This window comes from Sminthopsis crassicaudata, chromosome 2 (assembly GCF_048593235.1).
Source record: "Sminthopsis crassicaudata isolate SCR6 chromosome 2, ASM4859323v1, whole genome shotgun sequence".
NCBI lineage: Eukaryota > Metazoa > Chordata > Mammalia > Dasyuromorphia > Dasyuridae > Sminthopsis > Sminthopsis crassicaudata.
In genome coordinates, this window is record NC_133618.1 from 575,787,123 (window position 1) to 575,859,211 (window position 72,089).

General features: G+C 38.6%; 2 protein-coding genes across 8 annotated transcripts in view; both read right to left on the minus strand.

Annotated features, from left to right (window-relative positions):
* HYI (hydroxypyruvate isomerase (putative)) overlaps positions 1-2,107 on the minus strand; it is a 2,283-nt gene extending 176 nt beyond the window's left edge. Inside the window, exon 1 of the mRNA XM_074295325.1 lies at positions 1-2,107. This exon is cut by the window's left edge and continues 176 nt beyond it. Coding sequence (XP_074151426.1) covers positions 2-862 — 861 coding nt within the window. The 5' untranslated portion in view covers positions 863-2,107 and the 3' untranslated portion in view covers position 1.
* A 6,410-nt stretch (positions 2,108-8,517) lies between these two features.
* On the minus strand, positions 8,518-49,820 carry ZSCAN2 (zinc finger and SCAN domain containing 2). Of its 7 annotated transcripts, none has more exons than XM_074295319.1 (9): positions 18,463-18,480; positions 16,796-17,324; positions 14,684-14,891; positions 13,940-14,016; positions 13,112-13,238; positions 12,142-12,906; positions 11,281-11,757; positions 9,993-10,085; positions 8,518-9,595 (listed from the first exon to the last, which is right to left on the minus strand). In XM_074295319.1, the coding sequence occupies exons 2-9, from the start codon at positions 17,195-17,197 to the stop codon at positions 8,574-8,576; spliced, it is 3,171 nt and encodes a 1,056-aa protein (XP_074151420.1). In that variant the 5' UTR covers positions 17,198-17,324; positions 18,463-18,480; the 3' UTR covers positions 8,518-8,573. The 7 variants fall into 7 exon arrangements, with proteins under 7 accessions (XP_074151420.1, XP_074151422.1, XP_074151418.1 ...); XM_074295321.1 differs by lacking the exon at positions 18,463-18,480 and adding an exon at positions 18,202-18,359 and having other exon boundaries at positions 11,281-11,739; XM_074295317.1 differs by lacking the exon at positions 18,463-18,480 and adding an exon at positions 18,202-18,326.
* Between the last annotated feature and the right edge of the window lie 22,269 nt (positions 49,821-72,089).

The window sequence follows — 72,089 nt, forward strand, 5'->3', positions numbered from 1 at the left end:
CTTAAATTGGGACATCTGCTTGGCTCTCAGCGCTTCCCGGGGCCAGCCCCCGGCTCTCCCAATAGGCCCGCAGCCAGCCCAGCCCTTCATTAGTGTCTCCGCGCGGCCGGTACTCGCAGCCCACGTAGCCTGTGTAGCCTAGCTCCTCCAATAGCTGAAACAAATAGGGGAAGTTGAGCTCCCCAGGGCTGTCGGGCTCGCCCCGGTCGGGGACCTGGGCCACCTGCACGTGCCCGATCAGAGGCAAGAAGGCACGGATGTTGGCAGTCAGGTTCCCTCCCATGATCTGCCAGTGGAAGATGTCCAGCTGCAGCCGCAGATTGGGCCGATCCACCCGGCGCAGGATAGAGGCAGCCTGCTCAGGCGTGTCCAGGAAGTAGCGCGGGTCCGTGAGCCGGCTGTTGATGGGTTCCACGAGCCCCACGAGGTTCTCGCGGGCCAGCACGTCGGCGGCGTGCCGCAGGTTCTCTATGAACACGGCCTCCATGTCCCGGGCCACGGCGGAGCGCTCAGCACCCTGCGGGACGCGACCTGCCATCAGATGCACCTGGGGGCAGCCGAGTTCCCGTGCGTACTCGACCGCCAGCTCCAGCCCCTCTCGGAAGGCGTCCTGGCGCCCGGGCACTGCACCCAGCCCCAGCTCCCCGAGGTCCGTAGCCCCCGGCGGCGTGTTGAGCAACACTAGCCGCATCCCCGTAGTCTTCAAAGCAACCGCCAACTGCGCCGCGGGCTCCGCGTATGGCCATGCCACCTCGGCCACCCTGAAGCCAGCCCGGGCTGCGGCCTCGAGGCGCGCGCTCAGCGACGAGCCCTGCTCGGAGAACAGCCACGACAGGTTGGCTGCGAAGCGCAGAGGAGCCATGACTGCGGCTCGCTCCCAGCTCCCCGCCAAAGTCCTGGCTCATCCAGAGTCCGCTCCGCCTTTTCCGTCTCACCTCGTGCCCTCTGGACCCCTCTCTAGCGCCCTTTGCCCGAGAACTAGGGGGAAGGGTGGGGAGGAGCTGGTACCTGGAAAAACCGCGGTTTCATGGATTTAGGGATGGAAGGAACTTCAGGAACATCTAGTTCGCGCCCTCTATTTTTTTTTTTTTTTTTTTTTTTTTTAACAATTGAGGAAACTGAAGAGTTGAAAGTCAAAATTACTTTTCTAGGGTCACATACAAGGAATCAGGAATTTTAAACTTAAGAGCCACAGAAGGTTTGGGGGAGTCATAAGAACAGATCTAGGGTCAAATAAGTGATTTGGAATTTGAAAGTGACTTTTCTGAGCAGCCATTTAACCAGATCTGAAAATAATAAGAGCTGAAATGGAGAGAATATTTTAAAGTTTGCAAAACTCTTCAATTATCCCACAAGAATGTACTGAGCATTTACCATTTGTGCCACGAACCCACTCTGGTACAAAAGCAAAAAAAAAAAGGCCAGTTTTTGCCCTCTCTTCTAAGAGAAAATTTAATTGTATACTTAACTTTATTTTATTTTAATGTTTTTATTTTAATAATTAATAATCTATAATTAATATAAGGTAATGGGGGGAGTGGGGAAAATCTGCAAGAGTCTCAACTAAAAGGTGGCATTTGAACTGAGAAGCATGTGGAAAGCATGTGAAGAAATGCAAGAAGGCCACCGATTTTGACTGTATTAAAAAGTATGTGAAAGGGAGTAATGTGTAATATAAGGTTAGAGAAGTATCTAGGAGCCAGTTTGTGAGAAATAGAAGTTCAGATATCAAATAGAGGTTTGATTATAGAGGTAAAAATAAGTTAAGTTTGAATATAGAGGTAAAAAGGAGCTACTTGATTTCAGACCATTTCCAACTGGATGCTCCCATCTTAAGACATCTTGAACTCAGTGTGTTCATGTTATAAGTCATTGTTGTTCAGCTCAAACCTATCCTTTAATCTTCCTTATTTATGTGAAGGGCATAATGACCTACTTATGTGACATAACACATATTAGATGTAATTAAAATTTTCTATTTTGTGATCAATAATAGTTTCTAGTTCTCCTTTGGACACAAATTCCTTCCTCCTCCACAAGTCTGAGAGGTAAACTATCCCATGTTCCTCTAATTTACTTATGATCTCGTTCTTTATGCCTAAATCATGGACCCATTTCGACCTTATCTTAGTATGTGGTGTTAAATGTGGGTCCATGCCTAGTTTCTGCCATACTAATTTCCACTTTTCCCAGCAGTTTTTGTCAAATGATGAATTCTTATCCCAGAAGTTGGGATCTTTGGGTTTGTCAAACACTAGATTGCTATTTTTATTCACTATCTTGCCCTGTGAACCTAACCTATGCCACTGATCAACTAGTCTATTTCTTAGCCAATACCAGATAGTTTTGGTGACTTCTGCTTTATAATATAGTTCTAGATCGGGTACAGCTAGACCACCGTCATTTAATTTTTTTTTTCATTACTTCCCTTGAAATTCTCGACCTTTTGTTCTTCCATATGAATTTTGTTATTTTTTTCTAGGTCATTAAATATGTAGAACATATTTATGTGAGAGATATAATGCCCATGTCTGCAAGCTTAGGGTCACCCTTAATTTCATAGTCACTTTACATATCCATTCAGTTGCTAAATGTTGCAATTTTTACTTTCATAACATCTCTTCTCTCAATGACCCTTCTTTCCTCAGCACACAAACATCATCCTAGCTCAGGCCTGTAGCCCTGAACTATTGAAAGTCTCCCAAGTGGTCTCACTGCCTCTCCCTCTCCCCCGTCCCCCACTCCAGGCTGTCCTTTACACAGCTTCCAATCATAATAACTCTTCTATTCAATAAACTCCAGTTAATTGGATCCAGTTTATAATCATAAACATTAATAAGGACGTGCCAGGGATCCATCTGTATCAGTCAGTGATTTGGACATGATAAATACCAATGTTTTTCATTCATTTATTCCTCCGTATGAGGGTATTCTAGGGTCTCCCGCCCTAGGGCTGCTTCCAGCTGCTCCGTGGATACCCGTGTAAGCACCTGTCGCGGCTGCCCCAGTAGAAGGTAAGCTCTTGGGGGCAGGGGCACTTAGGCCTATCTCCATCCCTAGCGCAGCGCCCGACACCCGGAGACGGGTTGCTGTAGGACAGCTGACTGACCGGAGTTCGGAGGAGGAGCAGGTTTGGAGGGAAAGGGAGTTGCGTTTTAGATGCACAGGTTGAGATGCTCACAGAACGTCCTGGGGACCGTTGAAGCACGTCATCTCGTTAGGTTTCCTTTCTTACGAGAGGAAGCCGGGATAGCGGCTCAGAAAAGTCTAGTGGTCAGGGACACACAGCTACTAACTAGGGGAGAAGGACTTTAACCAGATTTCGGGCGCTCAGCCTCGGCTACCACACCGGCCAGCCCACGTTCGCGGAGAACGGCGGCCGCAGAGGCTCAGCTGACAGAGACTCGCTTCCGAGTCTTTTTTCTCTGGCGCGCCCTGAAGCTCGGGATTGGATGGATCTGAGGGGAGGGGGAAGTACTGGGCAGCGGGAAGCCAGAACTGCGGAAGTAACTTTGGATTGGTGGGCCCGGCCACCGCCCCGGAAGCTTTTAGAGGCGGCGGAAGTCCCGCCCCTCCTCCGAAGTTTCCGAGAAAGCGGAAGTTGCGGTGTTTTGCTGCGAAGTTTGGGGCTTAACCCGGGGGAGTGGGGGAAGGGGCCCGCTTTGCTCTCCAGTTTTCTCGACTGCCCCTTCCTCCGCTCCGGGCCCTGTTCGCCACTCGGCCTTCTCTTGTTCCTCGCTCCCCGTTGGCTCTCCCTTCTATCGCGGTGGTCACAGAGAAATATGAAATGGTCTTGGGAAACCAGCTGAAATTCATGAAATTTCGGTCACCCCTCCAGATCTGCAATAAAACGCCTATTAAAAGAAAACTTTTTCTTTTGGCAACATGGCAAATACAGAAATAGGTTTAGCATAAATTCACATGTATATAAACGGGCTTATTTCTTAGCATCTCAATGATGTTTGGAATATTAAAAAAATGAATGTTAAAAGTCTGATTTTAAAAATTTTAATGTTAAGAACCGAAAATAAAACCTTGACAAACCACTTTCGGTCGGTCTGCCAGATTTCTTTGACATTGCACCCCTTCCTCTACACCCCAGTCAAACGGGGCAAGACCCCTCCCCCCCCTGTGCCGCGGGCACAAGCCGTGCTCCAATCTACAATTCACGTGGTACGGACTCAGTCTGGGAGCACCCTGCTGATTCCAAGCCTGGGGCTGCCTCCCCGAGAAAGCCGAGCCGTTCCCGTTCGCTTCTCGGTGTCCCTGGCGGTTTCCTGCAGTAGAAGGCCAGGCCCCTAGTGATTCTCGTGTTCCTAATCCCCAGGGGCTGTCACAGGTGGGCAGCCCATCTAAACTTCCTTGAAATTCTCTTGTTTTCCCTGTTAGGTTTAACGGTGCCATCACTCATGGGACAACGACTTTAAAAAGCCCTGGCCACCGGCTGATACTGAGCCGGCCCTGCTCATGGCTTCCGTGCATATTTAACACATAGACGTCCTTAACTAAGAACTTGTTATACTTATCAGAAACACTAAGATTGGTGCATGTTTTTTACCCCTCCACAATGACACATCTCAAGTAATCCATATCTTTTATTTGAAAACTGGCTTCTTCCTGATCAGTTATTGTTTCCACCTTATGGGAGGTGGAGACGCCTTTTTCTAAATTCAAAGACTTGTACCTGCTCACTCTTCCCCTCCTAATTTGTTAAGTCCCTAATCCTTCCTCCAATTAGAAATCAGCTTACCTAACTTTATCTCCTCATTGTTCTCTTTTAGTCTTATTTGATAAATTAGTTTTTAATGCACAGACATGTCGCCTTCCGGGTCCAGTGCCAAAGCTGAGGAGGCTCCGTCCTTGTTTGTTGAGCAATTGTTATTGACTATCAGTTATTTTATCCTTTCCCCACCATAGTATATAATTTATAATGCCCCTAACACAAATGGCACACTACTACTATTGCCTTGGCACAATGCCTCAAGTATTTTTTAACTCCAACAGCTACTTACTACGTTTTACTACCGATAAGGAACACTTCAAGCCAGGCTTTGTGAGCTGAACAGCTTTAGGGATCTCATGTGTAAATAACTTCAGATAAAGCAGCTGTAAAAGGCTTCTTGTTCCAGGCACTTCGTAAACACTAGAAATTTTAAAAATTAACCATATGTAGTAGTTTCTGACCTATTATTCAATGTAGCTTTCAACCAGTAGACACACTTCATTAAACCCTTATTCCAGTTTCCCCACAGAGTTTGAGAATAAGTCATCTCTTTAACTTTGTGTAACTGGAAGCGCTCTGAAAGCCAAGGAAGTCATATATCCAGTGCCAGATAGTTGTATTTGCCTTAATGTCCAAGAAGCAGGACCTTGTTCAGTTGTGTCAGAGAAAGCAAAGGGGGAGGTACATTTAGGCTAAAAAATAAATAAATAACAATGAACTGGGCTACCTTGGTTTAATGAGCTAAGTACTTGTGTATCAATTGAATGACTAAGTGAAATTTTCTAGTATTGGGCTGGAGTACTAAATGACCTTTCAGGTCTCTTCATATTTCAAGATTCTATAAAAAATAAATCAGGTGGTAGGCTCAGAAACACTTATTAGTTTTGCCTTAAAAATATGTCATATTCGTCTACCCAACCTACTATTTCTGACCAAGAGATGCTCTGTACTAAAACATGGTGCTCTTTTTTTTTTATTATGTTAATTTTTTAAAAGAACATCTCAGTCTCCAGTGGGTTTTGAGGAAGATTTCAAATACAAAATTATCCATAGCAGAGGCTGTTTTGGTTATGGACAGTACTATGCATATAAACTCAACATGAAATACCTACCCTAAGGATATAATTTACACATTTCTAGTAGTAAAAAGCATTGTCACTTTCTTTTAATACATAATACGTAAGTATACCTTTCCCCAACAGAGAGCTACCTTATTTTAAAGGGAACCAAAATTCTGATATTAAGCACCAAGGTAATTCTGAAAATGTGAAATATTTATCTCACCAAGATAGAACAATCTTGGAAAGTTAAGGTTGAAGCATCATTAATGCTATATAATGACTGATCAGTTGTTACACTTAGAAAAATTTCACTTAGTTTCTGGCCCTTCCTTGAATCCTGGGTATGTAGGGACACCAATTTAACAGAACTGTTTCCCACCTAAACTTTTTATCTTGGCTTACTGCATATCCTCCCAGGAAAGAATCAAGAAAATTAAGAATAAAATCTGAAGCTGTCTCTATCACAAAATTGTATAGATTGAGAACTGCATAACACAACTAAATTATTCTGCCCAGACCAATTATTTAATTTCCCAGGCATTCTAGGTTTCCCATAAATAGGGATACTTGGTACCTACCTTGCTAAAATGAAACCTATCACATTATTTCTGCATATTTCAAACCTTTCAGATTAGTCACTGCTTCATCTTCAATTAGGTTAGCATGATTTTTTTTTCTTTACAGCATAAGTAAATCTTATTTTTTTTTATAATAGCTTTTTATTTTCCAAAATACATAGCATATGACTTCTTTGAAGGAAGTAATTTTTCACAGATGATTTTTCCTCGAGTCTTTCCTAGAGTTAACTTTGGTCAGCAGCCCCAGATGGTTTCTTTGAGAATGTGGTTTGTTTTCTCATGTCACCATCACAAAGACCATTTAATATAATTACAAGAAAGATAAGAATATTAATAAGCTTTATGGAATTTCTCAGATCACATAGGACTATTGTTTCTACAATAGTAGAAAAGTTGGAAAACATACACATTTTTTGAGATCCCCAGTGCCCCCTTCCTCCTCACCCTGATTTTCCACATTCCAGGTAGAGGGAGACATTAAGATTACTCAAAGCCAGGATAAAAAAAAAAAAAAAAAAGCACTTGTCCAAATATGCCTAAAGTCCTAAAAGAAACTGATAACAGAAGAGTACAAGTATTCACAATATTGCATTTTCTTAAGTTAGTGAAATGAAGCATAATATACTAAGAGAAGAATAGTAGGGAATATACCAATTTATTTTTTGTTGTTCAATTATATCAAACTCATTTCATGATTCCATTTGGGATTTTTTGGGGGGTTAAATGATTTTCCTAGGGGCACACAGCTAGTATCTGAGTCTGGATTTGAATTCAAGACTTCTGGACTCCAGGTCAGATGTCCTATCCAATGTGCCACCTATACTCTACTATACTGAGAGATGTGGACAAACATTCTATGGAGATGATTACCTTATATGGTTGACTAAAGCAGCACTGGAATAGAGAAATGAACCACGAAGAAAATAGAATTTTGTCTTATTAAAAGAAAAGGAAATTGTTGATAATTCTGAAGCCTCCTATTCTTTAGGATTCCAAAAGGCAGGTATGGAAACACTTTCAACTTCATAATTTTTCATCTTTCTAGAAATGACATCTGACCTCAAACACATTGAGCCCATTTGGATTCGTTTCATCTTGATGTTTGGTGGGACTAGAAATGAGGCATAGGTATTAATTTGTGGGATTTGATGAGGGAGGAAAAAGAGTATGTACAGTCTATCTTCAATCCAGGGGTCTCAGAGGCCAGTCCTAAAACTAAATCAATTTTTTTTTTCCTGAGGCAAATGAGGTTAAGTGACTTGACCAGGGTCACACAGCTAAGAAGTGTTAAAGTGTCTGAGGCCACATTTGAACTCAGATCCTCTTGACTTCAGGGCTAGTGCTCTATTCACTGTGCCACCTAGCTGCTCCAAACTAAGTCACTGTATTTTTTAGTTATTGTTCAGGACACATTCTCAGGACTCTTTACCACATCTAAGAAACCATCTGCTTTGTTTCTCTTAAATAACCCAGTTTTCTTATACACAATACCTAGTTTTAGATCAAAGATTATAATTCTTTAACACTATGGAAGCATAGATGTAATTTGGAACAATTATTTTTGTACTTCTCCCACCCCCTACCAAGAGTAGATAGTGTAGTCCTATGTATGTAGTAGGCCCTTAATATGAGGCCTATGAACTTGAATTAAATGTAGTACCATTACTCATAATCATACCTCATTAAATAAAGAAAAACCAATCAGGCAAATGATGTTGTGCTAGTTTAGAGATTAACCTCTGAGACTATCATTCCCTAGAAGAAAGTCTAAGAAATGTAGTCTTTCTTCTTTCATGTCCTCAAATGATGCTGTGCAGTGATGACTGCCCACTTGCTATGGGTCGACAGCCCTGCTCTGCAGCCAGGTTATAAGACACTACTCTGATGGTGATAATGCCATTCCTCTCTCCAGGTAGGAAGTGTGTTCAAGGACAGGACTGCCCTCTTCCTATTTCTGAAGTGTAGGAACTAAGGCACAATCGCACAGGAGCCATGCGGCAATATCATCTAAAAAAGAATCTGAAGGATGTTTTCTGAGACAAGTGTGCATTTTAATAAAACAAACATCATTTCAGTTGGGTAATGAACTTCAACTATTATAGTCTTTTTCAATTGTGGTACAAAATTAAATATAATAGAAACTTTTCTTTTGGGGTTAATTACCTCATATGTGAAACTTGCACTTTTATTGACCATAACATTTGGTGCTAGTTAGCGTTTCTCACCCATATGAGTTCTCCGATGTGCACTAAAATGTGAACTGTTATTAAACCTTCTGCCACATTCACTGCATTCATAGGGCTTTTCACCTGTGTGTATTCTCTGATGTATAATAAGGCTTGAACTCTGATTGAAACTTTTCCCACACTCACCACACTTATAGGGTTTCTCTCCTGTATGAATTCGTCGATGTGTAATGAGATTTGAACGATCACTGAAACTTTTCCCACATTCAAGGCATTCATAGGGTTTTTCTCCTGTATGTATTCTCTGATGGCTGGTGAGGGTAGAACTCTTACTGAATCTTTTCCCACATTCAGGACACTGGTAGGGTTTTTCACCTGTATGAGTCCGCCAGTGAGCATTAAAATGTGAGCTATTAGTGAAACTTTTCCCACATTCACTGCACTTATGGGGTTTTTCTCCTGTGTGTATTCTCTGATGCATAATAAGGCTTGAGCTCTGATTGAAGCTTTTCCAGCATTCACCACATTTATAAGGTTTTTCTCCTGTGTGGATTCTTTGATGTGCTGTGAGGTTAGAGTGATCACTGAAGCCTTTTCCACACTCAGGACATTTGTAAGGTTTTTCTCCTGTGTGGATTCTCTGGTGGCAAATAAGATGTGAACTTCGACCAAAGGTTTTGCCACATTCATCACAATTATATGATTTCTTCTCCCCAATGTGAGCTAATCGATGTACGGCAAGGTGTGAGTTCTGATTGAAGTTTTTTCCACATTCAGAACATGTGTTTGGGTTTTCTCCTATATAAGTTCCCTGAAGTCCTATAAAATTGCCTAAATTTCTTTCCTGAGGAGATGGTAGCCCTTGTGATTCCCCTGGGAGTATTGTCCATTGCCTCTCAGTTCTGTATTCTCTTTCCCAAGTTTTCCTCCAGTTAAGATAATGAGAAACATTTCCTTTGGAGCTTCCTAGTAATGTTGCCTGTAGTTCTATTTCCTCAGAAATTTCCTGGCTTGGATTTTCCTCATTTTCATTGCCCATTTCAAAATCTGAAGAAAAAAAAAAGCATAGAAAATAGATATTACTGATCTCCTAAATGGAGAAGAATAAAAACAGTCTATGGATGAAGCATGAAGCATTTAAAACACTGAAATGAGTCCAAGATTGCTCAGTTAGTGCTCAATTATAAGTACATGATTACAAATTCAACCAGGTTCTACATATGGCCTCTGTTCTAGGTATAAGCCTCAAGAATAGTGAAGTAGGTCTTCTTAGGGACTCCATTCTTCTGTAGTATTTTTTCCTATGTTACTTTGGCATTGGTGGGTTAAAGCAAGCATAGCTGCTGCCCAACTATAAAAGAAATCTTTGTGATTTCTCTGTTTCCAACATATCCTCATTCTCTTGTGTTCACAATCACAAGTTTGATTGTTTCTTTGTTCTTACTTGTATGGGAAGTCCTCAGAATATCCTTGGAATCAGGGAGAATGACATTCCACAGCTTTTCTCCACTCTCTGGCTTAGGAATGAGAAGTTCTGCTAAAAGAAAAAGGAAATGAATCCCATAAAATTTCTCTAGAACTTATTCTGAGGTTTCCTTTACATAGAAAGAATGAAAAAGCCTAAGAAAAAAAATCCAGGAAAACTTAGGAAAGTTTAGTGTATAGATAGAGAAAATCTTAGATTCTATGATTAGAAATGTAGTAAAAATTTGCATTCTGAAGATAAATGGGCATATAAGCAAGAGTTTAGGATTTAGGTGATGGAGGAAGATTATATATTTATGTAATGTAGTATTTATAGTGGTGTTTATTAGGTAGTTTGGAAACAAGGAACTGCAAATTTCTATCACTGCTCAGTAAAGTGACCCTCTTAACCCATTCCCCATTGCTTCTGTAGTTTTCATTTCTAGCCAATAGTAGTCATGATGACATGCTCTTGAACTGAGAAAAACAAACCTTATTTGTCTCCAGTAATAGACTACTCATAGCTCTAGCATCTAGGTATCTGAGTGATTCACCCAGCTAGTTCCTGAATCAATAGAAAGATTTGCGTATGGAACATTTTAAAGATGGGAAGTCAATAGTTATTATCAGGAAAACTATACTAAACTAGTTTTCCAACCAATAAACAGATAGTGGTAGAGAAAGGACTACAACCAAAGTTTCCTAGATGAGGAAGGGGAAAACATTTTCTGCCAAGGGCCATTTGCATATTTATAACATCATTTGTAGCCCATATAAAAGTACCAACTTAAAAACTCAAGCAATAGAGGTTGTTGTACTTAGTTTTCATCTCATCATCGAACGCAATTTCCTTGGTAAGCTCAGACCAATGATTTTATAGGCCTTATATAGCCAAGGGCTTGTGATGGAAAGTGACATCTGCATCCAGAGAGATAACTATGGAGAATGAATGTGGATCAAAGCATAGTGTTTTCACCTTTTTTGTTGTTTGCTTGTTTTTCTTTTGTATTTTTTTCCTTTTTGATCTGATTTTTCTTGCACAGCATGACAAATACGGAAATATCTTTAGAAGTATTGCGTGTGTTTAACCTATATCAGGTTGCTTGCTGTCTTGAATGGGGGGAAAGAGAGGGAGAAAAATATGGAACACAAGGTTTTGCAAAAGTGAATATTGAAAACTATCTTTGTGTGTATTTGGAAAAATAAAATATTAAGAAACAAACAAAAAAAGGAAATGGATATAAAGTTCCATAGAAAGAATTGCTTACCATTGGAATTCTGAAATAGACCCTGTGACTTGAAGCTCTTGAGTTCTGTTGATGATGCCTCCTTTTCAAAATTGTTGCTATCCTCTATTACTGTTTCCTGGTTCTCCCAGTCAATACTCTTCTTGGATTCAGGTTTCCTCTTTAGAAGACTTCCTGCCATCTCTAAGACATCAAAGGGAGTAATGGTAGTCCATGGGCTCATCAGGGCATCCATCTCCTCATAAAAGGGGCAGGTCCCTGGGGTATGGTCACTTCTTGCTTTTCGATAGTGTGTCTGAAGGTTTTTAAATCTGTAACGACATTGCTCCAGAGTCCGGAGGAAGCCACATTCACGAAGTCGCTCAGCCACAATCCTGTACACTTGACGGTTCCGATGACAGGTCCGAAGTTTTTCATAAATACGAGGCTCACCAAGAATCCCCAGAAAAATCTTAGTTTCTTCATATCCCCAGTGCACTCCTGAAGAAAAGTTTAGACCTGTCAAACAAGGGCTACATAGTGTTTGGTCAATATATGTTTTCAGAATTATCCCCCATTCTGATTCCTCTTTAATTTTTTTAAGTAGTGACTTCCTAAAAAACAATCAGATTGAGAGTATTCCCTAAGATAAGATTTTTAGTAGTCAGTCTAAAACATGAATTTGTTTTTACTTACATAAATCATTCTGATATAATAGATATTCTGACTAGTCCTAAATGAGGGCTTTTGTACATATACATAACCCTGGCCCACATGCTGTCTACTATTATAATGCCCTGATTCTGTGGTATTTCAGAATGAGATGTTATAACAATAATTTATTACCAAATTCCACAAAAACCTAAGAATTCCTATCTTTGTTCTTTGACATAGTCTTCTTACCTGTGGCACTCCGAAAATGGGGTGGGGTACCAGGTCTTTCAGATAGTTCATCATTGCCCAATTCATCACCATCAGAATCCTCTGTTACAGCCCCTGAATGCAGTTCTTCCAAAGATGCTGCTGGATGGCCCAAATCCAGTTCTCTGGATCCATTCTCTATCACAACCCCTGACATTGCTATCTCCTCATGTTCCCAACTATCCCTTTCAAGTTCTTCATTTTCAATATCATGGTCCTCTTGCCCAAGGAGATCCCCTTCCACCTCTGGGGCAATGACAGCAACCCGGGGGCTCATCAGAGCATCCATCTCTTCATAGAATGGGCAAGTTCCTGGAGTGTGGGTGCTTCTTGCTTTGCGATAGTTTGTCTGAAGGTTTTTAAATCTATATCGACATTGTTCCAGAGTCCGGAGGAAACCTCGCTCTCGTAATCGCTTGGCTACAATCCGATATACCTGACGATTCCGATGACAAGTTCGAAGTTTTTCATAAATCCAAGACTCACTGAGAATCCCTAAGAAAATTTTGGTTTCTTCATAGCTCCAGTGTACACCTGCTACCTTCTCATCTTCCAAACCCTGACGCTCCGGATCTTCCCAATGTTTGACTTTTTTCATTACTGGTGCTTGACCAAGTTTTGCTCGTTCTCCACTCATTAGAGAATCTCCTGAATCTTCCTTCTCCTTAGAGCCTTGAAAATCTGGATTTTGCAGTTTTTCTTCTTGCTCTAAAGAGGAAATCATATTGGACCTGGGAATTGTAAATCCTGTTCACAAGGAAACAGAGAGCATAGTGGTTTATGATAAAGAAATTACTGGATTTTTTTATTTCCCCTGTGTCAAAGGAAGAGGAAGAAAAGGAAGTCTATTTGTTATTTGTGATTAAAAGCAAAACACTTGTCAAAGTTCTAAGGAAAGCAATCTTACTGAAGCATAATAGATTAGGAGCTTAACAGGGAAGAGTGTTCTTACTCTGTGAGACACCATTCTGGTTATTCTCCCGAGTTTGATCTTGGCAGAGATCTTGTGGAACTGGGTTTAACTGCCCTTGTGCTTCCTGAGAGAAGTATATGGCCACATCTCCAAAAGTCATCAGCTCCTGAAATAATGAAAAAATTGTCTCATTCTGAAATGATTAACAATAGAAAAATACAGTTGCTCTAAATTTATTTTCAGTTCTGAGGATGGCAAGCCTGCTAGGTGAAAGAAACACACAAAGAATGAAGAAGCATCTAGTAATTTAAAGCAATCATGTAAATTTGAACAAGCCTACGACCTAAGCAGTTGTGGGATTAAAAAAAAAAAAAAAAGTAAAAACATGTTCCTTAGCCCTGGATTATGTTTTTTTTTTTTTTTTTTTTTTTTAAATTCTTAAACTTTTTCCACTGGTGACTCCTTTTCACCCGAGAAATGTTTAAGTGACTCCAGGTACATAGATACAAAAATAGGTTTATAAATCAAATACTGATAATAAATCAATTTCGTGACCACTCACATTCAGTTAGGAGACTACATATGGGGTTATGGACCCCATATTGAATATGGGGTTATGGACCACAGTTTAAGAAACTGGGATCTATGTCAGAAGGTTCAGGGCACATTCTGTAGGCTAATGGAGTTTTGAAGCCTATTTTCCAAGATATTTAGTCTTGTCTGCTACATATAATCATTGGCTGGGTAAGGTGGAAAGAGGGAAACTGGAGCAATATTCTTCATGGGTTAAATAGTTCTAAATGGAGGGAATGGCACAGGAATATATTCAAATAGGAGTGGTAAGACATAAAGGAAATAGCAGCTTACCTGGGACCTGTCCATTATCTCCTGATTACCACTATTTGCTTCCATAGGAAGATCAAGCACCTGAGAAGTAGGTAGAGCTAAAGGAAAAAAGAATCATCAAATCATAACTGTTTCCAATCTTTTTATAGGGCAATACTTCTAGATGAGTAAAGGAGATACGTTATTTCTGTTGTCTCTGCCTTTCTTGTCTTTCTGTCTTTTCTTGTCTGTCTGTCTTTCTGCCAAAGAGATTTGAAAAAAAGTGAAATGAGAAATACCTAAGGAATGCACTACAGATTTTGTCTTTTCATTTTCAACCAATTTTTTCCCCTGAGCTTTGTGACACACTTGTCACTTAAATAGTTCTGTAACATATGACTGAGAATTATTGCATTCAGGGATCCAAACTTATTCTGTGGCGTTGCCACTAACCAGGCCTGGGTCCCTACCCCCTCATTTATTAGGACTATATAGCCTTTTCTACTCTTTTCTTTCCCCTTGCAACTCCCATTCCCCTCTCCCAATCTACACAGTGATTCTATGAGACTAAAGAATAGCTTTTCCTCTAACCATCTATAGAAATTACTAAGAAGTCTACAAATAGAATTTCTAAAGATTCAAATAAAGGTACTAGTTTTGTACACAATCCTTTCCAAAAGACAGAAAAATGTCCCCATAACACCGTTTCTGCTCTCAAAGCTGTCCAGGTTTCCACAACTCCATAAACTTCCAACAAGTGTTCCCTCTTTCCTTCTAGTTACTTACCACTTTCCTGAAGGGAATGGGGCTCTATCTTAGGATCACAGATCAGCTCTTTCTCTGGATCTAGGTGTAATCTCTCTGCGTTCTCCTGGAATGTACATTTGGATTTTGTCTGTGTTTGCTTCAGTTGGATACTTAGTGAATTGGGTACTGATCCTGTAGCTGTTACCATCTCTGTGAGTACTTCCTGCCCTTTCATAACGCCTGGGACCTAGGAAAAGCCCACAATTCCTGTCACTGCACAGCCTTCTAAAAGTGGGCAGAATCTTGTAAGTTAAAATATAATCATCCAAACTGTTCTAGGATTCCCTAAGATACAAAGAAAAAACCAGGCTTATTGAAATTCTTCAAGTTATCAGTGAATAGTAGAGACATCCAAGCACTTCTGCTAGAATCAGGTTTAGCTATCAGGTGCCATGCAACTTGTCTACCCAGTTTTCCTGGCATCTGCTCCTAACGCTTTGAGACACTGACCATCTCTACTTAAACATTCCTTAAACAACCATACCAAAAACAATAAAATGATTTGCAGGAATGTTGGTGGGACTCAGTGTTTTCACTGTACTTAGGGGCTATTATCTCTGTCTTATAGATGGTTAAAGTAATGCAAACCAAGAGTTGCCCAGGTCTTAGCTAATAAACTAGTAAGACTACTGTGATGTCTCATTGTTCCAAGGGAATGAGCCTGAGTTCCTAAAAATTATGGCAGTAAAAAACAAATTCTGGCAGTTCTACTGGGCTAGAAAGGCTTGATAAATGATCCCCACAATAGATCTTCTACTTTCCCTGGATCAAACTGGCCCATTGACAATAGACCAACCATTATATAATAAATTCTTTTTTTCCATGGCTATCTATGAAATAAAGAAACATGGCCCTACTCCTATGATGTTCTTCTTCAGCAGTAATGGTAGAACAGTAGTGTAAAAGGAATTAAAGAGTACTAAGAATTATATAGCTTTAAAATTATAAAAATCAATTCAGCTATTGATACTCTTAATGTGAAATTTGTCTAGCAAATGAATAGTCATATTTGTGAAGGAATTCAATCATGCCAATCCTGACACACTCAATATCAAGGAAACAAGCAGACGAAAGGAAGTTTTAATCAAATGGAAAGATTGTGCATAGCTTTTCCTTAGAAAGACTACTAGTTCCTGAAGTCAGGAGGACCTGAGTTCAAATTCGGCCTCAGACACTTAATACTTCCTAGCTGAGTGGCCCTGGGCAAGTCACTTAACTTTTGACTCAATTAAAAAAAAAAAACCAACCAAACAAACAAACAAACAAAAATCTCACTGAACGAGGACAAGGAACTGATCCCAAAATTGAATAAGAGGAGGAAAAATGGGCTGGACTGCATCTGGAAAATTGGGCAATGCTTTTAATAAACTCATGATCTTCCCTGGGGGGGGGGAAAGGACTTTATTTTTAAGACACATATTCTTCTGGTATTGTTGTATACAGGAGTCTCCAAATACCAGTCTTCAACGAATTAAAAGTTGCAAGACATGGAGAGACATGGTAGACACATAAGTATTCCATTATATGTTACCAGTGAAGAATTGTTCAAACAAAGCAGTTAAAAGATATCATCAGAAAAGTGTGTTACTAAAAGAGAAGTGAACTGATTATATAGTAAGAACAAGAGATAAACAGTGATCACTCATCTGCTCCTGTGCATGTCTGCAATAGCAGAAGATCTTCAGCACTACCCACTGTCCTTGTGGGAAGACATGAACAAGGGTAGCATAGAATAGGTTATGATCTACACCAGTGAAGGGAGTCCTCATATCAACAAGATCACAAGTGCAGCGAATTATTTGTAAGGTATTTCTAAGCACTGATGATACAAAATGAAACACTCCCTGCTTCAGGGAACTTATATTTTCATTGGTAGCAATGGGATGTGGGATCTTTCAAGATATTTTTCCTTTCCATAAGAGTTAGCAAGGAAGAGCTATTTATTTTTTGAACATATTCTCTTAATACTGCAAGGGAAATTTCCTGTCACCTTAGCAACAATAAGGTGCCATGCTTTACCCACACTGCTGCCAGGTAAAAGCCATATTCATGTAGCTCTATTTTTATGAAACAAAGGTATCTCATTCTCACCTTCTGTTCTGAGCTGCCAGGTTCTCTTTGCAAATTTTCCACCAGGGCTACTGCCTCTTCTCCACTCTCTGGATGCTGTTCTCTAACCCACGACTGGATTTCTCTAGGAAGAACAGTCAGGAACTGCTCCAGCACCAGCAGCTCTAGAATCTGTTCTTTGGTGCACTTCTCTGGTCTCAACCACTGACGACAGAGTTCTCGGAGTTGGTTCAAAGCTTCACGTGGTCCTGCTGCCTCCTGGTATCTGAACTGCCAGAACTGCTGACAGGAAGCCTCAGGACCGTGGTCACTTCCAGGAAGGAAAGATCCCTGATGCCAATGGGACTCATCTTCCAGTTTCACTACAAGGAATCCATCTTGTGTTTGAGGAGCCCAGGTCTGAGGGTCTAAAACAACTGCCATTGTCCAGTTAAAGAAGAGGTTTTGTTCTTATGGTTGGATCTCTCTCTCTCTCTCTCTTTTTTTTTTCCTGGCAAGCTAACTCTTGTCTCTGGCTAGGGACCACTGAGTGGAACTCTTCCAGAAGGCTCTAGGTATAGAGAGAAACAACAATACCATCAATAGACGTTACCTGAGAGATATTAATCCATCCATCCTAGTAACATAAAATATCTCCTTGTTTATTCCTTTCCCAGGCCTCTTTAACAGAGAAAGGTCTATGCCTATCTACCCTTCCATCAGGATAGCACTACAACTTCGGGCCCACAACAATGTTGGGAGGACATACGAGGCAGTACCACGGCCAGTAGCAGCTCCTGAGCTGGGAAAGGGTTTTAGGAAAGGGAGGATGGTTGTTTTCCCCATTATTCTCCATCCCCTGTTCTCCCCGGGCCCCGAGGTTTTTGGCCGAGCCAATGAACCCTAGATCTTTAGTGATGGAAGGCGCTTTTGGGAAGAGCGCAATCCCCGCCTTTTACAGGTAAGAAAAATTTGTGGAGAGAAGTCAAGTGATTTGTTAAGGTCCTACAAATAAACTAATGGCATAAAAAGAGCTCTGGTTTAAACTTGATTAGGGGATTCAAACCCGGGCCTTCTAACAGAACCGTCCCCCGAGTTAACGTGTGCCGCCTTTCACTGGGTGTACTCTTGGGACCGTTTCTTTGTGAGCATCAGTCAACTTAGGGGAAGCGGGAACACACGCAAAACACTCCGGGGCCCACGGACACGCCTCGGCCACAGCACGAACTATGGGGAAAAGAGAGAAGGGGGAGGATTTCCCGGGGCCCGGGAAGTAAGGCTGAGAAGGGACGCTGCCCCTGAGAACCTCCCTCCCCGGCCGGAGAAGTCCACCTCCCATCCCCTCCCTTCGCAGGCCTGAGGGCCTCGGGCAGCGTCCAGCCCTCATAGTCCCGCCCCTTTCCCGTGCTGCTGCCGGAGCCCCGCCCCGCGCGGGAAGGTCTGCTCACTCCCGCGGGACCGCCAGCTCTTCGGGGAGTCCGCGCTCCCCGCGGCCTCCTAGTCCGCCCCTCAGTCGCCTCAGTTTCAGGGTCCGAGCCGACAGACAGACACAACCACAGCTACACAGGAAGCGGAAATGCGGACCCTTCGACCAGGGACCCAGGTTGAGTCAAAGCAACTACGTTTCCCAAAAGCCTCCTCGCGCTCTCCTCGCCCCGCAAGACCAGCCAATGGAAAAAGGGTAACTTAGGGCGCGATTTCTCACGGACCTATCATCGGCGGAGAAGGGTGGGCGCTTCTTACTTCTAGGTTCCCAGTGCTGGGAGGCCGTTTCTTGGACTGGGCCGTTAAGAGTCGTCCGCCACCCCGTGGGCGCGCAAAAGCCCCAAAGCGACGACTCCGGGGCGGGGCCTCGTAGGGGGCGAGGCCGGCCCGACGCGGTCCGGCCCCCCAGTAGAGTCGGGCTTGACTGCAACTGGCCGGGAGAGCAAGCGCGCCCCGCCCAGTAATGATTCCATTCATTCGTTGGACGGCCGCGGCACGGCGCCGGCGACCTGTGAGGACTGCGGGCCCGGGCCCCAACCTGGCCCGAGATGTGAATGCCCGCTGTGCCCGGAGGCAGCCGGCTGGGGGAAACGCCCCCGCCCTGGAGAGCGGACCGCCGCACTGGAACGTCGGCTTCGCCACGAACTCGCGGCGTGACCACGGGCAAGTCGCTCACTTCTCTGGCCTCCTAATGGCCACTGAGGTGTCTTAAATCCTAGGACCCGGGGTGAATGGCTGAGGGGGCGCTGCCGCCCCGGGCAAAGTCCTGCCCCCGCAGCGCGTGTTTGAGCGAGAGAGGAAAAGGGGATTGAGGGCGGATAGCAGAAAGTGACAGGCCGGCCCTGGGCCGAGAGCGCAAGGCCGGGGCTCGGGACACCGAGCGCTCGTCCTGACTGCCGTGGACTTGTGCTCATCCTCCTGAGCCCCGGTCTCCTCATCCAGGCCAAGGGCTCGCGGGGCGCTGCCTCTGCTTCCCACAAGCCAGTGGTCCATGAGAGAGAGGATGCGAAAGCATTAACTCAAACAAGTGAAGCCATAATTACCGGGAGATGAGAAGTTGGACGGCTCTTTTTTTTTTTTTTTTTTTTTCTTTTCTCCTCTCATTTCTGTGCACTTAAAGGGAGGCACGTGACTATCGTTCCTCTCCTCTGAACCTAGAAGTTGTCTTGCAGACCGCGAGTGACTTCCTCCTTCACTGGGAATGCGCAGGGTTGGATTCGGGGTCTCTAATCCGCTTCCATTCTGAATCTTGCGGAGTCCTTTTTTATGGAAGCGGACACTGGACAGAACATCAGGTGCTATGCGGTCCAGTGATGGGCACACCTAGCAGAGAAAACCACGGCACTATATATACATCCTCCGCCTGGCTCAGGTTTCTCCTTTTGGAACTTGTGACTAAGATTTCTATGAGTTCTATGGATGGACGGGATGCAGCCTTTGAATTCTAAGGTCTTTGCTATGTAAAACCAACATCTGTATGTAGTGCATGTTTAATAGAAGAAACAGCGCTGGGTTCTGTCTTTCCCCGGGTCATTCAGCCTTTTTTGGTGCATGGGCACCTGGGGTCTTCTGAAGTCTTAAAGAAAATGGGAATTGTGATAGAGAACAGTCAAACGTGGAGACTATAGATTCCCACACAATTCATGTCCGCATTCATCCTCTATCTTCAGGGAAAAGGATAGATGCGATTTCTAAAGTTATGTTTTGAAGCATAATACCCGAGACATTGGGTTCTTTCTGTGTTTGTATAGATTGGCCTTTTAAACAGAGTGAGCTTAAAAAGTGAACTGCAATTTCCTTACCCCAAAGGATGCTTCTCAACAAAACCTTGACAATTCATCTTTGTAGAACATAACTTACCTGCTCCCAGCTACTAGGTATTTATGGAGACTAGATATCCCAATGATCACTAATTGTCAATGGGGGTTTATTTGGAAGAAAACATCCCTCTAGTCTCTCTGCTATTAAGTAAGAATAGCTGAAGCAGTAGGAGGCAGCTAGAAAGGCAGATTCAACAAAAAGTTTTGATATGGGTCAAGAAGGAGCTGTGTGAAAGACTGAGAATTCACAGATTCATTAGAACCATGAAGTGATTTGGAGACACTATATATGGCAGTATGTAAAATGGAATAAAAAACTCAATTTGTTTAGATTTAATGATTTTGTTATTAAAGCAGTTTGGCAAATATGCTCTTCTTTAAGAGGGACTAATGGGATGTTCCTCTAGTTCTTATTTGTTGTCAAAGAACAATCTTTGGGATGCACTATATCTTAGTTGAAAATATGTTGATGAAGATAAAATATAAGAGTGAAACCTTATAAGCATAAGCTATGGAGCATAGTTTTGACAGAACTGTGGATAAACCTGTTAAAAAACCTGTCAGAAAACTAAAATTGACAGATTAAATTAAGCAGACTTATGCTTCAGTTAATATTTCATGCTTTTTATGCTTTCTTACTGATTTAGTACTATAACTAATTCATTTTATGTGCAATTATTTTATAATTTGTTTATAAATATGCAAGTTAAGTTCTGGTTAAGAAATCTCCATTTCCAATTATATGTAAAGTATCCAGGCCAGTAAGTTACCACCACCAATATTTGGAAACATTTTTCACCTGACACAATCAACCAGGAGTAATATAAAATGACTTATAATTAAACACTCTTACTAGGACATGCCTCATCTTAAAAACTAATAAAAATGAGGGCAGATTTTCTTAGGAGTACATTTCTTTATAACTATTAGGATTATATTAGATCTATAGATTTAATATAGAGGATTTAGAGCTAAAGTTTAGAGATTACCTAGTTCAATCTTGTCATCTGAAGACTGGTTATTTAAATAAGGTAGAAGAGAAATAAATGCTAAGTACTTATACTGTCAATTACATTTTAAAAATGATAAATGGTCTAAACTGGCCATTAAGAATATGAGTAGGGTGATTGTTTAAGATACATTGTTTCAATGAACCTTTATTTGATTAGTATATTTAGGTCTGAATACATTCACTAAGGCCAGTTACAAAGAATCTAATGTTAAAGTCAGTCAGATGAACAAATATTGAGGGCCAGCTCTGTCTCACAAAAGCCAAATAAATCACACTTTAAAGAAAAGGTATTTTTAAAAACCCAAATCAATTTTCAGGATATAATTTTAAATTGTAGCTGAAGATGAAATAATGACAAATGAAGTATGCATTATCTAAGGGAATGAACATTTCTGTTACATGATCAGACAGCTAAAGAAAGTTTGTTTCCTGTCCTTGAACATTTTTTTTTCCTGCTGCTTAAAAGCTATTAAGAGAACAATCAACCAATAAATATCGATCACTTATTTTGTGCAAGGCACTATGTAGGGCTCTGGAATAGCTATGACTGAACATACTCTCCATTTGTTCCAACTGCCCAGCTAGTTCCACGAGTTGGGGCTACAATAGGCTTGGTGAAATCCTATATACAACAGAGGGTCCCAAAACTTTCTTTGAACTGGAACTATCTTTTATTTCTCTGAGGTATAGTGAAATCATTTTTAGGGGGAGAGAGGAAAGGTTGCAGAAGAATGTTAATAAAGTCTCTGAACTTGGGAGTGGGATGAAGCAGTTTGACAATTCAAATACTCAAGGAGATAAATACCAACTGTCTTTCTCATTCTATCAGGCCTCTGGCAAACTATCACAGGTTGGACAATTGTGACTGGCAGTAGTGACAACTGTTGTGACAACTGTTGTGACAACTGGCTTGGTTTATTAGGTAGACTTCAGTCCTAATCCACTGAGTGGGACTTCCTAATATAGAAACACATGATTTTGAACCACACAAGTTAAAGGACTGAGTCAGCAGAGGGACAGGAATATTTTATTAAAAGAATGAAGGACCATGGGACCTAAAAATTCATCTTGAGTCCAGGTTCCATGGGCAGAGGGAGGAGACAGCTTCTTAATTCCCAGAAATACCTTCTCTGCCTGTCTTCTGCCCCACTAATAACCCCCTTCAGCTGTTCTCCCACCATCTTCACTGTTGAAAGAATCAGGGACTACAGGCACAAAGCCATAGCAGTGTCAAACAGAAATGAGCACAAGCCATAGAATGACCTCCCACAAGGGTCTAAGACTCAGACCAGATGACATGAACACCAGTACTTCTTTAGAAATAAGTTTTTAGTATGCAATATACTACTTGATAGACTGCTAGAGCTGGATATACAAGAGAAATAATCTATAGAGAAATACAAGTGCATAGAATGAGTTTCTATAAAATGATTATAGGGCTATGTATCTGTGTGTAGTGTTAAGTGGGGAAAAAAAAGTTTCCTCCAGCAGTGAACTGTCTCCCACTATATGAGGAAGAAAATTATTAATCACCAATAGTAGAAGTTACCAGGTCTCAACTAGGCCTCTACCTCTGGAGATAAATATTCTCAACAACAAATTCTATTTCCCCAGTGTAGCTTTCTTACTCTGATAGGGCTACTACATGATTAGCTTAATGGACAACTGTTAAATTCACTTCAGTTAATAAATTTCAAGATCTGGGAGGCCCAGCCCCTATCAGTGGATTGCAGCTCAGTTTTCAGTTACAGCTTTCTCTGTGCTCCTGGCATATTACAGAAACAAAAAAGGGCTATCTATTCCTCCTTTCTCCATTACAAGGCAGTATTGCCCTATCTAATATCTTTGATCTTAGAAGCATAGCCTAAAATACTTAATCCAAGAAGAAAATATTTAGTGGCAGCACAACAGAATGGAATGAAGGCACCGTAGCAACAACAAGCTGGGGGAAAGAAAAAGCATTCATTTGAATCTCTGGACTTTTTCTGAGCAATCTGACCCATTTTGCAGATGTTTTTTTTTCCCTCACAAGTGGAAATAGTCTCCCTATTTTACCAAGGGGAAAATCTTAGGCACAAGGAAGCAGACAGGGATTTAAGCAGTGAATTGCTGGCAGAACCAGATACATGATTCATATTGCCTGACTTTCCTGTCTTGTTTCTTTTAAGCTCTTCAAACTACAAGGTAGCAAATACCAGGATGAGCAATGTTAAGATTTTGGCAAAAAGTTCTATAGGACTTTAAAGTGAGTAGACCTCTCAATGGGATGTTAGATACAATTTTTTTGTTAGAACTACTCCTTTAGGATGCTTGTGGCTTTCCTCTTATCAGTTTCCTGACAGCAAACTTTTCCCATACTTGCTACATCAATAGAGCTTCTCTTTCATGTGAGTTCTCTGATGTGTAATAAAATTGGAACTATTACTAAAGCCTTTCCCACATTCTGGACACTTGTAGGGCTTTTCTCCTGTGTGTATTCTTTGATGTATGATAAGAACAGAATTCCAACTAAAGCCTTTCCCACATTCGGGACATCTATAAGGTTTGTCCCCTAGATGAGCTCTCTGGTGCATGACAAGGATTGATCCCCGGCTGAAGCTTTTTCCACACATGAGGCATTTATATGGCTTCTCTCCTGTGTGAGTTCTCTGATGGACCACAAGTTGTGATCGCTGGCTGAAACATTTCCCACACTCAGAGCACTTATAGGGCTTCTCTCCTGTGTGGATTCTCTGGTGTTTAATAAGGTTGGAACTCCAGCTAAAGCTTTCCCCACATGTCAGACATTCATAGGGTTTCTCTCCTGTGTGCATTCCTTGATGGGCAATCAAACTAGAACTCTGGCTGAAACTTTTCCCACACTCACCACATTTATAGGGCTTCTCCACCATGTGGGTTCTTCGGTGTGTGGCCAGATTTGAGCTCCGGCTAAAGCTTTTTCCACATTCGTTGCACTGATAGGGCTTTTCTCCTGTATGAGTTCTTCGGTGTGTAATAAGGGCTGAGCTCTGACTGAATCTTTGTCCACAGTCAGTACATTTATATGGTTTCTCTCCTGTGTGGATTCTCTGGTGCCTAATTAAGTTAGAGTTGTAACTAAAGCTTTCACCACACTCTTTACATTCATAGGGTTTCTCTCCAGTGTGAATTCCCTGGTGTGTATTAAGGCTAGAACGGTTACCAAAGCTCTTTCCACACTCCAGGCATGAATATGGTTTTTCTCCTGTGTGGGTTCGCTGATGAGCAATAAGATTGGGACTTCTGCTGAAACTTTTCCCACACTCAGCACACTGGAAGGGTTTTTCCCCTGTGTGGATTCTCTGGTGTGTTATTAGGTTTGCACTCCGGCTAAAACTTTTCCCACAATCTCTGCATTTATAAGGTTTCTCCCCAGTATGAGTTGTTTGGTGTCTACTAAAGTTTGAGCCATCACTAAAGCTTTTTCCACATTCATCACATTTATAGTATTTCTCTCCTGTATGGGTCCTCTCATGTGTAATAAGATGTGATTTTCGACTGAAGGTTTTCCCACACTGAGGGCATTCATAGGGCTTCTCACCTAAATAGGTACCCTGAAGGCCTATGAATTGTCCTATTTCCCTGTCCTGTGAAATAGTTTCCCCATATTTCTCTACTTGGAAATTTCCCTGAGGCCTTTCTAACCCAAAGTCTCTCTCAAAGTCACTTCCCCAAGCAGAATGCTGAATGCCTTCCCCTTCAGGCCTTTCTGATAACATCATATTTTCTTCCACTGTTTCAAACATTTCTTGATTTGAATTCTCTTCATTTTCACTCTGGATCTCAAAATCTAAAAGGACCAAGAAAAAACATGTTTAAAAAACAATTTCTTTCATTGAAAAAGGAAACAAACTTAAAAAAAAAAAAAAAAAAAAAAAAAGGAAAGGCTAAAATTAAATTTCTGATGATAATTTAAAAGGTTTGAGAGTTCAAGAAGTTGAATCTCTGCTTTATTTCCTTTAAGCTACTTGTCCAACTATCCTCACAACCATCTCACCTGAGTAGAAATGACTGTATCAGAATCTTCCTTTTTTTCCCAAAGCTTAGAAATATTGGTACATGGTTCTAATTTTTTCTTCAGCTGAAAAGTGAAATCAGGTTTAGAATTTGGGAATCTGATCACCAGGAAGCAAACAGGGTACACAAACTTTTTGTTGGTTCCATAGATAAAATCCTAAGATTGATACTGGAGTACTAGGCATATTTACATTTTAATTTAATATCTATTTAAGGTCTACCATTATTTACCTGGCATTTTAACAACATATGAGATGATCAAGTCATCACAACCAGGTCCCTAAAGCATTTGCATAGTTTACTAGGTTCTTGGTTAAAATTTAAAAAAAAGTAATCTGTAGGACAGGGTAAAAAGATTCTTGAAATATTTTGGTCTCATAACCATAGATTATAGATGGGGTAAAGGGAAATCTTGTTTCAATTTATCCATGAGGTAAACAAAGGGCAGAAAACCCGGGCAGTCTTAAAAACATTACATCTGTGAGGACCTCAACATTCTTTGGGGTTCAAGAAACAGAGCAGGCAGTTTCTTAACCTCAATTGCAATTATGGTTCTCTTTTGAAAGGCCAAAGTCTGGTGCTTATTTTGCTGATGGTGTCTTAAGTTACAGCTTAGTGCTAGATAGAACTAGTCAGAAGCACAAAATCATTTGAGGACTCATGATAAAAGTCAACAAGTAATAACGTCTCCTGAGCCCAATCCTGTAGAATTAATAATTCAAATAGAAGCAGAAGCCACTAATTCATATATAAAAATCTTTGTGGGTTATATATAGGCTTAGTTTTAAAATGTAATGTTATTTATCTCTTATCATTCTTGTTTATTTTGTTAAATATGTCCTAATCACATTTTAATTTGGTTCAGACTATACTTGGGAATGTTAAAGACCACATATGACTGAGTGACTGACAACTGTTATAGCAGATACAAAGAATATAGAAGACACAATTCCTGTTAGATCTTATAGTCTGGTTGGAGAGAAAAGGGGAAATTATGCAAACACATATGTGAGCACACACATATTTAAAATAATATAATCATGTTAAGTAAAGGACATTGTAGTATCTAGTGCAATGCTAATACAGCTTATGAATGTCTTGGGAATGCAAAGAAAGGCTATCTCTATATGGACTGGAGGAGTGATGGAAGGTTTTAGGAAAGATAGGCTTTGGGGTGGGTCTTGAAAGAAGTAAATGTTATAGGAAGTACTGGGGAAGGAGAGTAGGGGACATAAGTGACAGGGATAGAAATAAGAGAAATAAAGTTGGAAGTGAACACCCTAAGAATGGAGGAAATGTATGGAAATTAAGAGAAATCATGTTATTATGCCTAAGGGGAATAAAGTTGGCTAAGGGCTAGGGGTGAGTATGGTCTAAGAAAGAAGCCAGTCCAAGCTCAAGATAGAGGAAGAGGGATTCTCAGTGGAATGTGCAATAACCTTGCTTGCTCCATGTTAAAAATGTATTATTGTAAGCATGCTATTTCAAGGATAAAAGGGATATGACCCAGAAAGGACAAATGGGGGTTATTTATCCTTGAAGGTGACATACAAGATATACAAGATATCTAAGGGAAGACACAACAGGAAAAGAGCCTCATGGAAGACCCCAAGAATGCATGGTAATCAGGAAGAACCTGGATAAAAAAAAAACAAAAACCTGGGAATGAACTGAGGCAATGATCTGAAGGTGCGATAGGACAGCAGAGCAACCCCTCACTCCCACTGGGTCTTGGACTGGGCAGGTACAAGGCTATGGATACTGTAGAAAACAACAGACATCCAATATCTGGAACTGATGCTTGAATGACATTTGGGGAATGGTAAGGGAAAAGTTATGTCTGTGAACATCTTGGGAATGGGAGGAAAATGAGATGTGGCTTCATGAGTATGGTCCTGTATCCAGAGGAGATGTGGGACTTGAATGCATGTACAACAAGTGCATTCCCCACATCTTTCATCTGGAACCATACAGGCTTAATAAAGTACTTAGATAAATTCAGGTTTGCTTTATGTTGTTCTGTGAACCTGACAAGCCACATTTAGAGGGAAGGTAGGAATAATAAATAGGAAGGTTCATGCTGGAAACTAATGGGAGATAAAGTTAAACTGATAAGATGAGACTAAATCATATATTTCCAACAAGTCATTGAATATTTACTGAGCACTGTATTAGGTACTTCAGGGATAGAGAGATGCATAAGATACTTCAAAAAGGTTTAAATGTAGTAGAGGGACTATGGGAAGAATAAATACAAAAATAATTTTAACTCCAGGCTGAGGAGCTAAGTTTAATTTTATAATGCTAGATAATAATGTTCTGTAGGAATGTATTGAAAGTTTTTAAGAAAACTTAATTTGGCATCAGGAAACAGAGACTGAAGCCAAAAAGAACAATTATTCAATAATATAGGGTGGTGGCAAGAGTTTTAGAAAAGAAATAGAAAAATCTTAGAGATATTTCAGAGCAGTATTTTAGTGACTAACTAGATATGGTCAAAAATGAATGATTTAAAAATGGCCACTGACTAAAAGTTGGAGAGGGAGACAGATTTAGAGAGAAGAATTGAATTTTATTCCAAATATATTTGAGCTGAGCTAATTGTGGGAAATTAACATGGAAAGAGATGTCCTATAGGAAGCCAAAACTACATGACTAGAAGTTGGATAGGAGAGGTCAGTGGTAGACATATGAATTAGGAGTTTACAAAGACCTCAAAGTTCAAGCATAACTCTTGTTGAGTTCTCTAAGGGAGTAAGAAAAAAGAAAAACTAAGGACTGAAAGATGGTGGACATCCATAGGTATTGTGCAAAAGAATTAAGCAAAGACAAAATAGGAGAAGGAGAGAAGGTAAGATAAATGCTGCAAGTAATAGAGTTCCCTCTGCAACATATATAACAACTGGCCCTCCAACCTTTGCCTGATGATTATTTGTATACCTTACAGAGGAGTTTTTTTTTTTAGGTACAGGCTGTACCAAACGGCCTCTGAAATCCCTTTCAATTCTGAGCTTCTAGGCTTCTGAACTGTAAATATGATTAATTTTTATTTAAAGTTTTATTAGAGGGAAAGTTATCATTTATGTGAAACATGCCTATAATTGCATATTTAGTAAAACCAAGCCATTTTCCCTGATGTCTAGTCTTCAAATTTTGAAGACTTCTAAGAAACATTAGTTTGTACAAAAGTTTTGTCTATCACTTGCTAAAACAATATATGGAAAATAAAGTGATCTGACAGAAAATTACACAAAGAATAAGGAACAACAGAAATAATCACAAAGCAATTTCTTGAAACCAGGCTTTTCTCAATTCTCTAGGAAGCTCCTTACTCCAAACAAAACTGAGCTGTCTTTAAATTAAATTAAATAAAAAATTATACTTTTTTTCTCTGAAAATGGTAAAAATTTAGAAGGGACAATAATATCTGACTTTTTAAAAAATTGCCAAATTGTGTTTTGTGAAAAACTATACAAGTTTGTTACCTCAGATGTTGAATATATGTGACTATTGCTTCTGAATCAATCTTTGAAAGATGAATTACATTAAGAATCAAAAAAAATTACATATTTATCAGCATAGAAGGAAACAAGTAGAAAAATCTTTAAAAATGAAAATGGTCCACAGTGCTATATAGCAGTGGGGTCAAGATGAATGAGAAAGGGCTGATATATCGGAACAGGAAATCTTGGGATCAGAGTGGGGAAAATTTCATTACAATATTGAAGCCAGATGCAAGATTACAATAGGTCAATGAAGGAATGAAAATAGTAGGTAGAAACTACTCCCTGAAAGAATTTGGTAGCAAAAGGGGAGAAATGAGATAGTAGATTTTTTTCTAAAGGTATATAAATATTGCCTCTACAATTGAAGACTGTGAATGGAGGAAAGAAGTGGGAGAGGAAGGAAGAAATAGGATTCTGAGCACAGCTGAAGGATTTGGCTTTAGAAAGGAAGACAAATAGGTCTTCCTCTGAAAAACAGGGAACATTTAAAAAATTATGGAAATTTTTAAAATGGTTATTAAAATGGCAGTTAGATGGATCAGGTTGATCCATAGGTGTGTGTGTATGTGTGTGCGTGAAATAGTACAAAATTTTTTAAAAGCACAACAAACTGTATGGACATAGATTACTAATTACAGAACTACATAGGAAGTGCATATGAATCCTGATAAGGGTTGGGAAAGAATCTGGAGTGAGGTAAATAATTAGCATTCTTTTTATTTATATGCTAAGTCTAAAATGAAGAATGAAGGTAAGAAAGAGAGAACAAATATGTTAGGAAATAAAAGGCTAGCTTCTCAGCTATGGTAACAAACATGCAAGGAGAACATAAAGGTCAAAAGACTATTAAATAACTAGGAAGGACAAGTGGTAGTCTAGTTTTATAGTTATACACTTTTCAGTAGTACTCAAAGCTTAAGAGAAGGAAGAGAAAAAGTTAAGGTAATAGCATGTTGGGTATTAGTCAGGATCAGTGGAAAGTCAGAGGGGAACAGTTTAGTCCTAGAGAGGGAAACACTCAAATAACTAACAGTGGAATAAATCTGTGGCAGAGGAGGGGTCTAGTCCGGAAGAGACTAATATCCAGATAAGAACTTGGGAGAGAGAAGAAAGAACTAGATTGGGAGATCTCTGAGGTGAAATGATATCTTGTGATAAGTCAGGCCAAAACATGGTCATGTTTCTGAGCTGCTTAAAGTCAAGTGGAAAGGGAAGTGAGCTATCACTCATTTAATTCTATTAAATGTGCTACCCAGAACAAAAAGAGGGAAAGCAAATTATCTTGGGCTATGCATGTTAATCTGTTTTATTTAATCAGCACTCTTCAAAAGTAAATATAAAGAGCTGAATCTAAGGGAACATTAGCTCCAAAGCAAAATTAAGACTAGAAGCCAAACTTGAATCCTACTAAAATGCTGTTCTCCTGCATTAACAAAACAAAACAAAACAGTTATTAGTAGCTGACATACCTTTTCTATTGGTTCCTGACTAAACTGGATTTAGGTGCCACAAACCTCTCTGCTACACAATGAGATATTGTTTGGGTCATCTTTTCATTAAATTATTTCATATTTGTTGGTCAGTATTTATCTGAGTAGAAAATAGCATAAAATGTTCTTAATAAAATTAAATTTCAAGTCTAATCCCATTTGAATCTAAAAAAGGCTAAAATATAAAAATGTAAACTTTAGGAACCTAATATCTCTAGCCTGTAAACTAGTATCTAGCATTTCTAAAAGCCAAGGATCTATAACTTTTTTCTTTGTTTTTTTTTTTTTCTCTCAAGTCTTCCATAGTAGAGCACCACCATCTTCCTCTGAAGGCAGAAATCTTTTCTCTGTCTATTCTTAGCCATCCGTAGGACTTAATTACCTTCTTCTAGATCTGCTTGCCCCAGTGACTCTAAGAAAATACTGATCTTACCAACAGTGGTTTGATTTTTTTTCTCCCCTTTGACATCTTCCATAATGACCAAAAATTTAGCTGCTTATACTGAAAGGGTGGGACATTAGAGAAGGAAGGAGGAAACTTCTATCTCCTTACAAAAAAGTTACATTTTATAAAAACTGGTTACTAAGAAATTATCTGGGCAACTTTTTAATCTGTGTTTTAAGTTCTAGTTGGCCCTCAATTTCTTTGGGGTTTTTTTAGGTGCATTCCTTATCGTTTATAGCTACATTGGCAACAAAGATAAACACACACACACACACACACACACACACACACACACACACACACACACGAGAATAAGTGCTTAATGAATACTCATTGGCTGATTGACAAATAATATTGCCCTCAAATCCACACTCTTGGAACTAAGAACAGGGAAAAAACTTTTGTGCACTATAAAGTTTGAAAATTATACCAATTTTTGAGGTTTCTTTGTAACATCATAGGACCATGGATTTAGAGCTAAAAGGGATTTGGTTGACTGTCTAGTCCTATCTTGTTTCAAATGAAAAAACTTAACGGCTACAGAGAAGGGTGTGCCCAAGTTCACATGGTAAATGGCAGAGCTGAGATTTGCAACTAAGTCCTCTGTTTCAACTTGACATCATAAAATAAAGATAAATATACCATGACAGATATAATGATTGGCAATTAAAAAATATGTGCACTAGGAAAATAATCTTTTTAAAAAATCAAGGGTGTCATTCTGTTTTGTGTTATAGGCTACTAAATGCCTTGCCTACCTCAAGTTCTCTTGAACTACTTGGCTTACTACTATTGTTGACCTATTCTCTTATCTGTAGTTTGCCTTTCCATCCTCCCAATGTGGGAACCAAAATCCTGGTGCAGTAGAGAGAGGATGTAGATCTGAATCCTGCAAGGCATTTACTTTTAACATGAAGCTCAGTTTCCTCATCTGTAAAATTAAAGCATGGATGTGATAATTTAAGATTCCTTCTAGTTTTAAAATCTTTGACTTCCTGATTTTCACTCTTTGCTCTGACTAGGAATCTACTGTGTTTAAATATGTAATTTCAAGAATCCTTTTCTACTCACCAGGGCTGCACTTAACCCTTTATTGACATACAATGTTTACACTGTGTTCAACTGTCTGTTTATATCTGCGTAAATGACTAGAAAAGGTAGACTATTTTGCAGAGTGCCTAATACAAAATGTCCTTTGATGAATACTATTAATGATCAGGAAGATGATGATCTGATTCAGCTCAAGAGCTTTGAAAAAATCAGATTTCCTGGGGGCAGCTAAGTGGCGCAGTGCATCAACCCTGAACTCAGGAGGACCGGAGTTCAAATCTGGTCTCAGACATTTAACACTTCCTAGCTGTGTGACCCTGGGCAAGTCACTTAACCCCAGCCTCAGAAAAAGGAAAAAAGAAAAAAGAAAAATCAGACTTCCTGAATAAGCAGTACCTATTCTTAGGCAAGAAGAGCAATTAAAATTATTAAAGCTCTAACGATAGACTTAATAATGTTAAGACTCATTATTTGCTAGTTTTAGGTATAAGAGGTTTTGCTGTGGTTAAATTCCTCTGGTATCCAAAAATAAATGGAAAGGTATTTGATTCCTCCATATTAAAATTTGACATATCTTATAGTAAGGTACATCATAGTAAGTGATCCAGATATGACTTACATTTTCAGTGAATACTTCAGATTCAGTATTCAGTGAATACTTTCAGTGAATTATTCAGATTAGTAAAATGAAAATAGGAATGTAAAACCAATTCTGATTTGAGAATGTGGTAATTTTTCCTTCTCTGGGGGAACTGAAGCCAGGGCTAATTATCAGTCAATACACATGCAACACATACTTATTTTAAATATTGCTACTCTGAACATGTCAAATGCCATTTTTTACTGTATCTAGGGATGAAATTTCATGTGGGAACACAGTTTGAAAAAAAAAACCTATTAAATATTTGCAGAGAAAATAAATTTTTACCATGTGACACGACATTCCGATAATTCTCCCGCATCACACCACTACAGAGGTTCTTCGAAACAGCATCTAGACCTTCTTGCTCCTCTTGGGTGGGAGAAACTTCCCCATCTTTAAATGTCCCCGGCCCCTGAAACAAGAATACCATTTACTATTATCTGCTGCCTCAAGAATAATTCACCTACAAAGATATCAAAACTTCCAAACAATATTCAAATAGAGCTGCTCTGCCTCCAAAAAATTGGAGTCATGGAATTGGCTCTGGAGTCATGGAATTCCAATGCTGGCAAAGGAGAAGCCTGGAAAACAGAATAGCTGGCTGGAAAAAATACTCATTTACCCTAGAATAAGAATTTAAAGGTTTTCCAGATAAAATTGTTTTGACAGGGTTATCTTAGTATGGAAAAAAACAAAAAAACAAAAAAACCCAGCTTTATCAAAGAAGATAATGGATGAGCCACAAGTAAGCAGCACTAATACTAAGGGAATAGAAGGACTCCAAACTTACCTGAACCCTGGTCATAAGGAGTGCATCCTCTATAACCTGGTCTTCAGTACTGTCCTCCTCAGAAAAAGCTGGAACACGTGCAATAGAGAGAGCTAAAAGAGGAGAAGGTAAGGACATTAGAGGCCAAACTCATTCTCATTCCTCTGTCTCAGAGCCCATTAAGAATTAGGAAATTATTTTTTAAAAAAGAATTGATAAATTATTTAACTGGTTCTATACAGAGATGTTTTGACTATAGAAAAGGGCTGGTAATATTTCTAATGAGGATGGGAAAGTAGGAGCTGCTTTAGTCACAAATCCATACTGCTTAGGGAAAGGGTCTTCAGATTACCCATTTGTTCAGGGGTCCTCCTAGTCAGGAAAACCACTTCAGCAGCAGCAGCAGCAATAAGACTTAAGTTTTTAACCCCAAAAGTTCATTTTGATGCAGGCACAAGAGAAATAAAAATAGGGCCTAGCATTTGTTAGTCTCTACTCCTATACTTTGGAATTTTGGTTTCCATACAAGCAATAAGGAATTATGTTCATTTAAGCCAATATTTAAATAGCATCTATGATATCTATACAGAGTTTTACTCCAGTGTTAAAAGATCAGTAATCTTAGAGTCTCTAGTATATAAAACACAAGTTCTGGCAGGTTTTTACCACGATGGAGAAATTTCGAGTATGGTCCAGGCAATAACTGTGTAACTTTCCAAGGATTAGCCTGTGTAGAGAGTCTCTACACTATAAGCTGTCATTTGGTGATGAATACCAAATACTCCTTAGTCCAATGGGCATCTCTCCTGCTTGCAGTGAGGTCAAAGTTCCTCAAAAAAGGGAGTAAGGGAACTACAAATCATGTTTTTTAGACCCCCATTAAACATTAACTTAGCCATTAGTTGTCTCTATATGAAATCTCTGATCCAGAGAACAACAAACATGCTACAGTAGGAACTAACATCAACTTTGATATTTTTTCTATAAATGAAAGCACAAGACCAAAAAAAAAAAAAAAAGTGGAGAGAGAAAAAGATAATGGCATAAATTAGAACTATTAAAAAAATTCAACAATGTAAACCAACTGCCATTATGTGAAGATTTTGGCCAATAAGCTGTCTCCTTTGCCAGAGTTATCCCAAGAACTAAGAAGAACTAACTTACTAGAAGGATAGCAAATAGATGAAAAAACAAATGAAAAAGCATAAAAATAAACGTTTCACCATCAAGAATGGAACTATGATGTACAAATTCTACCATCACAATACATAGTATGCTATCCAAGGAAATGGAAACAGTGCAGAAATCAAAAATAGGAAAGACTGCTAGGAATTATTAAAGATACACTGAGAGAAGGGTGGTGTTTAAGGCAACATAAATGAAGGAATACACCAAAGATGTGGGGAAACAAAGTCAATCAAGAGAATAGCAATAACTGCAGGCTCCTATGTCTATTTTCCTACCTGTGTAGAATTTTGTAAAAATAATCCAGATGGATATCAAGTACCTCCATGGAGAAAGTATAAGAAGGGGATAGGTAAGTATTGACTATTTGTTTTACAAATGAAGTTCACCTAGAACTTTGACTCTTTAGAAAAAAAAATAATGGGGGCAGCTAGGTGGTTCAGTAGATAGAACACCAGCCCTGAAGTCAGGAGGACTTGAATTCAAATTTATTCTAAGACACTTAACAATTCCTAGCTGTGTGACCCTGGGCAAGTCACTTAACCCCAATTACCTCAGCAAAAAAAAGAGAAACAAAATAATGTTCTAAGATTCCAAACCATACAATATCACTGAGAGAATGTTTGTATTGTTTTAAAGTCTAAAATTAAGGGTTGCCTAAGAATTGTTAAAAGTACTGCACAATTTCACACCCCAGATAGCCTGCTTGTCTTTTTGCTAAATTATGTACTCAGTTATTCTCTTGAAAGAGACTCTTGCCTTCTTAGTCTATCACCAATCTTGTCCTGTCAAGCTCGTAGTTTTATTTTACTTTATTTTTTTCCTGAGGCTGGGGTTAAGTGACTTGCCCAGGGTCACACAGCTAGGAAGTGTTAAGTGTCTGAGACCAGATTTGAACTCCGGTCCTCCTGAATTCAAGGCTGGTGCTCTATCCACTGCACCACCTAGCTGCCCCCAAGCTCTAGTTTTAGATGACTCCCACCATCTGTGGGCCTTTCCTCTTCACACACTGCTGAATGACGCTGGAGAAGATCAGGAAACTACTGACTGGGTTCACTACAAATTTGTTACATATTCTCAACTGATATTCAATGCAGCAAAGCAATCTTACATAGCCCTAGGAAACTACTGATTGTGTTCACCACAAATATGTTAACATATCTCAACTGAGTATTCACTGCAGCAAAGCAATCCTACATATTCCTACTCAATTCATTATCCCATTCACCACAGTAGTTTTCTAAAACCTTCAAGCCTCCTCTGGACCCACCTCTGGACCCTCCTTTCTTCCACCCTATCAGCTGAAAACTTTGTCTCATATTTCACTGAAAAAATTTAGGTCATTTGCCAAGAGCTCCCTTTTCTTGCCCTCCTTAGCTCATATTACTTGGGTGCCTTCTCTTCTGTCTCACATGAAGAAGTCCTTTCTCCTTGTTAAACCAAATCCCTCTATATCCATAAATAATTCCATTCCTTAGCATCTTCTCCAGAAAGTAGCTTCCTTTACCAGCCCCCTGCTCTCCCTTATCTTCAGCCTCTTCATGTTTACTAGCCACTTTCTTATTGCCCCCAAATAAGTCTATATCTCCCTCTTCCTCAAAAAATTATCACTTGATCTGCTCATCCCTAGTAGCTGTAAAACTATCTCCCTTTCGTGGCTGAACTCTTTAAGGTCGTCTATAACTTGGTGTCTCCACTTCCTTTCTTCTCACTTTTTAACTCTGAGCAGTCTGGCTTCTGACTTAGTCATTTATTTAAGTGAAACAGTTCTTAGTAAAGTCAGCAATGGTTGATAAAATATTTTATCTAATATCTCAGGAGGTAGGTCCTATTATTTTCTCCATTTTACAGTTGAGGACAGAGGCAAAGGGGGTTAGTTGTTCAAGGTCACATAGCTGCTTAAGTGGTCTGAGGTGGGATTTGAACTTGAATCTTCTTGACTCCAGACCTAGCATTTTATCCACTGTGCTATCTAATTGCTTCTATGATAGTTATAGCAGAATAAACTGAATGCTCAATTAGTTATTAACCAATTAGAAAAAGAATCAAACCTAAACCAGCTAATACCATAAAACCTTTCAGCAATTTTGATGGGACCTATTTAAATGAGCTCCCCAAAAAAAAGAGATGAGAAAAGGCCTAGATTAACCTTGACTTTCATGATTTCTTGCAAAAGTTTAACCTGTATAAAGCAATCACTACAATGAGGAAGCCACAGTTGCCTTGACTAGCATACCCTTGATTTCCTTGCCAAATAGAGATAGCAGCCAAGGTTAGTACCAGTCAATAATACAAATTCATTTGTAAAACACTGTAGGAGGAGCAGGAGAAGGCAGAAGATTAACATACATAAACTGGAGAAGTGAAAACAAGCTAATATATTGATATGAGACCCTACAAATTGTATCCCAAGAGCACTGATGAAGCAGCAGGATGGTAGAAAATGAAACAGATTTATCAGCATTTCAGAAATTCTCTCCAAAGAAAGATGAAATTTAAAAAGAGCAGCTGGGCCACATCAAATTCACATTAAGGATATCCAAGCCAGAGGTAAGACAACCTTGAAAGTATTACAGAATATCTCTCAAGGCATAAGAAACATAAAAGGAATTGGAAAAATCACAATGTTAATCTCTATAAAAATGATAATCAGGACTTTAGTAACTACATGCCCATGTGCCTTCTCTTTCATCTTTATAAAATTGCTATATAAAATGATCTACACACAAATTGAGGAATATCCTTGATGAAATATGTGATGGGATTAGATGTTTAAGTTTTCTGTAATAGATCATATCTTTACAATCACACAAATAACTGAAAGTTTCAGAGAAAATGAATCCCACTCTGATTACAAAATAAAACTTCTTTGATTTGGCATAGCAAAATGTAGCCTTCAAGACTCTTCTTCCAACAAGAAGTTTCTCAATCACATATTAAGATCTTAATACAAGATTCCTTAATAAGTGCATCCACAAAAATAGTGACCCTCTGATTATGAACTTGAAATGAAACTTTAATAAAACAGGGAGAACTAAGCTCACTAAAGATGTTCATTACTGCCATGCAGAATGTCCTGTACAAGGTCCAAATAGAAGAGGGATTCCCAAGGAAGGAAGGAAACAAGTATTTATTAAGCATCAACTATGTGCCAAGCACCATGCTAAATGCCTTACAGATATCTCATTTGAGACCCTATAACAACCTGGGAGGTAGGTGCAATTATCTCCATTTTACAGTTGAAAACACTGAGGCAGATACAAGTTTATGATTTACTTAGTAGTAAGTGGCTAGGCTAGATTAATGAGGTTATCTATGTGTTTCTGTTTATAAAAATGCCATTTGTTTTAAGCATTCAAGTGTCTTCCATGAGATGAGAGGATCTCTGATTTAAAGTTGGAGGATACTTTAAAGACCATATCATCCATCTCTCTTTTTTCATGATTGCTCAAAAGAAACCAAACTTAAGAATCAAAACTAAAGGGATTATTTGTTCAGACTAGGACATGCAGTAGAAAGGCCTGGCCATGAAGCTCAGTACAGATATCTGGGAGAGGCACTAAAAAACTCAAGTCAAGAAACATTAAGTACCTATTATATACCTGGTTTTAAGGTCTAGGGATACAGAAAAAGGCAAAGACAGTCCATACTCTCAAGGAGCTTGCTCACAATCTTAAAGGGGGAAAACATGCAAACAACTACGTATAAACAAGGGGTGTGTGTGTGTGTGTGTGTGTGTGAGAGAGAGAGAGAGAGAAGGAGAGGAGAAGAGAGGGAGGGAGAGAGGGAGGAAGGGAGAGAGGGAGAGAGAGAGAGAGAGGGAGAGGGAGAGAGAGAGAGAGAGAGAGAGAGAGAGAGAGAGAGAGAGAGAGAGAGAGAGAGAGAGAGAGAGAGAAAGAGAGAAAGAGAGAGAGAGAGAGAGAGAGAGAGAGAGAGAGAGAGAGAGAGAGAGAGAAATATATTAGAGGTGCTATCAGAAAGAAGGCATTAACCTTGAGGAAGATAAGGAAAGGGTTCTTACAAAAGGAGGGATTTATCTGTGACTTAAAGCCATGGGAATCAAGCAGGAGAAGAATGAGCATTCTAGGTATTTTCCATTGTCAGGCAATGGTGTATCTCATGGAAGCCACGGAAAGGAGTCTAGTATCAACTGAGGGGAGTTGAGTGTAAAAAACTGTAAGACAGGAAAGTGCCAGGTTATGAAGCCAAACAGAAGAGTTTATATTTGTTCTGGAGGTTATAAGGAGCTCTCGAAGTATTGAATAGGAGATGTGGTCAGATTTGTATTTTAGGAAGGTAACATTGATAGCTTTGTGGAGAATGGACTGGAGTGGCAAGACATGCGACAGGGAGATCAACAGGCTACTGAAATAGTCCAGTGATGAGGTGATAAGAGCCTGCACTGAGTCCTTGGCAGTATCAGAGGAGAGAACCAAGACTGGGTAGAAGCCCAGATATGGGAGGAGTTTTATGATATGTTTATATCAAAGCTGAAAGGTTCACCTGGTCCAATCTGTGCCCAAGAGTTCCTCCAACAATGTCTTCAACAAGTCTTTGTTTGAGTCTCTTCAGCAAGAATAGAACTCATCTCCTTCTAAGTCGGCATATTCCACTCTACTTATCAGCTGTATCTTCTAATCATTTTTTTAATCCTCTTAAGTTTTTCCTTATATCAAGGCCAAATCTACCCTTCTGTAACTGTCAACCACAACTCCCAGTTCTTACTTCTCATTCTAAACAGAACAATCCCCTTCCACACACATCTTCCCATGGCCTGAAAACAGCTATAATTTCCCTTTTTTAAAACTTATCTTCTCCAGGCCAACATTCTCAATTTCTTCAGCTGATTCTTCCAGGACATGTTCTCCAATTTTCTAATCACACTGGTCCCCTTTTCTGGACATGCTCCAGAAAAGTGTTGTTTTGGTGCTCATCATGTCCAGTGTTGCCTGACTCTTTTTGAGGAAAGTATTCACAACATAAAGACTTTTGAGAAGTCTAAAAAAACTCTTAACCTCATTTGTTAAACCTGAACCAGATACTCTGACATACTTTTGTCATTCTCTCTTATGATCACCCCTGTAAGCTGAAGTCACTACATATCAAAGTATGGATTACCGAGTTAGGAGGATCTTGTAAAATTCTTTATGAAATTTGTCTTCTTCATCCTCTCTAATAGAGACTGGTGTACTAGTTGCAAATGTCTTTATAATTTTCCTTTAGCTGACACTCATTATGAACACTTTAACATGAGATGACCCAGTATCCTATTAAAATGACATTTATTATTGCCTTTGGCTACAGGATAACTCAGACAATTCCTTTTCCTCTCCATGAAGAACCTCTGAGCCATCATTCCATTTAGTTGTAACTTTGTCTTATTGCTTAATCAGAAGAAAGGCAATATTGACACAGTTCAGTTCTTCTAATGGTATGTCAATAAATTGGTCATTTAAATATTTCCCAGTATTCTCTGTTCCCTTCTCTGCTACTCCATTACTGTCACCATGGAAGCAAAAGGAAGATGCAGAAGACTGAGGGCCATTTTTCACTGTTCCTTGGGTTATTACTATGTTCAAAGAATTCATTACTAAGTAGTTAATCTACTGAAGTTTCTTTAGATTTAGGTGGATTGGATAGCAAAAAGTTTTATCAGCATTGTAGAAATTGCCAGAAGTTGTGTTCATCAAGCAGGGACTTTAGGAACCTACGTTCATCTCCAAGCCAGGAGAAAGCATAATTGTATTAGCTCTGGGACAATGCATATGTGGGGAAGGAACATGTGAATCTCTAAACAGCTCTATTACAGAAAAAAAGATTTGAATGCAGCTACCTTTAAATGGCTCCCCACCCCCTGAAGTGACCAAAATGTTTTGTTTACTAGAGCTGTGTGACAGAGTGGATAGAGACATCCCCTCCCTCTCCTCAGTCAGGAAGCCCCAGGTTCAAGTCTGACATCTCTGTGTGAATCAAATTAAGCCACTTAACTTCAATATACCAAGCATTCTAAAGCTATCAATTATACAATACTTGGGCACCTGCATTATTAGAGGGAGTTTCCTCACTGACACTTCCCTACACCAAGAAAGTCATATTTGTGGACAAAAATATAAAATAATTACTAATCTTTATCTGATAAAGCTATTAATTGTTGCTCTCATTAATTAAATTACTTTATATGGTAACTTGCATAATGAAAATAAGGTTTCTTTGTTCCCTTTTACTCAGATATGGTGGTAAGGGTAGTACTAGCTAGGTGGCAGTGAATAAAGCACTGTTAACAGGAGGAATCATTTTCCTGAGTTAAAATCTGGCTTCAGATACTTATTAGCTGTGTGACCCTAGGCAAGTCACTTAATTCTGTTTACCTTGTTTTTTTTCATCTGTAAAATGAGTTAGGGAAAGAAATGGAAATCACTCTGGTTCTTTGCCAAGAAAACTCCAAATGGGATCATGAAGAGTCAGACATAATTGAAAAACTACTTAACAACAACAATAACAATAGAAGTCTGACATGGTAAAAACAGTGCTTTCAAGAGGAGGAACCAGTTTCAGGTTGAAACTGTAAGAGTTCACTATTGACACTTTATTTTAAAGTTTGCAAGTTTGAGACACAAAAGACTATTGATCTGCTCTCCCACTGCCCAGAAGCACTTCATTGGCAATTAGAGTAAGCCTCAAGATAATCAGTGGTCTTGCTTTTGGCCACATAGTGCAAACAACTAGGCCTCAGTGAAGGGCATGGTTAACTAAGAGACTAACTTCTTATTTTTATCCATTTCAAAATAAAAATATCTTCATTACAACAGCTAAACATAACATTAAAGAATTCTGAATCCTAAATTATTTTAGAAGCATAAGCAACTTCTTGTGATGAAGTGGTGTTTATACCCAAAAGACAGCCTCAATTCAGACAGAAGACTACTCAAGCAAGGTTCCTTGTCTTTTTGTGGCTTTCAGAGTCACCAACTGAGAAAAGAAACAGAGCAAGATTTTTTCAATCAAATGCCCCTAGTTTTGCACGACATTTCCCCAGTTTTTCCTCTAAGTGGTATCCTTTTGTTTACTTTGAACACTGTAATTCAGCATACAATCAGTACAAGTACACACTCCTTGCAAAAAAATGAATTTCACAATACCTATAGGTAAACATCCAGTTATTGGGACTATAATATTTACTTGTAAGTTAATATCCTTAAACGTACAAAGTCAGTTCCACAAGGAGAATTATTTCCTAAATAAACAGCATATTTATACTCAATTGTGGTTAAATTAAGCACAATAAATTAAAAACCTGTAGGCTTAACAGACAAGTATCAGTTAACTATGAGAAGAAGGAATAACACATGCTTCCATTCTCAGTTGTGCTTTCTCTATATAAGTAAAGCAACAGAAGAACGGAATGATTCATTTTGCTTGCTAAGCATAAAACTAAAGCTGGATGATGAGGCAGGGAAGTATTATGACTTGTGTTTGTGGAGGGAGTAAAATTATGGATCCATTAAAGGTACCAAACATAACAATCAAGTATGGCACATAAATTAAACAAAAATACAAATACCTAAGTACAAACTGAAGGATCTACACTCCTTAAGACTAAATTAGCTGAACTGGGAGTTAGCCCAAATTATTTCCCCAGGGCTAAGTTACACATTTTCCCTACTACTTTCCTCAATTCAAAAGTCACCTAGGCTGTGCTTATTCCAGCTATTTTTTCTGGGTCTGATCCTGCCATCCTGCTGGTGAAAAAAAAATAGGCTTTAAGTAGCCTGTTTGCCTGTATAGAGCAAAAAGGTCAATAAACCTTCTCAGCCTGGCTAAATAAGTAAGTTGACTATCGGCTTGCTTTCTTCTGGAAACCAGACAGAAAAGCTCATTCATTACTTCATTAATCTGATCAACAGATAGTTATTAATGCCTACTGAGTACAAATAGATAAAATAACCACTGTCCTCAAGGACTTTTAAGTCCAGTAAGGGAGATAAAACTTGTTAAAACAAATAAGAAAGAGGGACAAAGTGCAGGGGAACTTGGAGTAGGCCAAGCTCAATTACAGGGGCACTAGTCCAGTCTCTTATTTTTATGGACAAAGAGACAGAGAAGTCCAGTTTCTTGCTCAAAGAGCTGACAGCTGAAATGTGGTTCTTTGGTTCCACAGCTTTTGCCACCAGAGTCCAGCTGCTGGGAGTGGGATGGCTATGTTGTGAGGGACAGAAATGGGGAAGGCTTCATGGAGGAGGCATCTGAGGTGGGCCTTCAAGAATGGCAAGATTTCAACAGGAAGAGCTTAGGGAAAGAAACACCAAGGAAAGATACAGATACAGAGCATGTTAGGGGAACAGCAAACAGTTCAGTTTTGCTATGACAATGTATGAAATCAAAGTGGGGACAGGGAGAACTATGAAGGTTTTTAATACAGAAGTAACAAAGCTTCACCTGGGGAAGATTTAAGTATATAGTAGTATGGATGGAGTTCCATCTTCTAAACTTCCCCATTTTCATCAAAGGCAGAAATTTTTCTCCCCACCCCATATATCCAACAAGTTACCAAGTCTTGCCATTTCCACAACCACATCAATTCTTGAATTTAAGTCATTCTCTCTACTGCTTTGATCACATTTCAAGCACTCAAGACCTCTGACTTAGCTTTTGCTATAGTCTCTTAACTGGTCTCCTTGCTTCAATTCTTTCCCCCTTCCAATCCATTTTCCTCACAGTGATTCTCCTGGGAAGGTCATTTCACATCTGTCTGCCTCAGTTTCTTCATCAGTATGATGGGGAAGATATTAACACACACAACAAAATAACAAACTGCAACACTGTTGCTGTTTAGATTAAAAAAAAAAAGACAACCTATAAAGCAAGTTTGAAGACCTTAATATTCTATATAAATACTAGATATCATTTATTCTGTATAGATACATATGTTGTCTCTCTCAATAAAATATAATCTCTGCATTTTGACTGTTTCATTCTCTATATTTGTTTTTCCCAAGCCCTAGCATAATGCCTTGATTTAGTAGGTGTTCTACAAATATCTTCTCATTGTTGATTGATTGGCCAGATAGAAGACTATTGAAATAGTCCAGGAAATAAAAAATGAGGACCTGAAAAACTGGTAGAAGTTGAAATGGTATAAAAGGAATAGAAACAACATTGAGAAAGGAAAGAGGGAAAACAGGAGTTGGGAAGTGATTAGACTGGAAGCAGGAAGTTCTGAAGAAAAGAAGGAAGGAGACAAGTATTTATTAAGTGCTCACTATATACAAAGGACTGTGCTAAGTGCTTTATAAATATCCCATTTGATCCTCACAATCATCTTTAAAGTTATTGTGCTATTAAGTGCTATTATTATTCCCATTTTACAATTGAGGAAACTGAGGCAAACAGTGATATCTCATCCTCACAACAACTCTGGGAAGGAGGTGCTATTATTCCTCCATTTTAAAGTTTAAAAAAAACTTGAACAAGTCAAATGGCTTGCCCAGGGTCACATAGTATCTGAGGCCAGAATTGAAATCAATTTCCTCACTCCAGATCCACTGCTCTATCCACTGAGCCACCTTGCTGCCTGAAGGTAGAAAGAAGAGTCAAAATGACTCAAGTTGCATTTATTCTCTCTAATACCAGAGATAGCTCAATTTTTGGGGACTGCTTTGTCATGAATTGAGGTGATTTTTAATTTTTCCTGATGAAGAGGTCAGGGGAATCAAGGAATAAAAAGAAAACTTTAGTTACATGGGAAACTTATGATATGAAACCTGTCTGGAGATCATCTAGTTAGAAAAGATCCAAAAGGCCATTTAGCCTAATCATCTCATTTTATAGATGAGAAAATTGTAGCCCTGGGAAGTTATATGACTTGCTCATGGTCACATAGGCTTTTGAATCTGGGGCAAGATTTAAAGTCTTCTGATTCCAGAGCAAGAAATACACCCAGCACAGAAAAGGGAGAACTTAGGACCTGCAAAAAGGGAGGGTGTCCTCCCCATCCCTACCCCCTTCAGCTTTCACAAATCTACACCCACGTCTTTCTCCTTGAACTGCTTCTCTCTGAGATCAGTCTGGTACTCTCCCATTTCTTCAGCCACTAGGAGCTTGAGGAGGGAGGGAAGTCTGAAAGGAAACTACAAATGAGACTAAAGGAGGAGGCAAATCTGGCAGATCATTGGGAAAAAGATGAAAAAAGAAGGCTCTGTTCCTAAATGCTGGCAGATATTACACCAGGGAGAATAAGCACTCTCTTATTTTTTTAAATGTCTTTTTCCCCCTTTTGACCTTTACAGAAAAAATAAAAGTAGCAAGAAACCCTTGGGAAATAAATTCAGCTGTAGTTACAAATTTTGAAAAACCTTGAAAAGGAAGTGAAGTATTCCTGCTTAATGAATGATGCCAAAGATGTTGAGAGGGCACACCCAAAAATCCCCTGGGCCTGGATCGTTCAGTTTTCATGTGAAAGATCTCAACCCATTCTCCTTCTTGCTCCAGCCTTTTGCCTTTTCATCCTAATGTTTCACTGAACCCAGGGAATAGAAGGTCTCTGGGTTCAGTAAAACATGCTACCACCACAGCTCCTCCCCATCAAGGAAGAAGAATTAATGGTCTCCACAGCCTTCCCAAACCCAGCTGGATAAATGTGGGAGCCAGGCAGAAACAAACTGAGAGGGAAAATGAGGAGGAATCCCTGACCTCCTTTCTTTTTCTTCCCTAGAGGTCAGGATCTCAAGGATCATAATGAGTCCAAAGAATGGTTGCTTCTCTACTTTCTCCTACACATATATAAACTGAGTGCTCTTGCTTTTCAGGTGTATAAACAGCTGTTTCTCATGTATAAAAAAGGTCATAGGGACTCAAATACATGAATTTTCCTCAGGTTTCTAATTAGCCTTAGAGATTAGCCTCTATCTTCTCATCTTGACTTCATTTTGAGATTTTCCAGCTATTTAAAGAACCTCTCTCGATGTGAATTCAATTTCAACCTATTTATAATTGAATCCATCTTTATAATCAAACTAATTTTCTGACATTTATTGGATCTACCACCATTATTGCCATTTCCCATACTAGAAACCTGGGAGATCACCCTTGACTCTCTCCCCTATGCCTTTAATTTGTCACCACATCATGTCATTATTTTCTTTAATATGTTTCAGCTTCATACATTTTTCTCTCTCCCTACTTCTACCATCTCCCTAGACCCTACTCCTTCACACCTTATACTCTCCTCCACAAATGAAATCCTTTCTGTATAAATTTCTAAAGTAATTTTCCTTGGTTAAAAAACAAAAACAAGCTTCTAGTAATGGCTCCCTGTCAAACTCTTCTTTGTGGTTTTGCAAGACAATATAAGAATTTGGTCCTGCTTTTCCCTATACATATTTCCTACTACTTTTTTTTTTAAATCAGATATTTTCTAAGCTAGAAAAGACCTTATTCAGCATCTCATCCTAGTTCTCTCATTTTACAGATAACATACATCTCATACTCCAATCAGACTGGTAACCTCTCTGTCCTCACCATTCTGCTCTGATGCAACCCACAAGCATTTATTCAATGCCCACTATGGGTAAAACCATTTTGTTCGATCTACTGGGTATACAAATGCAAATAAAAACTGGATCAAACAGTCAAGGAGAAGGTAGAAGTGACTTATGACTGCTCCTGCTTTCTAGTCTTGGCTTATACTATTCTGCATACTTCTCCCCCCTAGCTGTCCAAATACTAACCATCCTTCAAGGTCTAAATTCAAGCAGCACCTCCTCCATGAAACATTCGCTAAAAACTAGAGCTCATGTTAAAACTCTGCTCTTTGAACTATAGTCCCACCATTATCACATAGCTAGGCCCTTAATTATTCTGTTTCATTGTTGGCATTTTTCTTTCCCTATCTAACTTAAAGCTCGTGAAGGGCAGGACCCGTACCTTCTGATTTGATTCCATCTGTATTTCCTATAGCAATGGACGCAAAACTTCTTCTTTTGGAGGGGGGAGGGGTTTAAGTGACTCACCAGGGTCATACAGCTAGGAAGTGTTGTCTGAGGCCAGATTTGAACTCAGGTCCTCTTGACTCCGGAGCTGGTGCTCTATCCACTTCATCATCCAACTGTCTCTGACATAAAGCTTCTTAACATAAAAGAGGCTCTTCTGATCCCCTCAGCTCACTACCAGCCTTCCTTTGACTTCATGAAGCACTTTGTTTTGCACCTCTCTTTGTATTTACAGATGACATGCCTTACATCCATCTGAATTGGACTCAGATAATGCAGGCTATGTGCCAGATTCTGCACAAGTATTTTTTGCCAATGGGATCTCATTTGATCCTCACAACAACCCTGGGAGGTAGATGCTATCATTGTTCAGTCACTTTTTTTCAGCTATGTCTGATTCTCCATGACCTCAACTGGGCTTTTCTTGGCAAACATACTAGAGTAGTGGTTTGCCATTTCCTTCTCTGGCTTATTTATAACTGAGGCAAATTGGGTTAAGTGACTTGTTCAGGGTCACACAGTAGTATTTGAGGTGATTTGAACTCAGAACTTCCTGACTCCAGGCCCAGTGTTCTATCCACTGCTCCACAGAGCTGCCTTTATTATGCCCATTCTACAGATGAAGAAACTGAGGCAAACTGGGTGAAATGACTAGCCTGGGGTCACACAGCAAGGTATTGTCTAAAGCTAGATTTGAACATAGGCAGGTCCTTCTGTTTCCAGGCCCAAGCTCTATCCACTTCGATACCAAGCTGCCTCTAAATGGAATCATTCCTTTGCTAAATGCAAACTCCATCTCATTTACTATCTCTCCCAGCACCTAGCACAGTGCTCAGCATACAAGTCTTTAATTAATAAATGCTTACTAAATCCTTACAGTCTAGTTACCAACAACACTACCCTAAAGATTCCCCAACAGCTGTACTGATCTTCAGCTCTTCCAAGGCAGCCCCAGCCTAGGCGAAGGGGAAGGTGGGTACAGAAACATGTGCCAGCTTGGATTTTATAGCCCAAAGGCTAATGGATTGCTTTCTTAGGGAAACAAGTCCTTTTTAAACTGTGAATTTCATCAGTTTAAAAAGTATGTTACCTGTTATTGGGGTCATAAAACCTCATTGGTACCCATTTTAAACCCTATCAAAGTAGGTTAGGAATAACTAGAGGGCTGAATATATACTTCAGAAAACCTGAATATCAAATCACAACACTAAAGATTAGAGGTTTAAGAGTTAGGAGAGCCTTGGGGACTATCTGATCAAATCTCTTCATTTTTCAGAGGGAAACTGAGACCAAAAGAGATGGTCATTTACACAAACATCATCCATCTCTTTCCATCCTTCTCCCTACCGTCCCCCTGCTCCTCCAGTAAATGGCAGCCCATTGATTCCAAATACAATGCTCATTTTACTACATCCCACTGCCTCTCCTAATTAATTTATCATTTAAGCAGGACACAAGCAGGGAAAGGAGTTTGAATTTTCTAGTGAGTATGTGGGCTCTCTCTGAGTTTACTATTCAATTTTCAGCCCTCAATCCATCTTGTTATGCCAATGAAATCATTTTAGTTACTGTTTTCCCTTCTAGTTACTTGGCTTCCAATTTTAAGGAAACCTCTTTCCCTCTCCCAATAAACTTCTGATTCTCACCACTCTCCCGAAGAGTTTTGGTCAAGTCCTCCACCAGAGCCACCGCCTCCTTGCTGCTTTCTGGCCGATGCTCCCTCAACCAAGCCTGAATCTCCGAAGGCAGCAGTGTTAGCATCTGCTCCTTTGTACGAAGTTCTGGCCTTAACCAGCGCTGACAGAGTTCCCTTAGTCTGCTAAGAGATTCCCTGGGCTCAGCAGTCTCCTGATACTCAACTTTACTTTTAATCTGATGGAAGGATTCAGTGTCACAGCTGTCCCCCTGCAGGGCTAAGCCAGGCTTCCAGGAGGAATCCTCATCTTCTAGTATCATTGTAGAGGCCTCTTCCTCCTCCTCCTCCTCTTCCTCTCCTGTTGCCTGAGCCAAAGAATCCAAGGTGGCAGTCATTCCTGGGACTTCTCCAGCCATTGTCCAACTCTGGAGGAAGATGTCCCTCTAACTGTTGCTTGCACTTGAAGGCTCAAACCTTGACCTTCTCTGGTGAGTCACTTCTAAGAGAAATTTGACAGAATGATTCTGTTAACAGTAGTCCTATAAAATAAACTCATTTCCACAGTCAATCAGTAAGCACCTATGCAACTCTACATACATGGCACTATGCTAAACACTAGGAATACAAAGAGTGAAAATAACTCCTTCAAAAAGCTAACATTCAACTAGGCAAGACAACATGTACATATAGATAAATATGCAAGATATAAAGTTGATTCAAGGCAAACCTTAGGTATAAAGATACTAACAACTGGGGTCTCACATCAGGCCACAAAATAATCACCAAACCCCAGTAGCCCCTCAGCAGTAAAAGAAGAATGATCTGATCCTAAACTGAAATGTATTTTCTGGTGGGGAGTCAAGTTTAAAACTCCCAACACCGCAACCACCGCTTTACAAACTACAGACCATATTTCTTTCATCAAGGCTAAAGGATGGTTCCTGTGGAAAGTAGCCATGACCACACATTCTCTGGCAGTCTAAGGACAGCAAGGCTAAACTGCCCAGTCCTTATTCCACCTATCACTTTAGTCTGTGACCTTGGACCCGTTCCTGTAGCTCACCACTGCAAACTTCTGTGACTTTATTTCTCTACCTCTTAAATACATGAATGATAATATTTACTTGCAAGGGAATCGGAACAATAAAAGATATAAAACATCCAAGCCCCGTGGCTCCTCTACAAAACCCACAGAATACTGCAGCGTTATCAAGAAGCCAAAACAGGAAAATCAGCAGAGAAAACCTCAAGCAGATTCCCGCACTAGAGGTAATCGCTAAAAGGTAAGAGTAGCTAGTAATAGAACAGATACAGGTATGTGTCTACCAGGTGGCTCTGCCATTAATCGAGCGGATAAGCCACTCAACCTGTTAACTCAATTTCTCCACCTGTAACAAGAAGGGAAGGCTGGAGATTGGTCCGGCCGACGTTTCAAGCCCTTAGCGCCAAATTTCGGTGAACCTCGCAGACCCTTGGGGGTTTGTGCAGGTTACGCCCAACTAGGAGCAAACTCTTATTGCGGTTTTTAAGGAAATGGTCAGGAAGCTGCGATGCTCCAGGTGCGGGAGCACCACTATGACACCAGGATCCGGGGATGTTACATAAAACGAGGCTGCATGGAAGGGGAGTCCCTTATTAATGAAAGGCTCAGAGAAGAGATTTGGAAACATCAGCAGCACGGGGCGCAGGGGGCAGTCACGCAAAGCGAAGCGGTCCGGCTAGGGGTGGGCAGCGGCTCCGCAGGACCCCCCGCCCCCGGGTGGGCTGCGGGGCCCGTTATTCCTTCAATCCTCACACCTCCCCCGCAGGGATCCGCTCTTCCCTTCGCTCCCGGCGCCTCCGGACTCACCGTGACTCGAGGGGCTCGGCGGGCCGGGGGACTAAGGGAGCTTCCCCGCGAAGGGCGCCCGGGACGCGGACACGGAGGTGGCGCGCGCCCCCGGGCTCAGCAGAGCTCCCGGGCCAGCTCCGGCTGGACGCTCCGGCGCCGAGAACAATGGACAGGAAAAGCCCGCCCATCTCCTCCCGCAATTGGTCTTCACGAAAGCGGCCCTGGGAACTCTCCCTGGCTACTGGCAGTAACAACTACCAGGTGGTTGGGATAGGGAGGGAATTCACTAGCGTTGTGGTAAGGTATTCTGGGAGTTGTAGTCGAGACTCTGAGGCTGAAGCTCGTCGTGGGTTATGAATGAGACTGCTGGTAATACAGAGTTTATAGAATCCACTCTCTAGCACTTAGTGTCCCGAGGCAAAATATTTTCCCTGATTAGGTTTCAGGCTCCATATCAGTTTAGTGTAGTAGAAAGCGCGCTGGTCAGGATCTGAGTTCAGATCCTAGTCCTTGTACTTCTGTGATCAGAGGCAACTTAACATTGCTTCTCTAGATATTCGTTTCCTCTTCTATAAAATGAGCAGATCTAGCTAGGTGATCCTTAAAGAACCTTCCAGATCTAATGTAATAGATCTTAAAGTGTGACACGTGAATTGCAGTCATTGGTTATCTCTAAACACCCTTTCAATCCCCTAGTATCTGAATGCTGGGTTAAGCAACTCCAGTTCAGAGAAATAAACTAATGAAAAATACCTTAATTTTTTCGGTTCAGACTCTCTTGGATATGCACTGGATAGAAAGACCAAATTTTTTCTTTCTCTAGAGTCTCCTCACTCTTTATAAAAATAAGGGAGCAGCTGCTTGGAAAGCTTGGTAACTGGAGATGACTGGTGATTGAGATAGGGATTCTTTAAGAAACTGGGATCCAATCCCAGGCTCAGATTATCTCATTGGCAGGGCCAGCTGTCTAATTTTGTAATTTCAGAGGCCCCTTTTCTCCTCAGGAAAATGTCTTCCCCCACCTGCTAGCTAATTCTTGAAATTCCTTTATGTATGGAGTCCCAAAAATAGTTATGGGCTGATTTAAAAAAATAAATAAAAAAAAAAAGATAAATACCATCTCTTATCACTTTGGGACATTATTCTGGACTTGGAGACAGGATGAGAGTGGATTCTAGTTGTGTTCGTCACTACTTGTATGACCACCATCATCGCTAACACTTCACTCACTACAACTCTTCCAAATAGGTACTATTATTGTCTCCATTATACAGAGGAGGAAAATAAGATTAAGAGAAATTAAATTGTTGTTCTGAGTCACACAGCTGGCAAGTGTCTGAGGCAGAATTAGAACTAAAACTTTGCTCATTTCAACACTTACCGTAGCAGCCAAAAGAAAAGTTAGGACGTATAACCTACCCAAACTTCAGTTTTATCATCTTTAAAATAAAGACGATGATGCTTGTGGTACCTGCCTTTAAAAAGATTATGAAGCTGGAATGAGATCACATATGTAGAATACTTTGTAAACTTAAAGCACAATATGAATGTTCATTGTGATTGTGCCACCAGCCGGACCCTGCCTAAGAGATTTAGCCACTCTGGGTCTGTTTCTTCATCTAAAGAATAATGGTGCTGAAACAAATCAATCAACAAACATGTATTAAGCATTTGCTATGTATTAGCATTGTGCTAGATGTTGGGAATACAAATACAAAAGTGAAAGTCCCTGCCTTCAAGAAACTTATAGTCTAATTAGCGATGCAATAGATATGTGAATGTAACAATTGTAATATTGTAATGTAAATGTAAATGTAATACATGGTAAAAGGGGAGATAGAAACCTGGTCACCTCTCCTTATGTTCATGGAATATCCATCACTTTGGTGTGTAACATTGAAGTTGTCCTTGACTTTTCAATCTCCCTCACACTGCTGTTCAATCAGAATTGCCAGGTCTTGTTTACTCTTGATTCCACATCCTTTTTTCTCTACAATTATAGCCTCAGCCCAAGGTAAGCTTGTTTTCATCACTTCTCATCCAGACTACTTCAATAACCGCCCAACTCTTCTGTCTAATTCATCCTCCAAACAATTGCCAAAATGATATCGCTAAACTCAAGTCTGACGTTCTGTCATTTTAGAACTTTGACTAACTGACCCTTTTTTTCTAGGATAAAATACTGACTCTTCTATTTGTCACTTAAAGTACTTCATAAACTGCCTCTAACATCTTTCAGACTGATTTTTTTATATTACTTGTCCTTATGTAGTCTCCATATTAATCAAATTGAACTCACTGTTTCCTATGGAATCTATTCAATCTCTTACCTCCATGTCTTTGCACAGGCTATTCCTAAGTCACCATATCATCCTCCTCTCTACTCCCAATGTGAATATTATTATATATTTCCAGAATTGCATATTATTTTCTCCTTCTGCCCAAATAACTATAGTATACTCTGGCAACAATATTAATTTTATCTCTGCTTTCATTGATTTTTACTCAAATGCTACCATGATTCTACTGCTGGTTTGTAGCAAATTTCACCAGCAATATTAAATCCCTTCTATTCCTTTAACCCTCCCCCCAACAAAAAAAAAAGTGAAGCTTGAATTGTACCAGGTAGATCCTAAGGAAGTAGCTCCTTGCCTGGCTTCCTTTGGGTCCTGATTTCTGACTATCCCATCCTCCACTCCACTTTCCCACATCTCCATCCCCCGAAAGGAAGGGGAGGAAATATGACATGGTAGGCAAAAGCTAAAACATAATTTTACTAAGAAAGGTATAGTGGACTGAGCAGAACCAAGATAGTGGAGAAAAGGCAGGATTCACAAGAATTCTTCCAAATTGTCCTCCAAAGAATTTTAAAATAGTTCCTCAAAACAAATTTTACATAATTTGGCAGTAGAACCAGGAAACCAGAAACCAGAGCAATAACAATTTTCCAGCCCAAGACAACTCAGGATGTCACCAGGAAAGGTCTGTCTCAATAGGGTGAGAATGGAGTCAAGTTCAGTTCAGATCACTCCCTAGTAAGCTAGCAGTAGGATTTAGTAGACTGAATCTGTGGCAGTGGCTTCCTTTGGGATCTCTTAGCCCACAGATGATATGGGAGGGTGTGATGTCATACAACTGGTTAGAAGAAAATGATAGGAGATCCTTTGTCTTTTTCTGAGAACAGGACTCTGTTGCATTGCCCATACAGGATTTGAATCATAATCCTAAGGTGAGGAAGAGCACCAGGAGAATCAGGGACCCTGGATACATTTCCAGTACAGAAAAGAGTGCTTGTGGTCATTCTCAGACTAGAGCACAGGCTAAGAGATCCATGACCATATTTCTCCTTATATCATTCCATCTTGGAAGAACCAAAAATCTGTAGACCCCTTCCATCTTCCAAGCTAGTTCTGAAAACAGCTGCATGAAAAACCTGGAGCTTTCCTTCCTATTCCCAGGAAGAAAGCCCAAATTAATATAAAAGCAAATAACAAAAAAGGAACTTAACTGCAGAGGTTATTATGAAGACAGGGATGATCAAAACATAAACTCAGAGAAAGACAACATTTGCTACATTCAAAGCTCAAAGAGAAATGTGAATTTGTATCAGTCCTTTCTCCCACCCAAAAAAAGTTTCCTGATAGAGCTCAAAAAGAATTTTAAAAATCAAATGAGAGGAAAATTTAAGAATATAAATGAAAGTGATGCAAGAAAATCATGAAAAAAAAAAAGTCCACATACACAATTGAAGTAAATAACTACTTAAAAAAAACCAGAATAAGCCAAATAATAAGAGGCATGGAAATCCATTAAAGAGAAGAACTTCTTAAAAAGTAGAATTGGGGCTTCTAGGGGTAGAGCTAAGATAATGGAGTAAAACTAGGAAGCTGTTCTAGCTCTCCCAGTTTCCCTCAAAAGCCACATGAAACCAAGTCTCTGAACAGAGTCTGAGGGAATAAAACCAAGTTCTGCAGGTTAAGATAGATTGGAAAAACTTCAAGAAATGTCAGTTTCATCAAGGTGAAAAAAGTGTTCAGCCCAGCTCAGACAAATTCTAGGAAAGCCATTGAGAGGTTCTTAATACTGATACCCTCGGTCCTGGCTTGTAGAGGAGATCATCAGTGGGGAAGTCTCCACTCCTAGGTTGGAAGGCAAACTCTGGGGAAAACAGGCTGTTTCCTGAAAAGAGCAGGCAAAGCTACTGCCTGAAAATATAAGGAGCCCCTGTACTCAAAACCAACGCTCAGAGTTGCACAAGAAGCTTGGGACTGTGCCCCCTTTTCCCCAGGAGCAGGACTCAACCATGAAAGTTAAAAAAAAAAAAGAAAAAAAAAAGAAATACTAAAAGTAAAGGAAAAAAATGAGTAAGAAACAGAAAAGAATCTTGATCATAGAAAGCTATTATGGGAACAGGTAAAACCAAAACACTAACTCAAATAAGGACAAAATGTCCACAAAAAAAAGTCTCAAAGAGTAATGTGAATTGGTGTCAAACCCAAAGAGTCTTCTTAGCAGTTCTCATAGATACCACTACATACCTGTCAGATTGGCTAAGATGACAGGAAAAGATAATGACAAATGTTGGAGGGGATGCGGGAAAACTGGGACACTGATGCTTTGTTGGTGGAGTTGTGGACGGATCTAGTCATACTGGAGAGCAATTTGGAACTATGCTCAAAAAGTTATCAAACTGTGCATACTCTTTGACCCAGCAGTGTTACTGCTGGACTTATATCCCAAAGAGATATTAAAGAAGGGAAAGGGACCTGTATGTACAAAAATGTTTGTGGCAGCCCTTTTCGTAGAAAACTGGCTAGAAACTGAAAATTGAATGGATGCCCATCAATTGAAGAATGGCTGGGTAAATTGTGGTATATGAATGTTATGGAATATTATTGTTCTGTAAGAAATGACCAGCAGGATGATTTCAGAGAGGCCTGGAGAGACTTACTGAACTGATGCTAAGTGAAATGAGGAGAACCAGGAGATCATTATACACTTCAACAACCATACTATATGAGGATCAATTCTGATGGAAGTGGATATCTTCGGCAATGATCTAATTCAGTTCCAATTGATCAGTGATGAACAGAACCAGCTGCAACCAGAGAAAGGACACTGGGGAATGAATGTGGACTGCTTGCATTTTTGTTTTTCTTCCCAGGTTATTTTTACCTTTCTAAATCCAATTTTTCTTGTGCAACAAGAGAACTGTATAAATATGTATATATATATATATACATATATGTTCTGTCAATAAAAAAGTTCTCATAATAGTCTTTTTAAAAGGGTTTTCTAAATATTTTTAAATTAATTTTATAATTATAACATTTTTTGACAGTACATATGCATAGGTAATTTTTTACAACATTATCCCTTGTACTCCCTTCTGTTCCAAATTTTTCCCCTCCTTCCCTCCACCCCTTCCCCTAGATGGCAGGCATTCCCATACATATTAAATATGTTATAGTATATCCTAGGTACAATATATATGTGCAGAACCGAATTTTGTTGTTGTTGTTGTAAAGGAAGAATTGGATTCGGAAGGTGAAAATAATGTGGGGAGAAAAACAAAAAATGCTAACAGTTACACTCATTTCCTGTAATGTGCTGTTGTCTCCAGAAGCTACCGATAGCTCTCTGGGAGGAGATCTGCTGTGCCAACTCAAAGATTCTTCTTCCTGTAGAGAGCCGACTTCCTTTCCTGCAGAGAGCAGCCTCAAGTCTTGTCCAGACAAAACTCTCTTTTCCTCCAGAGCTGCCCTCTTTTATCCTCCCAGAGAATGGGTGTGTGATAATGCAAGGGCTTCTGGGAAAAATTACTTCAACCAATTAACTTGCTCCTCCTAAGCATGCAAGCTCTTCCCCAGGAATTCACAAGTAAAACTCTCAGTAAAGGCCAGAACTAGAGAATTGTCAAATACTGACTTAGCACTTAGTAAGAACCTAACATCTCCCCCTTTCTTTTGATTTAGAACATAGGGTGGTCATGACCTTGAAACATAAATCCATCTATATGGGAGGCATTACACATAATTACATAGATTACATAAACACATAGTAACATAGTAACATAATACATGCTAGAAGTATGTAACAAATAACATGATCAAATAATCATAAATTGAGAATTTATAAATGTCCATAAGTCCATTGTCCAATAGTCTCATCTTGTGTTAGGAAATCCAATGATTCCTGCTGGTTTTTAAAGTTCCTTAACAGTCTTCTTATTAGCCATGCTCTTTCAGTGTCAGATGTTTCTTAGATTTTCTCCTTTGTTTTGAGGTCTTTCTCTTTTTCTGTCTCTCTCCGATGGACAAGGCGAATACGACTCGTTGGCACCCATATGATTCCTTCTCCATCTGAAGAAATACAAGCAAACCCTCTCTCCCAGGCAGTTAACCTATCTAATTTCCTTCTATTTACCACTTTCTAAATCTCTTCTCATCATCTGGCAATTACATTGGAGTTGTTTGCACTGGACACAGCCCTGTTGGTTTAAAAGGCCTGTATTCTCCCCAAGTGTAATCCATTTTTGCAATCTGATTGCCTTTTGGCTGATTTATCAGGTAATCCCTTTCTGCCATGTGATTGCTTTTCTGCTGGTTGATCAAATCAGAATCCTGACCTTCTAAAGGCTCTTTGGGTGTAACATCAGCTGCCATCATGCCCCAAGTCTTTTTTGCCTGGGGCCCTGGACCTGGGCCCCTCATCCCATTTCCCTGAATTATTCTACACTCTGATGCCCAATGGAGTCCTCTGTTGCATTTTGGACATGTGGTTTTAGGTCTTCTCTCAAACTGTCTTCTCACTCTGTCTCCATATTTACACTGAGCTCTTAGATGTCCAATTTTTCCACATTGAAAACATCACCGAATTTCTCTAGAAGTCACTTGCCAGGAGGGACCCTGTCTTTCCATGTTCATCATCGTTCAGGTGTAAAAAGCATTTGTTCCCACTGTAGCACAGCATTTTATGATCTCCTCTAAAGGAGCATCTTTGTCTAATCCCCATATAATTCTTTTGCAAATCTCATTGGCATTTTCCTTAGCCAGATGTCTGTCATTATGTCTATAGCTGCATTTTCTCCAATAGTTCTTTTGACAGCAGTTTGCAAATGTCCCACAAAATCTGCAAAAGGTTCATTGGGACCTTGCTCTATTTTAGTGAAAGCCTCTCCCTGATCTTTCTGTCCAGGGAGGACACCCCAAGCTTTTATTGCAGTCTTAGCAGTTCAGGCACCAAATTGCTATGGTCCGGTCTAGCTCCTCTGAAGGGCTCAGAATAAGTCCTTAAATGCGAAGGTTTGGGCTAGCTCCTCTGAAGGGCTCAGAATAAGTCCTTGTCAGGATAAGCAAAGGTCCTTGCCCCACGTTGGGCATCAATATGTAACGTGTTGTTGTCTCCAGAAGCTACCGATAGCTCTCTGGGAGGAGATCTGCTGTGTCAACTCAAAGATTCTTCTTCCTGTAGAGAGCCGACTTCCCTTCCTGCAGAGAGCAGCCTCAAGTCTCGTCCAGACAAAACTCTCTTTTCCTCCAGAGCTGCCGTCTTTTATCCTCCCAGAGAATGGGTGTGTGATAATGCAAGGGCTTCTGGGAAAAATTACTTCAACCAATTAACTTGCTCCTCCTAAGCATGCAAGCTCTTCCCCAGGAATTCACAAGTAAAACTCCCAGTAAAGGCCAGAACTAGAGAATTGTCAAGTACTGATTTAGCACTTAGTAAGAACCTAACAATTTCCCAGTGTTCCTTTTCTGGGTATAGCTGATTCTGTCCATAATTGATCAATTGGAATTGGATTAGCTGTTCTCTATGTTGAAGATATCCACTTCCATCAGAATACATCCTCATACAGTATCATTGTTGAAGTGTATAATGATCTCCTAGTTCTGCTCATTTCACTCAGCATCAGTTGATGTAAGTCTCTCTAAGCCTCTCTGTATTCATCCTGTTGGTCATTTCTTACAGAACAATAATATTCCATAACATTCATATACATTAATTTACCCAACCATTCTTCAATTGATGGGCATCCGTTCATTTTCCAGTTTCTAGCCACTACAGAAAGGGCTGCCACAAACATTTTGGCACAGACAGGTCCCTTTCCCTTCTTTAGTATTTCCTTGGGATATAAGCCCAGTAGTAGCACTGCTGGATCAAAGGGTATGCACAGTTTGATAACTTTTTGGGCATAATTCCAAATCGCTCTCCAGAATGGTTGGATTCCTTCACAACTCCACCAACAATGCATCAGTGTTGCAGTTTTTCCACATCCCCTCCAACATTCATCATTATTTGTCCCTGTCATCTTAGCCAATCTGACAGGTGTGTAGTGGTATCTCAGACTTGTCTTAATTTGCATTTCTCTGATCAATAGTGATTTAGAACACTCTTTCATATGAGTGGAAATAGTTTCAATTTCATCATCTGAAAATTGTCTGTTCATATCCTCTGACCAATTGGAGAATGGCTTGATTTCTTAAATTAGAGTCAATTCTCTGTATATTTTGGAGATGAGGCCTTTATCAGAACTTTTAACTGTAAAAATGTTTTCCCAATTTGTTACTTCCCTCCTAATCTTGCTTGCATTAGTTTTGTTTGTATAAAAGTTTTTAATTTGATGTACTCAAAATTTTCTATTTTGTGATCAATAATGATCTCTAGTTCTCCTTTGGTCACAAATTCCTTCCTCCTCCACAAGTCTGAGAGGTAAACTATCCTATGTTCTTCTAATTTATTTATGATCTCGTTCTTTATGCCTAAATCATGGACCCATTTTGATCTTATCTTAGTATGTGGTGTTAAATGTGGGTCCATTCATAATAGTCTTTAAAAGGCAAATAAGAAAGGTAGAAGAAAAAATGAGAAAAGAAATGAGAGTTATGGAAGAGAGACTCAAAGGAAAGGAGGGAAAAATTGACTGAAGAAAACAACTCCTAAAAAAATACAATTGGCCAAATGCAAAAAAAAAATTCATGGAAGAAAGCAACATCTTCAAAATATAATTTTTTAAATAACCTTTTATTGACAGTACATATGCATGGGTAATTTTTTACATCATTGTCCCTTGCACTCACTTCTGTTCTGACTTTTCCCTTTCCTCCCTCCACTCTCTCCCCTAAATGGCAGGCAGTCTTATACATGTTATATATGTTATAGTATATCCTAGATACAATATATGTGTGCAGAACCTAACAGTTCTCTTGTTGCACAGGAATAATTGGATTCAGAAAGTAAAAATAACCTGAGAAGAATAACAAAAATGCAAACAGTTCACACTCATTTCCTAGTGTTCCTTCTCTGGGTGTAGCTGATTTTGTCCATCATTGATCAATTGCAAAATAGAATTAACCAAATGGAAAAAGAGATACAAAAGCTAACTGAAGAAAATCACACATTAAAAACTAAAATGGGGCAAATGAAAGCTAATGACTCTATGAAACAGCAAGAATCAGTCAAACAAACTAAAAAAGAATTAAAAATGGAAGAAAATGTGAAATATCTCATTAGAAAAACAATCAATCTGGAAAACAGATCCAGAAGAGACCATTTAAAAATTATTGGCTTAATTGAAGGCCATAACCAAAAAAAGAGAGCCTGGATAGCATTCTTCAGGAGATCATCAAGGAAAACTGCCCTGACATTCTAGAAACAGAAGAGGGAAATATTCATTGAAAGAATTCATCAAGACAGGAAGAGATAATGATAAATGTTGGAAGGGAAGTGGGGAAATTGGAACACTAATGAATTGTTGGTGAAGTGAAATGATCCAACCATTCTGGAGAGCAATCTGGAACTATGCTCAAAGGGCTATAAAACTGCATACCTTTTGACTGAGCAGTACCACTATTAGGTCTGTATGCCAAGGAAATCATAAAGGAGGGAAAAGAACCCCCATATACAAAAATGTTTGTAGCAGCTCTTTTTGTGGTAGCAAAGAATTGGAAAATGAGGCGATGTCCATCAATTGGGGAATGGCTGAACAAGTTGTGATATATGAAGGTAATGGAATATTATTGTTCTATAAAAATGATGAGCAAGCTGATTTTATTTTTTTATTAAAGCTCTTTATTTTCAAAACATATGCATAATTTTCAACATTCATCCTTGCAAAACCTTGTGTTCCAATTTTTTTCCTCCCTCCCTTCCTTTCACTCCCTCCTCTAGATGGCAAATAATCCATATATGTTAAATATGTGTAATTTTTCTTTTCATATTTCCATAATTATCATGCTGCACAAGAAAAAAAATATCAAAAAAGGAAAAAATGAGAAAGAAAACAAAATGAAAGCAAACAACAACAAAAAGAGTGAAAATGCTATGCTGTGATCCACACTCAATCTCCATATTCCTCTCTCTGGGTGCAGATGGCTTTCTTCATCACAAGACCATTGGAACTAGCCTGAATCATCTCATTGTTGAAAAAAGTCACATCCATCAGAACCGATCATCATAATCTTGTTGTTGCTGTGTACAATGATCTCCTTCTTCTACTCATTTCAATTAGCATCAGTTCATATAAGTCTCTCCAGGTCTCTCTGAAATCATCCTGCTGATCATATTCCCCAACACTCATATACCATAACTCTAATTGATGGGCATGCATGAACAAGCTGATTTTAGAAAGGCCTGGAAGATTTACATGAACTGTAGCTGAGTGAAACAAGACAAACCAGGAATATATTGTACACAGTAACAGAAAGAATGTGCAATGATCAACTATGAAAGATTTAGTTCTTCTCAGGAGTTCATTGTTCTAAAGCAATCCCAATAGACTTTGGACAGAAAATACCCTCTGCATCCAGGGAAAGAACTAAGAAGACTGAATGAAAAATCAACACATGCTATGTTACTTCTTTTTTTTTTTTTTATCTCTTTCATGGTTTTTTCCCTTTTGCTCTGATTTTTCTCTCCTAAGATTATTCATAAAACAATGTGTGTTAAAAAAAAAAAAAAAAAAAAAAAGAATCCATTGATCACCTTCAGAAAGAGATCCCACAAGGAAAATCTCAAGGAACATTGTTGTGAAACTCCAAAATTACAATCTCAAGGTAAAAATACTGCAAACTGCCAGACAAAAACAATTCAGATATCAAAGAGCAACAGTCGGGATTACCCCAAGATCTGGCAGCTTTTACAATAAATGTTTGGAAGGCCTGGAATTCTATGTTCCAAAAGGCAAAGGACTTAGGGTTACAAACAAAAATTAACTACTTAGTGAGACTCAGCATCATCTTTCAGGAGAGGTGGTGGATCTTCAATGAAGTAAGGGACTTTCAATCATTTCTATTGGGAAAAAACCAGAACTAAACAGAAAATTTAATCTACAAACACAGGACTTAAGTAAAGCATAGAAAGGTACACAAGGGAAAATATGTATTATTTAAAGGTTAAACTGTTTACATTCCTAGATAATAACATGATATCTGTAACTCTTGAGAACTGTATTTGTCACTGAGGCAGACAGAGGGGGATTTCACATGGATGGAGGATGTGGTTGTGAATGGACTCAAATATGATATCAAAGAAAATGACATTAAAGGGTGGAAAAAAGAGGAAAGAAGAGGTATAACAGGACAATTAGTTGGCATGAAGAGGTGCAAAAGACCTATTACAATCAAGGGTAAAAAGAGAGAAGATGAGCATTGTCTGAAGCTTGAACTTATCAGTTTTAGCTCTAAGAGATTCTCTCATTCAGTTGGGTGCAGAAATTTATCTAATTGTATAAGGAAATAGGAGGAGAAAGAAGAAAGAAAAGGGGGGAAGGATAGAAGGAAGAGCAGAAACAGGAGGAAAAAAGATAAGAGAAGGGGGAAGGGGTGATAGGAAATAACATAGTGAGTTGGAGGGGATTGACCAAATTGACCAAAGGGGATATAAAAGCTAATTGAAGAAAATAATTCCTTAAAAAGTTTAATTGGGCAAAGGGATGCTAATGACTCCATGAGATATCAAGAAACCACAAAACAAAGTCAAAAGAAGAAAATGTGAAATATCTCACTGGAAAAACAGCTGATCTGGAAAATAAATTGAAAAGATATAATTTAAGAATATTGTACTACCTTAATGCCATGATAAAAAAAAATGCCTTGACAAAGATTTCAAGATTTCAAGAGATTATTAAGGAAAATTATCTTGATATCCTAGAACCCGAGGATAAAATAAAAATTAAAAGAATTCACCAATTAGCTCCTGAGATCCCAAAACAAAAATATTATAGTCAAATTTCAGAGTTCCAAAGTCAAGGAGAAAATATTGCAAACAGCCAGAAAGAAACAATTCAAGTGTTGTGGAGCCATGGTCAGGATAATAAGATTTAGCAGTTTCTATATAAAAGGATCAGAGGTCTTTGAATATTATATTTTGGAAGATAATTGAAGTGTAATTCATCAGAGGAAAAAAATAGATATTTAATGAAATAGAGGACTTTCATGTATTCCTGATGAAAAGACCAAAGTTGAATAGAAAATTTGACTTTTAGAAAAATACAAGATTCAATAAAAGCATAAAAAAGTAAAAAGGAAAGAGAAGTCATAAAGGATTCACTAAGTTAAACTGTTTACATTCCCACATGGGAAGATTATACTTGTAAGTCCTGGGAAGTTTATGATTATTAGGGTAGTTAGAAATATACATAAATAGAGGGCACAGATATGAATTAACTATGATGGGATGATATTGAAAAAACTAAAATTAAGGGGTAGAAAAAAAAGAATGCACTGGGAGAAGGAGGAAAGTAAAAGTAAAATGGGGTAAGTTATCTCATGTAAAGAGGTAAATTATCTCACATAAAAAAGCTTTTACATTGAAGGGGAAGATGAAGTGAGGAAGAAGGCAATACTTAAAGCTTATTTTCATTGAAATTGGCCCAAAGACAGAATAATACACATTCAATTTGATATGTAAATCTGTCTTACCTTAGAGGAGGGTGATAACAGATGAAAAGATGACTGATAGAATAGAAGACAGATTGGGGGAAGTTATAGCAAGACATGTGGTACTAACATGTGGTAAAAGAAGAGAGGAAGAATGATAAACAGGAGTAAATAGTGATAAAGGAAAATAAGCATAACTCATGAAGGTGAAAATGGAAGTGGATAGCAAAGTGGACTATATGGTTTAGTTTAGACATAAAGGCTGATAAGCAAATTCAGGGAACATATAATAGTTTACCTATCAGATCTATACATAAAGGAAACATTTGTGAACAAACCAGAGATAAGGACATGATGGCATATAAAATAGATAATTTTGATTACACTAAAATAAAAAAGGTTTGCATAAATAAGACTAATGCAGCCAAGATTAGAAAATAAGCAGAAAACTAGGAAAACATTTTAATAGCAAGTTTAATAACAAGCCTAATAAAAGCTTCATTTCCCAAATCTAAAGAGAAACGAGTCAAATTTATAAGGATGCAAGTCAGTCTCCAACTGATAAATGGTCAAAAGATATGAACAAGAAATTTTCAGAAAAAGAAATCAAAATAATTTATAGTCATATTAAAAAAAATGCTCTAAATCACTGGATTAGAGAAATGCAAATGAAAACAACACTGTGGTACCATCTCACACCTATCTATCAGATTGACTAACATGACAGAAAAAAATGACAAATGAAAGGGATTTGGAAAAATTGGGACACTAATGCATTGTTAGGGGATTGTGAACTGTTCAAACCCTTCTGGAGAGCAATTTGGAACTATGCTTGAAGGACTATAAAACTGTGCATACTCTTTGATCTAGCAACATCACTAGTAAGTCTATATTCTAAGGTGTATGTAGTTTTAAATGTGCAAAAACATTTGTAGCCTCTTTTATGGTGGAAAAGAATTGGAAATTGAGGTGATTCCCATCAATTGGGGAATGGCTGAACAAATTATTGTATGTGATTGTGATGAAATACTATTGTGTTAGAAGAAATGATAAGCAGGATATTTTCAGAAAAACCTGGAAACACTTACATTAACTAATGCAAAGTGAAGTGAGCAGAACCAGGAGAATATCATAATGTAGCAATGTTGTACAATTTTCATCTGTGAATGACTTAGTTATTATCAGCAAAACAGTGATGTAAGACTTGGGATGAAAATGCTATTCCCCTTGAGAAAAATAACTGATGAAGTCTGAATGTAGACTGAAGGATTCCTGTTTAGAGAAGGATTGAATTAGATGACTTCATTCCATTCCATCCGAATTCTGTGATCCTGGAGTGGAAGGATCCCCTGTGGATGATGATATTTTTGAGCTTAATCAAGCTTAAGTCCTCCATGCGAGTTTTTACTTTCTGAAAAAAATTAATTTATGTATATGTAAGAGGAGTGTGGCAGATAGGACATTCAAGCATCAAGACCAGGCACTTATTGAATATTAAGAAAGAAGTAATTCTTGGTAATTGTTTCTTGTTGAATTTGCTGCATTGGGGTACAATTTTCTTAACCTTGTGGGATAATAGAAGAATCTTCTCTAGGCTGATAGGAAGCAGAGAGAGGACATGTTTTCTAACTACAATTCTTACTATGGTATTTCAGTAAATGTTTTTGCTTTGAACTCACTATGTCAATTGCATGTGGGTGCTACAGTTTCAGGAATGTAGACCTATAGGAACGCCAAGGTAGTTTGCCCCAGGTAAACCTCTAAATTCAAATTGGGGTGGAATGGTACAGTATTAGAGGAAACAATAAATCCCTTTTTCTATTTTATACATCAATATCTTATTTTCCCCATTATACTCAAAACAGTAAGCTTATAGAATTGACACCCTGTCTTTTACATCTTCTTTGATAGCGTGCCTAACTTTCTGAGTCCCCACTGCTTTACAGTTTGCAGAGTCCCTAAGCAGGAAGGCACTGGGCTGGAAAGCAGGAATGAGAAGAGAAATATACTGTCTCTGGGTTAGATCTTAGAGTGCAGGAGTGTCTGAATAAATGTCAGGTACAAACTGCACTATTCTCCAGGGGATGCAATCTCTATTGTGGCCACAGGGTGGAAGCACTAGGTGGTATCATTGCACTTTCTCGTTATTATGATACTGAAGCTAAGGCAATCTATAGGTGAATACTGTAAGATGCCATAGGATTATATACATACATACATACATACATATATATATGTGTGTGTGTGTAATTTTTAAAGACTCTTCCAACTCTAAGGATATCTTTACAGTTGGAAGATCTTTAGAAATTAAATTATCTAAACCACGGGGGTCCACAAACAAGGGATCCATGGATTGACTTCAGGGAGTATATGGAACTTGAATGGGAAACATATTGCATCTTCATGTTTATTACCATCTTGGGTGATCCTGTGGGTTGTTTGTTTTAATGCATTTAAAAACATAATTCTAAGGAGTCCACAGGCTTCTCCAGACTGCCAAAGGGATCCATGACTCCAAAAAAGATTCAGAACCTCTGGACTAGTCCAACCTTCTCTTTGCAAATGTGGAGACTGAGGTCCACAGAGGTAATAATTGCCCTTGCCACACAGTTTCAGTTTCAAAGATACTAAGTGGCAAAGCCAGCATTTTAACCCACATTCTCTGACTCTGAATCTTATGCTTTGTTTAGGACACTAAATAACCTGATTGTAGGTTTCCCTGAATATTTACTCATTCATCTAATAAACATTTATAAAGCACATATCAGGTATCTGCCCCTATATGAACCTCAAAGGATAAAAATACCCCCCAAAACGTAACTATATCTATCCTAGAAGAACTTACATTCTATTTGGGGACAATGATAAATACAAACTATATACATGTAACACTGAATATATGTCTATATGAGCCTTGGGAATTATAGCTGATATGGGGATACTATCTATCTATCTGTTTATCTATGACATGTATATTTACTTATGTATGTGTCTATATGCATATATGTATCATTACACGTGTGTATGAGTGGATACATATATGCACAAGCACATTCACATATGTATATGTCAAATACAGATACACATATATACACAAACCTATCTTGAGTACATGTGTGTATGGTAGGACCATAAAAACTGGAGTTATCAGGACAGGCTTTGAAGTACTTGAATTGAGACTTGATAGAAGTTAGGAATTTTAAGGGATAGAGGTAAGGAGGAAACACATTCCAAGCATAGGAGATTGTACAAAGGTGGGGAATACAATATTCTATAGAGGGAACAACAAGTAGGTTAGGTTGACGGGAACATAAAGTGCATACAGGGGAGTAATTAGCACTTATATTAGTCAGGTAGACTGGAGCCAGAATATAAAGATCTTTAAATGTCAAAAACAAGCATTTGTATTGTATCTTAAAGGAAACAAGGAGTAGTGGTGCTTCTTGAGCAAGGCAATAATGTGATTAGACCTATGCATTAGGAATAGAAATTTTGCAGCTGTGTGAACAATGGATTGGATAAGAGAGAATTTGGAGGGAGGGAGACCAGTTATGAGGCAATTACATTTGTCAAAATGAGATTTTATGTGAGTTACTGTTTTTCTAGCCTGCAAAGATAAAAAAAAAAAAAAAAAAAAAAGAAATGTATTTGGGCTTTGAAGAGATAAGAGGTAAAGAGAAGAAAATGGAAATCTTTGCAAAGTTTTGCTTCAGACCCAAATGAATTTTGTGGTAAATTTAATTGTTAACACCTTGCTTCTCTCCTTTATCTACTAATTAATTTAATTATTTGTTCATTTATTTATTTATTTATCAATTTATTTACTTGCTTACTTTGTTTATTTGGGGGGGGGGGTCGGGATCAGGTCTTTAGTCAGGCTAGAAATATGGTCACTCACTGACTTGATCTCATTGCTGATTCTCCTAGAAGCTTTGGACTACTTTGGGCATGGCCTAGTTTGCACTGGTCATATGTCCTTCAGTAGTCTGGTAAAACCTTATACAGGTGTCAAATTTGTATTACCTACTATAACTCAGAATGCCCTGAACTCAGTGAATTCACCCAGGCTCATCTCCCCCATTAGCAAAGGTTGTCGCTATCACTGACTCATTTTTTAAAATAGTAAGTTTTATTTAAGCATTTTGTTTTCATATCACTATCATTTCTAGATATACCTATCTATCTCTCCACTTAGTTATAACAAGGAAAAATAGGTAAAATCAATAGACATAGTGAGTAAAACATTTGGTAACCATAGTCCTCTCTATTGAAAGGAAAGTAATACATTTTTCTCATTTCTTTTCCAGGGCCAAGATTGGCTATTTACAATTGTTGGGTTCTTTTTAGTGTGTTTTCTTTCTATCTGTTTTATTATAATTATTATGAATGTTCTTTTTCTATATCGCTTTATTTCATTCCATATCAGTTCATACAAGTCTTCTCATATTTCTTTGAATTCCTCAAGATTTTGGTTCTCTTCTCCTGAAACTAAGGAGTCCTTTTGTGGATGAAACAAAACCCATTTGAAGACAATGATGACCATATGCCCATGTGGGCCCGAAGGCTTCCCTGATTATCTTAGTTAGTGGACTTGCCGTTTTTTCTTCTAATTTCATAGTTATTCATTCAGTATTATTTTTTCTACCCTTTTCTCCTTCCCACTGGCTCCTTCCCTTTCTGCCTGAACACATGGTAAGTTCTTTTCATTCCCTTCCTTCTGTCCATCTTGAACTGTCATCCGTGTCTCCCATTTCATTGCCAGCATTCTAGAAGTAGTATAAACTATGTTTTTTCCAGGTTTTTATTTTCTTAGCATTCTGTTGTATCATTACTGTCCTGAAGATGCCAAAAAGGGAAATTATGTGGTTCATATAACCTCAAGAAATTAGCATAAATGGAATATCCAAAAAGATCATGTAATGATTTATATAATAGCTGTATATTTTTAAAAAGACCGTTACTTGGTTCACAAAAGATGAATATATGTGTTTATATACATATACATATATGTAACAACTCTCTTCATTGTATGTCAATGACCCTATATATATAGTCCTGGGTAAATTACTTAATCAGGCTCAATTTCCTCATGTGAAAATAAGAATAATAATAGTATCTATCTTGCAGGGACATTAGAATCAAATGAAATTATATATGTAAAGTGCCTTGTTTTAGAATGGACATTGAAATGGCAGTGTGGAGACACTAGATGTGGAACAGGGGATCATAAGGAAAGTATAGTGTGATTTCAGAAACTCTTTAAAGAACTTTCATCCCTTGACTCCAGCTTTCCCCTGGTAAAGCTATCTCTGTAGGAGTTGGGGAGAAAATTATCACCTACCTTCTTTGTTATTTTGATTATGGAGATGCTTATAATTCTCTTCTGCAGGTCACCTCTGGGTGGGCAAAAGTGGAGATGAGAATCAGCTGCAACTGCTGAAAGGAAGTTAAGATTTCAAACTTTAATTCAGCATCTTGAGAGTTTTAATATATCTTATTTTTTGTTTCATTCAGTAAATATACTCTCTAATATGAGTGTGTAGTCTTTTGGATCAAAGTTGAGAAAATTAAAGTTTTTTTTTGAGTATATTCTTTTTCTTTTTGAGTTACAAATTCTCTCCTTTCCAGGCCCTCTCCTACCCATTGATAAAGTAAGCAATATGATACCCATTATAGATGTGAAGTCATGCAAACCATATTTCCATATTAGCTATATTGCAAAAAAAGAATAATAATATGAAAAAATATGCTTCAATCTGCATTCAGAGATCACCAGTTCTCTCTCTTAAGGTGGGTAGCATTTTCATTATGAATTCTTTGGGATTGTCTAGGTTCATTTTATTGATGAGAATAACTAAGTCATTCACAATTCTTCATTGTATATTATTGCTGTTATTGTGTACAATGCTCACTTTATATCAGTTTATATAAGTCTTCCAAGAGTTTTTGGAACCTAAACTTGTTGTCCTTTTTTTAGAGCACAATAGCATAACACAATTATATACCACAACTTATTAAGCTATTCCCCAATTGATGGGCATCCCTTCAAAATCCAATTCTTTGTCATAAAAAGAGATGCTATAAATGTTTTTGTATATAAAGGTAATTTTCCTTTTTCTTAGCTCTCTTTGGGATACTGATTTGGTAGGAGTATAACTGGATCAAAAGGTATGCACAGTTTATAGTCCTTTAGGCATAGTTCCAAATTGATCTCTAGAATGGTTGGTTCAGTTTACAATTCCACTAATAGTGCATTTGTATTTTTGTTTTTCTCCATCTCCTCCAACATTTGTCATTTTCCTTTTCTATCTAGTAAGCCAATCTGATGTTTGGAGTTGTTTTAATAACATTTTCTTTAATATTTCTTAATAATTTTCTTAATAACATTTCTTTATTTCTTAGTAATATATCCTTTAATATTTCTTTAATAACATTTAATTTTTCTTTATATTATATAAATTTTATATAAATAACATTTAATATTTCTTTAATAAAATTTAATAACATTTCTTTAATCAATAGTGACTTAGGGCATTTTCATATGACTATTAATTAATAACTGATTTTTTTCTTCTGAAAACTGCCTTTTCATATCTCTTGGCTACTTATCAATTGGAAAATGGTTGAAAATTATAATCTTTTACTTTAAAAAAAACCCTTAAAATTATTAAATGACCCTTCTTCCTTTTTTTTTGATACTACTGTTGCTAGTTTCCTTTTCCTCATTTACTCCTCAACTGGAAAAAAAAAAGGAAAAATAAAATCTTTGTAACAAATATTCATAATTAAGCAAAACAAATTCCCACACTGACCAGATTGGAAAATGTAGGACTAATTTGGCATCTTGAGTCATTCCTCTTAGTCAATGTATTTCAAGTGACAGTTATTTTCCAATTCACTTATGAAGTATGCTTATATGATTGATCCACAAGTTATTGGTAACATGACTTATTTAGAAAAATTCATATAACTGCACAAGTTGATTGAATTTGAAATATGTTAGAAGAATATAAAGAAAAGCTTCTGAAGCCACTAGAATTTATCCCTGATATGGGATATGAATGAAGATCAGTTATATAGAACCTCTGATCTGAATCATGAAGTATCTCATCAGCTTGTGAGTATGAACCCTAAGGGAGCAAAACCCTGCTTACTTAAAACTATGTTCGAAGAATCTTTGAGAAGTTACTATTCTAGGATTCTATAGCTACTACAGGAATCTAAGGAATGAAACAAAATTTCTAAGTCTTTCAACAGTCTCAACAATGAGAGAAGGAGAAAAGGGGGTAAAATCTGGCATATCATATAGAGATTGCAGAATGAGAAACATGAACAGGCTTTTAAAAACTTGGTTAAGTATCTCATACTTATACCTAGGTTGGTTTTTGCAAATATTAGCAAGCCTTTGTGTTACACATGGACACAAAGGACTCCCTAGAGGACAAAGTGGCTGCTTTATACCAAGAATCTATGGCATTTTTCAGTAAGGAACTCACTGACAAGGAGGAGAATTTGACTTGGGACTCTCCATCTGAAATTCAACTTTTCCTTGCTTGCCATCCCTTTGACTAGATAGCTAGTATTCCCAGGGTTTTACTAGGAAGGCCAGACTGTATAACTGAGTGGTATTCCCCCAGTACCTTTCCATGAATGACTGATGAACCTCTTTCTCTTTGGGTTGGAAAGAGAGAGAGCAGCTAACTGAAAGCCAAGAATAGCTCTGGTAGACATTTTTTTGGAACTGCAGCCACTTGGGAATGGCTGTTGAGAGTGATTAATACCTGATTCAGTTCCCCATTGTTGTTTTATTATTCTCTTTCATTAAAAATCTTTGTTTTAAATCTCTGGTTATCTGGTGATAAGAAAAACATCAATATAGGCTAATGAACTATGGATATGAATAGACAAACATTTTAGTGATACCAGTGCTCTAGATGTGGCAGAAAAGGGGACTAAAGCAATGAAGCCTAGTGCTACACCTTTTGAAGTCTTTCTTTCATTATTTCAAGGAACACTTCCATTTCTGGGATTTTCTGGGATAACCTAAAGAGCAGAAACATGTCCCATTTTCTCTGTGAAAGAAAGTAACCTCCAATTAGTTTACATGTACCAATTACTTGTCATTGACAGAAGCTCAAATAAAGCACACTTTCTGAGGATAATTATTTGTATCTGGTGCTTGCCATCCTAATGGCTAAACCTTCAAAAAAAGATAACAGAGATGGAAATTAAACAGAGAATGAAAATCAATTAAGAAGATCCAGGGAATTCAGATTGGCTTCAGATCCTGGCTCCACCACTAAGTGGGAGTGTGACCTTGGAAAAGTCAATGAACATTTCTGGATCTCAGTTCTCTTGTTTGTAAAATGAAGTAGCTGAACCATATAGTTTCTTCAGGGCACTTTCAGCTCAATCGTTTTTTGAGCCTGTGAAACCTACAGAAATATTTTTAGCCTAATGGAATGTTGATTTCCCACTCCCCCCCCCCCAACAAATCCTAGAATACAAATATTTCTTGAATTTTAAAGGAGGTACCATTTGGTTTTTTTATTCACATCCTCTTTATTAAGCAATTCCCACTGAGCCACTTTCCATTTACACTATATTTCTAAAGGTGAAGACAATAACGAACTACAGAGAATGCCATTTAACGGAATTAGAGGATCTTTGTATAAAACTTTAATCACTGTATATATGACAGCCTTATGTTTGATGCTTTTAAAACATTCTTCATAAAACATTATTTAACAAATGCACAGACTCTATGAGCACACTGTAGTTTTCGACGGTTGCCTTAATCTAGTTTGAATACATGTGGTGTTTAATCTTAATTATGATGCTGAAGCCTATACAATGTTAATTATTCATTTCACACGTTCCTTCCACTTCATTTTAACTCCTAATTTGCTTAACAAAATGTAGCTTCTAATTAGAGCTGACAAAAAGTTGAGAGAAGAGGGTAAGTGATTTTTTTTCCTATAGGTTTGGTAGAACTGAAGGGGAGGGGCACGAATATAAAGAGTGAGGAGGTCAGACATTATTAATTGAAAAGATAAAACCCCATGGCAATTTCCCTTCTCTTCATATTTAATAATTTCTGAGACTTATGGAGAGAGGAAATAGAAAAGGCAAAGTTTCATGAGGCTTCAGTAATAATTACTACTTAGCTTGTAGACTGTTTCTACATGATCAAATATTGGGCAACCAATTAAATAATTGAGTCAATTATTTGGATTAGTGGGGATGGTCTAGATAGCACCACACAATCAACTGTAAGTCCTATATTTTGAAGGAAGAAATGTCAAGCCAAATTAAAATTAAATATTCCTTCACACACTGAATTGCAAACTAATGGAATTTAGGGACCTGCCATTAATAATAACAACAGTAATAATAAATAGTACATTAATAATAACTATTGCCCCAAATCATTTGGATATTGATCTATGTATCTTAAGAACAATATTTTAATAGATGTCATAATTCATTTCCAAGGTATAATAAAACAAAAGCTTTCAAACATCATGTTAAATTATTGTTGGGAGAGCTATTACATTTAAGGCC

Bases quoted from the DNA above. Each gene is read 5' to 3' on its own strand.
- ZSCAN2 (XM_074295319.1), bottom strand. From the start codon at position 17,197: ATGGCAGTTGTTTTAGACCCTCAGACCTGGGCTCCTCAAACACAAGAT. The intron at 14,017-14,683 runs GTAAGTAACTAG...TTTTTCCTTTAG, and splicing joins CCATTCCCTTCAGGAAAGTG to CTCTACCTACTTCTCAGGTG. The intron at 9,596-9,992 runs GTAAGAACAAAG...TTTTTTCTTCAG, and splicing joins TCTGAGGACTTCCCATACAA to ATTTTGAAATGGGCAATGAA.